The sequence below is a fragment of the Myotis yumanensis genome, unplaced genomic scaffold (assembly GCF_028538775.1).
Source record: "Myotis yumanensis isolate MYYU_CA2020_CCGP unplaced genomic scaffold, mMyoYum1.0.hap1 SCAF_11, whole genome shotgun sequence".
Classification (NCBI taxonomy): Eukaryota; Metazoa; Chordata; class Mammalia; order Chiroptera; family Vespertilionidae; genus Myotis; species Myotis yumanensis.
Window position 1 is genome coordinate 829,210 of NW_027223762.1, and position 66,645 is coordinate 895,854.

The 66,645-nt window shown below is 58.9% G+C and overlaps 6 protein-coding genes across 6 annotated transcripts in view; 4 read left to right on the forward strand and 2 right to left on the reverse strand.

The window, feature by feature from the left end:
- TRAPPC12 (trafficking protein particle complex subunit 12) overlaps positions 1 to 1,588 on the forward strand; it is a 15,006-nt gene extending 13,418 nt beyond the window's left edge. Inside the window, exons 11-12 of the mRNA XM_070428631.1 lie at positions 586 to 673; positions 989 to 1,588. Coding sequence (XP_070284732.1) covers positions 586 to 673; positions 989 to 1,231 — 331 coding nt within the window. The 3' untranslated portion in view covers positions 1,232 to 1,588. The remainder of the gene's footprint in view (positions 1 to 585; positions 674 to 988) is intronic.
- On the reverse strand, positions 1,554 to 5,212 carry ADI1 (acireductone dioxygenase 1). Its single transcript, XM_070428632.1, has 4 exons — positions 5,001 to 5,212; positions 3,206 to 3,325; positions 2,353 to 2,532; positions 1,554 to 2,241 (listed from the first exon to the last, which is right to left on the reverse strand). The coding sequence occupies exons 1-4, from the start codon at positions 5,118 to 5,120 to the stop codon at positions 2,122 to 2,124; spliced, it is 540 nt and encodes a 179-aa protein (XP_070284733.1). The 5' UTR covers positions 5,121 to 5,212; the 3' UTR covers positions 1,554 to 2,121.
- A 6,139-nt stretch (positions 5,213 to 11,351) lies between these two features.
- Positions 11,352 to 16,591, reverse strand: RNASEH1 (ribonuclease H1). Its single transcript, XM_070428633.1, has 8 exons — positions 16,382 to 16,591; positions 16,055 to 16,167; positions 14,694 to 14,855; positions 14,149 to 14,248; positions 13,949 to 14,003; positions 13,523 to 13,607; positions 12,882 to 13,006; positions 11,352 to 12,083 (listed from the first exon to the last, which is right to left on the reverse strand). The coding sequence occupies exons 1-8, from the start codon at positions 16,501 to 16,503 to the stop codon at positions 11,997 to 11,999; spliced, it is 849 nt and encodes a 282-aa protein (XP_070284734.1). The 5' UTR covers positions 16,504 to 16,591; the 3' UTR covers positions 11,352 to 11,996.
- Positions 16,592 to 17,975: 1,384 nt separating this feature from the next.
- On the forward strand, positions 17,976 to 23,526 carry RPS7 (ribosomal protein S7). Its single transcript, XM_070428634.1, has 7 exons — positions 17,976 to 18,003; positions 18,201 to 18,283; positions 18,376 to 18,447; positions 19,508 to 19,651; positions 20,151 to 20,215; positions 22,999 to 23,149; positions 23,416 to 23,526. The coding sequence occupies exons 2-7, from the start codon at positions 18,209 to 18,211 to the stop codon at positions 23,491 to 23,493; spliced, it is 585 nt and encodes a 194-aa protein (XP_070284735.1). The 5' UTR covers positions 17,976 to 18,003; positions 18,201 to 18,208; the 3' UTR covers positions 23,494 to 23,526.
- Positions 23,527 to 26,186: 2,660 nt separating this feature from the next.
- COLEC11 (collectin subfamily member 11) lies at positions 26,187 to 33,925 on the forward strand. Its single transcript, XM_070428368.1, has 7 exons — positions 26,187 to 26,233; positions 28,331 to 28,472; positions 30,662 to 30,733; positions 31,324 to 31,395; positions 31,667 to 31,720; positions 32,561 to 32,656; positions 33,184 to 33,925. The coding sequence occupies exons 2-7, from the start codon at positions 28,355 to 28,357 to the stop codon at positions 33,573 to 33,575; spliced, it is 804 nt and encodes a 267-aa protein (XP_070284469.1). The 5' UTR covers positions 26,187 to 26,233; positions 28,331 to 28,354; the 3' UTR covers positions 33,576 to 33,925.
- A 6,319-nt stretch (positions 33,926 to 40,244) lies between these two features.
- ALLC (allantoicase) lies at positions 40,245 to 52,595 on the forward strand. Its single transcript, XM_070428369.1, has 11 exons — positions 40,245 to 40,334; positions 41,464 to 41,514; positions 41,867 to 41,954; positions 42,565 to 42,690; positions 43,881 to 43,960; positions 45,606 to 45,738; positions 48,363 to 48,518; positions 48,853 to 48,926; positions 49,419 to 49,527; positions 50,961 to 51,085; positions 52,389 to 52,595. The coding sequence occupies exons 1-11, from the start codon at positions 40,245 to 40,247 to the stop codon at positions 52,593 to 52,595; spliced, it is 1,239 nt and encodes a 412-aa protein (XP_070284470.1).
- Positions 52,596 to 66,645: the final 14,050 nt, after the last annotated feature.

Sequence of the window (66,645 nt, forward strand, 5' to 3'; positions counted from 1 at the left end):
TCACAGCCCCAGGAGTGGACGGGTTTTCTTGGATCACAGTCGTTCTTTTAGCCGCAAGAATTGACTTTAAGCACTTTTCTTTGTTTTTCAGAGTGCTCACATTGCCCCCATTTTTCACGTAAATTATCGTCTGTATGTACTCTCCCCAGCACCCGCCGCTGTGTCCGGGGGAGGCTCTTACGGGCCAACACACATAGCACCGTGAGGCCGGTGATACCCCCTCGGGAGCAGAGAGAAGCTGAGGCAGGAAGTGTAGGCACAGAGCCATGTCGGGATTAAGAACGGTTAGGCCACTTTTTTTTTTTTAAAGTGAAAGTTTATTTAGAAAGTTACAGAGGCAAAGGAGGGCCCTTGGAGGTTAGAAAGAAGGTAGAGGTAACGACTACGCCAGGGAGGAGGGGAGGGCGAGGCGGGGTGCTCCCAGCACCTTACTTTCTACCCAGAATGCGAGCTATGGGCCAGCGGCGGCACTCACTGTCCAGCTGGAGGTCACCGTCCCAGGTGGCTCAAGGTCACACTTGAGGGCGAACATCGCCCGTGCCGCTGCTCTGGGAGGCTGAGGCTTTACTGTCGCTTCTGTCGCAGAGCTTTCCTTCACCTTGGCCAGAATAACTTCGCAGAAGCCCACCGGTTCTTCACAGAGATCTTAAAGATTGACCCCACAAATGCAGTGGTAAGGCGCTTCGGCAGATGTGGGCTCACACCTGCAGGCCCCTATCCAGCCCTCTGGCCCGGGCGGTGGCCACGGGGGGTGGGGGCCCCGGCACAGCCCCAGTCCTGACGCCCGTCCTCTGAGGGGGTGGGGGTCCCGGCCCGCACGCCCCTGTATGCCACAGGCACAGCCCCAGTCCTGACGCCCGTCCTCTGAGGGGGTGGGGGTCCCAGCCCGCACGCCCGGGCACAGCCCCAGTCCTGACGCCCGTCCTCTGAGGGGGTGGGGTCCCGGCCCGCACGCCCGGGCACAGCAGTCCTGACGCCTGTCCTCCAGGCCAACAACAACGCGGCCGTGTGCCTGCTGTACCTGGGCCGCCTCAAGGACTCGCTGCGGCAGCTGGAGGCGCTGGTGCAGCAGGAGCCCGGGCACTACCTGCACGAGAGCGTGCTCTTCAACCTGACCACCATGTACGAGCTCGAGTCCTCCCGCAGTGCGCAGAAGAAGCAGGCGCTGCTCGAGGCGGTCGCCGGCCGCGAGGGCGACAGCTTCAACACGCAGTGCCTCAAGCTGGCCTAGCCCCGCCCGCCGGCCTGGGCTCCGGCTCCTGGGAACTGCGCACAGGAGCCACCGGGGCTGGCGGTCCAGGTCCTGTGAGGCCTCGCTAACCCTCCCGACTGGGGTGTCGGGGCCTCATGCTGCTTATTCCTGGAGGCGGGGCTGCTTGGTTTGTCAGTTCTGAATGTCCTCAGAGGAGAGTGGGAAGATGGACTGTAAACTGTTCCCGTGCGCCTGGGCGTTGGGGCATCTGTAACTGCAGGGAGACACCCCTCCCAGCCCAGAGGGACCCATCTTCTCGCCATCGGCGCTTTCCAGCCCAAGCATGAAAGGAGACAGCTGCTTACTTATTTCTAAAGTTTATTGATGAGAGAGACACCCATTGGCTGGTCCACTTATTTATGAGCTCGTTGGTGTAGTCTTGTCTGAACCCACAGCCTTGGTGCATTGGGACGGTGCTCTAACCAGCTGAGCTACTGGCCAGGGCAAGGCAGCTGCTTTGTTTTAAACAAGAAAGTGGCATGAGTCCCCCTACATGAGGGCCGCCCCCCCCTCCCCCCCCCCGCCCCCAGCGGTGGGAGAAGAGTCCTGTCGCCTGCTTACACCTGCGCACAGGCGGCGTGGCCTTGACGGCAATCTGCATCGAGTCTCGCATCAGGTCCCAGCGGGACAGCACGGCAGGGACACGGCACACGTGGCACGGGTGCCGGCTCAGGGCCATGGGAGTGGAGACGAGGCTGCCCACAGTGGCTTCTACGTAAAAATCAGATCAGGCTACGGCTCCTTCCACTAAAACAGACTCTGATCAGACAACCTCCCAGAGGGACAGAAAAGTGAGGACTATACGGTAGGTTTCCTGCCGCTGTCACGCCAGGACCGTCCGGGCCAGGGGTGTGCTGGCCCAGGGCACCCTATGCCCTCTGCGCCAAGAACGCCACGTACTGCCCCCGCGCCTCCAAGTGGTCTGCTGGCCGGTTGTGCGCCGTCCACACCGGTTCTCCCACAAACAGCCGCATGGCCTTCACGTAGTTCTAGGGAACAGCACACAGCCCTGGTGAGACCGGCCGTCGAGGCCTTTAACTCCCGCGTCTCAGTCTGTCAGTCACATCCTACCCTCCCACCTCCGAGCCACACGGTCCCACCTGCTCGTCCAGCGTGAAGCGGTGATAGATCCCCGCCGGGAGGGTGATCATGTCTCCCTTCTCCATGGCAATGCGGATCCACCTGTCCTCCGCGTCCCTCACGTCGAAGTACCCGCTGCCGTCCAAGACATAGCGGATCTCCTCGTCCAGGTGCAGATGCTCCGTGTAGAACATTTTGATCTAGGCCATGAGGGACACGGTGAGTCGCCTGCAGACCAGCCTCAGTGACAGAGCTAAGTGGGCAGAACTCTCCCAGGAAAGTCGGGGCATTACAGCAAGTGTAGGGGGAGCTGGGATATGAGTCCTCCAGGCCAGCCAACACCTAAAGGGTTCACACCGACAGCAACACCCGTGCCAGGCAGAGCTCCAACAGTTCCGTGTGCAGCGCCTGGTGCTCTCTGGTCCCCACTGACAGACAGGACATGTGACAGAGGCGAGGTCGCTGCCCCACAACAGCCTCCGTGTGCAGAGCCGACACTCCCAGATACCCTGGCTCCTGCTCATAACCCACCACACACGGCAGTCACACGACCACATGCAGTCATGCCACAGGATCACACGTGCAATTACATGATTACAGGCACAGTCATGCTCACACTGGAAGGTCAGAAGCCACATGAAAATGTGTTGAAGGTAGTCACCTTCTTAAAGAATTTCTATTTCAAATCTGCTTTTCTCTCCCCTCTAATATCTTACTAATAAAAAATTCAAATATGCATGACTCTGATATAAAATCCAAATGGAAACAGTAAAAGAAAAAGTCTAAAAATTTTAAAAACTAAAATAAAAATTTAAAAACTGAACTGGGAGCAAGTCTAACAACTCCCTCTTCAAACCGCCCGGCGCTCCTGACCTTCTCCTCGTAGTCGGGCAGCTTCTCTCTGCTGATGGTGACAATGTCCATCCAGGAGTAGTTTCGCTCCTTCCGGATCTTCTCCAGCTCTGGGTCGTTCTCGTACTTGTCAGCATCCAGCTAAAAGATTGAACCACGGAAAGGCGGCCCCGTGTGCAGGAGGCACAGCCTGTCTTGGCCTCCCATGTGCTTGTCTCCAGACAGATCACCAGGCCCCTCCGTTCCCGCCTCTGCGAGTGATTCTCCCTAACAGCTGTATCAATTCCTGCTCCCCACGTCCTTCCTGGGGCTCCTCTTCACCCCTCGGGTCCCGGTGCCAGGGGCTTCGGTGGAACGCACCCCTCCGTCCCCACGCGGGTCCTCTGCCAGCCTCCGCTCCAAAGCCCAACCGAGCTCCCATGGCCAGTCCGTCTCCCTGGTCAGAATGCCTGCCGCCCAGCCCCCCGCTGAAGCCGTCGACCCAGTGCCTCTTCTCTGTTCCTAGTCCCTGCCAGCCCGTGTGCTCAGTGGTCGAGCATCAACCTCTGAACCAGGAGGGCACAGTCGAATGTGGGTCAGGGCACAGGCCCGGGTTTGGGGTTCAATTCCAGGGGTGGGGGTGTAGGAGGCAGCCAATCAATGATTCTCATCAATGATGTCTCTCCCTCTCTGAAATCGATTTTTAAAAAATAAGAAAACTACATTGTAAACCAAAGAGGAGTATTTGCTACTCTTCAATTCTTGATGCTTCACCTGGCAGCCCTGGAACCTGACCGCCTCCCCCGCCCACCTGGCACGCTTCCGTTCGCACCCTCTGTTCTTTAGGGTCCGATTTTAATGTCGCTCCCCAGGGAGGGAGCCCGGTTTAGTCTGAACTCCTAACTGAAGCCATGGGCAGTGCGTTCAGCACGCTGGCCTTGCCCTGTAATGAAACACACCTGGTACAGGAGACCTGGCACTGGCCATCACACGTTCATTGCTACAAAGATGGCCCCAGGTTAGCAGACCCGCCTGGCGATGTGCACAAGTCTAACCTCACACTGAGAGCTCTAGGCTCCGCCGGGGGACCACGAGCAGACTGCACGCCTGCTCCCTGTTCCCCGACCAAGAACGGGTGCTGGGAGGAACACACGACACACCCGGGGCGCTCGGTTCGGGGCCTTGGAGAAGCAGGGGGAACCCTTTAGCTCATCCCCTGCGCACAGCGGCAGGTTGACAGTATCTCCTTCCTCTTAAACGCCAAGCACGGACCACGCCACGGGGCCTCAGGATGCTTCAGGCTGTGGATGCATTAACCCGTCCATTGCTCTGCAGTGTCACATCTCAGCCCAGGAAAGGTAAACCCGGGGAAAAATTCACACACAAAAGACAGTTTGAATTCCAGAACGCGGACCTCACAGCCAGGGGGCAGCCTGGGCCCATCCCCCTCCCCGCTGACCCCTCGCCCTGCCTGCGCGGAGCCACCAGCCCGTCCCGGCCGGCACGCCCCGACCCAGCGGGGGTCCCGTCTGCAGCTGGGACACCGAGGGGCGTGGGACCGCTCCCTGGACCCGCCTGCGGCTGCTGCTTCTGCTGCTTCTGCGCATGCGCGGCGCCCCTGGCCGCCCACCACCCGGCCTCGCTGCGGAGCATGCGCAGTACCCCTGGCCGCCCACCACCCGGCCCGCGGCTGAGTGTGCGCAGTGCGCTCGGTGGCCGACCACCAGGGCTCGCTACTGAGCGTGCGCAGAGCCGGGTCCTGTCGCGGCCGCGGGGTCCGGGGCTAAGAGGCACCCCGCCCCCCCCCCCCGCCCCCCCCGGCCGCGCGCCCGCGTACCTTCCAGTACAGGACCCCGAGCCGGCGCAGCTGCTCCAGGCCGACCGGGCGGGCGGGCTCGGCGCGGTGGGGCCGGCGGGGGTCGTCGGGGGAGGCGTCCATGTACCAGGCCTGCACCATGGCGGCTGCGAGGAGCGAGCGGCCTGCGGCCTGGGACCTGAGCCGGGGCGGCGGGCGGGGCGGGGCCTGCGCTCCGGGAGGCCCGCGGCGGGCGGGGCGGGCGGTTCCGGCCTCCTGGCGGCCGCGGCCCGTGCCCGTCTGAGCCCTGGAGGCGAGCTGTCCCGACCGTCGCCACCGGGCCCGAGGCCAAGCCGATGGTTTGTTAGGTCCGCTCAGCCGGAACCGGCCCGCGGGGAGGAGGGTGCGCCCGGCTCACCCCTTTCCAGTGGCTCCTGCAGCGGGACGGGCTGCCTTCGACCCCGTGGTTTTAAATAGAACGTGTCCCCCAAAATAACAAAACATCCCTGCCGGCGACCTAGGGACAGGACGTCACGTTTCATAACCGGCGCGTGCAGGAGGCAGCCGGTCAATGGTTCTCATCATTGATGTTTCGCTTTTTTTTTTTAAATATATTTTATCGATTTTTAACAGATAGGAAGGGAGAGAGTTAGAAACATCGATGAGAGAGAAACATGGATCAGCTGCCTCCTGCACACCCCCCACTGGGGATGTGCCCGCAACCCAGGTACATGCCCCTGACCGGAATCGAACCTGGGACCCTTCAGTCCGCAGGCCGACGCTCTATCCACTGAGCAACAGCGGCCAGGGCTCTTTTCTTTTTTAAAAATATTTTTAGCCCTGTATATATATACAGTATATATATTTTATTGATTTCAGAGAGAGAGAGAGAAACATTGATGAGAGAGAGTCATCGTGGGCTGCCTCCTGCACGCCCCACACTAGGGATCAAGCCCACAACCCAGGCCTGTGCCCTGACCAGGAATCAAACCCCGACCTCCTGGTTCATAGGTCAACACTCAGCCCCTGAGCCATGCTGGCCGGGCCATCATTGATGTTTCTATCTCTTTCCCTTACTCTCTGAAATCAATAAAAAATATATATATTTTAAATAGAACAAAACAAAAAAACACAAAAAGATGAGCGTTCTGAAGGTCAAAGAGACGGGACCACCTGAGAGAGTGGATTGGATGTGGAGGGTGGAGGCTGGAGGGGAGAGAAAACAGGACGCCCGGCCTCCGTTCAGCCACCAGGTGGTGAGCGCTGCTGCTGAGGCGCGTGGTAGGTGTGAGGCCAATGGGAGCTCAGGTCAGGTTCGGGAGGACGTCCGGCTGGAGGCACAGGTGTGGGCCATCAGCCTACCTGGGCCGTAAGGTCACCGAGGGTATGTGGACAAAGCACAGAACAAGGAGGGGCCTGGGACACCCCAATATGTGTCACCCCGGAGATGAGCCGGAAGAGGCGCTGGGCGGGGGTCCCCAACGAGCCGAAGGAAAAAATGTAAAAATAAAATGCTCCCGAAACATCACTTTTTATCCAGGTGCCTCCGTGTGGCATCCAGGGACCAGTCAGTGCGGCCGGAGGTGGGGACCTGCAGACTGAGCTGGGAGCAGAGTGGTGGGTCTTCTGTTCTGTTCGTTAGGGACACTCAGAGCATAGGGATCCCCGGCTGTGCAGTGTTTGTGGGGAGCATCTGCTGTGTCCCCCTCGCACTGTGCCTTCTCCCCCAGCCGGTCAGGCTCAGTGCCTCCCCAGTGGCCACCGAGGACCTCGCTCCCAGAGACCCAGCGGGTGGACGGAGCTCTGGCTGGGCCGCCTGGACTCTCCCGTGGGGCTGGCTTTCCAGAATTTGTATTCACTGATTGTAGAGAGAGGAAGGGAGAGAGACCGGACAGTGTGTTGTTCCACTTCTTTCTGCATTCATTGCCTCCTCTGCGTGTGCCCTGACCGAGATCCAACCTGAAACCTTGCCCAATGGGGATGACTAACCCACAGAGCTCCCGGCCAGGGCCTTGGGAGCATTTCAAAAGAGCTAACAGGTCTTTGTTTGCTTAAGCAGCTCGGATTCCTGTTACCTCCCACAAAAGTGCCAGATTAATAATAACGGCCCTGACCGGTTTGGCTCAGTGGATAGCACATCGGCCTGCGGACTCAAGGGTCCCAGGTTCGATTCCGGTCAGGGGCATGTGCCTTGGTTGCGGGCACATCCCCAGTGGGGAGTGTGCAGGAAGCAGCTGATAGATGTTTCTCTCTAATTGATGTTTCTAGCTCTCTATCCCTCTCCCTTCCTCTCTGTAAAAAATAAAATATATTAAAAAAAATAATAATAACGGTGAGGGCAGGGTGAACTCTGTCACCCTCTGGTTCAGCACCTGGCGCCTGCGCGAGGCCTGTGGTGTGGAGCCCTCGGCGGGTGCACACCCTGCAGTGTCCCCTGGGAGGAAGGGAGAGGGAGAGAGAGAGACATTGAGGAGAAAGAGCCATCGCTGGTGGCCTCCTGCACAGCCCCTGCTGGGGATGGAGCCCGAAACCTGGGCCTGTGCTCTGACGGGAGGGTTCGCTGTGAAGCACAGGGCCCAGCTGTTGGGACGCAGGGTCAGCAGTGAGGGCCTCGGGTAACCACCCGGGGCAGTCCCGACCCTCCCGCCCTGCACAGAGGGCCAGCTCCCTGTGGGCACACAAACCGCAGGAGACTGGCACGGTGACGCTGTGCGGAGGTGGCTGAGTGTCCCTGAAGCCGTCCCTTTTGTGTCTGTTTGGAAAATTCCAATAGTCATTCTTATGAAAAGCTGTGGCATTTTGAAGGGAGAAATAACGCCCTGGCCGGTGAGGCTCAGTGGGTGAGCACCGTCCTATGCAGCCAAAGGTGCCTGGTTTGCTCCCCAGTCAGGGCACATGCCCAGGGTTGTGGGCCCAGCCAAGGGAGAGGGAGAGAGATCGGGGTGGGGGTGGGGGAGCATAGCAGTCTTCGCAAACAGCTGAAGTTTTGTTCAAGATTCCCAGAGGCATGAACAAGAAGCCGGTCTTCAGCTTTGTTTGAGACCAAACTGGTTCTGGCTGCTGAGCAGTCCCTGGGTTTTCTCTGCGTTTAACACCTGTGCTGGGCAGGAAGCAGAAACACGAACCCCAGCAACCGAAACAGGATTTCGTGTGAGGACGAAATCTTCTTAGTAACAAAACCCCACAAGGATGTGTAAGTAAGACACTGAAATCTGAGCTGTAAGATCTTTTCAGAAAGCAAATCTCACTCTGATGAAAAGCTAACTTGTACCAACATGACAAGCCCCACCAGTCGGGCACCCGCCAGAGGTCAGATGGGGGCACATGTGGGTCCTTTTCATCCTGGCCAGCGCCTGCGGAGGGCTGGGTCAGACCTGGCTGGCACCTGGGCACCGGGCAGACCACATATGTAGCCCTGGCAACTCACTGTTACGTAGGAATAGTTACAACTTTGCCGGAAGCCGGTCCATCCTTGCTGCTTGACACAGTCGCTGCAGGAAAGAAACATCTGCACAGCATGTTTCAAGGGACCTGGCATATATAGCATATTGTTCTTAATATGTTTGCTCTCCTTAGCGCCATGTGTTTTAACCAAGGTCACCTCTCAGAGAAAGGTTGTTTCCCCAGGTGGGGATTTTTCCCTGAAGTTAGGGAGGGGATACAACCCCTTAACTAAGTGCCAGGCGGGTAGTTAATCACTTTAACTAAGAACAATCACGCTTGCCAAAACCGGTTTGGCTCAGTGGATAGAGCGTCGGCCTGCGGACTGAAAGGTCCCAGGTTCGATTCTGGTCAAGGGCATGTACCTGGGTTGCGGGCACATCCCCAGGGGGAGATGTGCAGGAGGTAGCTGATCGATGTTTCTCTCTCATCCGATGTTTCTAACTCTCTATCTCTCTCCCTTCCTCTCTGTAAAAAATCAATAAAATATATTAAAAAAATAAATAAATAAAGAACAATCACGCTTAAGCTACATAATCTTTACTCCCTGGAATGGAGATAAGAAACGCCCTAACCTGTACAATAGAAATTGACAGGATTAAAATCAACTGGTATAGCCGAAACCGGTTTGGCTCAGAGGATAGAGCGTTGGCCTGCGGACTGAAGGGTCCCAGGTTCGATTCCGGTCAAGGGCATGTACCTGGGTTGCGGGCACATCCCCAGTAGGAGATGTGCAGGAGGCAGCTGATCGATGTTTCTCTCTCATTCGATGTTTCTAACTCTCTATCTCTCTCCCTTCCTCTCTGTAAAAAATTAATAAAATATATTTTTTTTAAAAAATCAACTGGTATAAATACAGATGTAACAAGACAATAAACATCAGATCCTAACCAGAACTTGGCTGGAGATCCGGACCAGAACTTTGGCTGGAGATCCTGGCTAGAGGTCCTGACTAGGCTGCTGACCAACTGAAGGCTGTCTCCGTGTCATTCCTTTTTCGCCGACTCCGTCCACACCTTTGGGGACCCCTGGACCTGCTGGGGTTGGACCCCAGCAAAACTTAAATGTTTTTAATGTGTTTTTATTGATTTTAGAGAGAGGAAGGGTGAGGGAGAGAGAGAAACATCACTTGGTTGCCTCCCATATGCACCCCAACCGTCACCTGGGTATGTGCCCTGACTGGGAATTGAACCTGCGACCTTTCAGTGTATGGGACGACGCTCCGACCCCCTGAGCCACATGGGCCAGGGTGGAACAGTTACAGCTTTTAGAGACCAAGATGTGCAAATCTTTACAATTTTCTTTGGCACTTCTTGGTAAAAGCACTATGCAAGTTTCAAAAAATCTTTGACATAATCATTTATTTCTGTCTTTTCTAATTATCCTTTTACCACAGAAACATACAGAAAATGACACAAAACAAACATATAACTCACTGAATTCTATGGTGGGTACCCCTGTACCCCCAACTGGGTCAAGGATCGGCACTTTGCAGATGCCCCCCCCCCCCCCCCGGACTCCCAGGCGTCCCTGCCTCCCTCCCTGTGGAACGAACCCTGGCTGCACAGAAATGACTGCTCGTGAGTCTGTGCGCACTCGACTCGGCTCCTTTTCCTAAACGTGGTCTCTCTTGTCTGACTTACAGCCCCTCCTGCTCCCTGGCCGAGGTCCTAGTGCAGCGGTTCTCAACCCTTTCACAGGGGTCGCCTAAGACCATCGGAAAACACGTATATAGTTACAGATTGTTTTTGTGATTTATCCCTATGCTTTAATTACGTTCAATTTGTAACAATGAAAATACATCCTGCATGTCAGTTATTTTTTTAAGTATATTTTATTGATTTTTTACAGAGAGGAAGGGAGAGAGATAGAGAGTTAGAAACATCGATAAGAGAGGAACATCAATCAACTGCCTCCTGCACACCTCCTACTGGGGATGTGCCCGCAACCCAGGTACATGCCCTTGACCGGAATCGAACCTGGGACCTTTCAGTCCGCAGGCCGACGCTCTATCCACTGAGCCAAACCGGTTTCGGCTGCATATCAGATATTTACATTAGGATTCATAACAGTAGCAACATTACAGTGATGAAGTAGCAACGAAAATTTTATGGTTGGGGGTCACCACCACATGAGGAACTGTATTAAAGGGTCTCCGCACTAGGAAGGTTGAGAACTACTCTCCTAGTGTGTCCTGAGTCGGAGCTGGCAGTCCGGGTGCTCACGGTGCCGCCTAGCGCTCTCCTCCGCCCTCGTGTGCCCTGCAGGTAGCAGCCGGATCCAGAGGCCAGATGATCTAACCACGACCCTTTAGTTCGAGGGCTGACGCTCTAACCACTGAGCGACCGGCCAGGGCGGCTGGAGCGGTTTTAGAAGTTGCCTCCACACTCCTGCTTGGTTTCCCCGTGATGGAGTTCATGCGGGAAAGGCAGGCTCAGTGCCAGGATCATTAACTCCCTCCCTGCCTCCTGCCTTCCTCTGAAGGGGACCGGTTAGGGTGTTGTACTTACTTTTATAGCGTGTGTGTGTGTGTGTGTGTGTGTGTGTGTGTGTGTCCTTGGCTTTCATGCAGACTGACCACGCCCACCAGCCCACGCTGGGTCCTGGCCCAGAGGCCATCTGTCTGTTCCCTGGACATGGCAGGTGTCTCCAGCGGGTTGCCGTACCTCCATCCTGCCCCCTGCAGGCCGTTCTCGGTGCAGAAGCCCAGCTCCCATCACAGCCTGTGGCTCCTGGTGCCTACCCGCCCCAGCTCCTGCACTCCCCCCCCCGCCCAGGACCCTGCCTCAGGCAGCTCCCTGTGCCTCTGCTCCGCACACTTTTCCTGCAGGTGTGCTGTGGGTCCCTCCCCGTCAGCCCAAATGCCATTCTTCATCCAGCTTTCCTGGCCACACCTGCAGGTGCAATTCTGCTTCCTGTCCCCTCCCAGCTCTCCGCGCACCCCCCCCCCCACACGCACACACACACGCACACACACAGCTGGCCCTTCTTATTCCTCTTTATCCGTTATATTCCCACCTAGCACTTGCCTCCACGTGACTTGTCTGTCCCCGGAGGAACTCGAGCTCTGAAGGTGGGGTTTTTTCTCCCCGTTTGCTCAGTCCTGCACCCAGAGCAGGCAGCCGGGACGCACTCGCTGTGTGAGTAGATAACAAGCATCCATCGGAGCAGCTGAGACGGCGGAACCAGGCGTGGGCTCCGCGGGGAGAGGCTGGGCTTGCCGAGGAGCCCGGCCCACCCCCATCCCTGCAGGAGTGACAGGCAGCCCAGCCGTGTGGACACCACTGCCTTTCTCCGGTCTGCACGCGGCCCCCTGCCAAGACGCGCGAGAAGACTCTGCACTGCTTGGCCAAGGTTTATTAGCGCCTCCTCGGGAGTCAAGTCCCAGCACTGTGTCCAGGCTGCAGTGAGAGCAATGGGAGCGCAGCCGCCCAGTCAAGCTGGCTCTGCAGGAAGTCTTACACCTCGGACCCATGGCTGTGCAGGTCATCACAGGAGTCGGGACACCAGCGGCTCCTGAGTGGGCGGGAGGGTCTCTGCCCTCGCGCGGTCTCACTGCTCACGGGAAGTGACCGGCGTCCCCGGGCGCACGGCCGCTCAGCCCTCCGCCTGCTTAGCTCCTTCTCTCGCCAGCCTGTCGGCCTCCTCGTTGCCTGCAAACCCCGAGTGACCAGGAACGTGCATCTGTGAAGCAGAATTTCCCTTTGACTCCTGCACCCTCGTGGCAGCTCAACCTCCAGGGGGCTGAGGAGGCGCCTGCCCGCCCTCCCCTGTGGGCCACACCGCAGGGCCGATTCCTGCTGTGCGTCCTGGACACAGGGACACAGCTCCATCCTGAGCTCCCAGCCTGGACCTGCCTGTGCGTATTGCTCTTTCCCACGTACGACGGGTGTGTAAGCTTTCCAGGCAGAGCATGTGTGTGCACCAGGCGTGTGCACCAGGGCGGGTGCCCCGACACTCACAGCCCCGAACCTGTGGGAAGGCTGCCCTGTGTTTGTGAACACGTTCGCGCCTACAGCGAGCTTCCCGCAGCGCCCCCGCCCCCTCAGGTCCTGGCTGGCCCACAGCGCGGGGAGGGAGACGGGTGCTGTCCAACTTGCTCCCGGTTGTTTGAAAAAGTAATTTTAACAAAACTCATCTCTTATAAAAGAAATACTTCCATTTTGGAAAGGCAGTCTTCTTACTAAGGTCTCATCACACAGTTTAACACAATTATTTTTTAAAATTATTTTTTATTTTTTTAATATATTTTTATTGATTTCAGAGAGGAAGGAAGAGGAATAAAGAGACAGAAACATCAATGACGAGAGAGAATCATTGATTGGCTGCCTCCTGCACGCCCCCCACTGGGGATGGAGCCCACAACCCGGGCCTGTGCCCTGACCGGGAATCGAACCTGCGACCCTTCAGTCCGCAGGCTGACGCTCTATCCACCAAGCCAAACCGGCCAGGGCTTAACAAAATTAGTATAAAGACACTCACCCACTGGATGTCCACGCCCTGGACGAGCCTGTCCAGCTCCATGAAGTCCTCCTTGTTGGTCACCGCCTTCCCGGCGCTCGTCCTCCACCCGTTCTCCTTCCAGCCCTGGACCCAGCTGGTGATGCCTGGAAGACACGCCTCCAGACTAGGAGCCGCGGACGGTGCCTCCTCCTCGCCCACCTGTATTCTGAGCAGCACCCTGGCCTTCCTGTTCTCCGGGCCCGCGGGCCTGACGCTCTCCCTCTCCTCCGATTCTAACCGCCCTCGGCCTACAGCTCTCAGCCCGGGACGTCACCTCCTCCAGGAAGTGCCCCAACCTCAGCATTGCTCCCCGTGCTCCCACAGTTTCCCAAGAAGCCGCCAGCACGCCCTCCTGTCACGCACAGTGAGCCTCCAGGGCCCCGAGCAGGGCCTCACCTGCGTCCTGCCCTGGCTCTAGTCCCGGCAAAGAAACCCTGTGGCAAACCCTGGAGCAGCAGAGCTGGGTCCCAGGCCCGCACCCTTCCCTTCAGACCCGACAAACCTAATGCAGCCCCACTGACATGAGGGCCCCCCCATACAGTGCCCCCCACAAGGGAAGGAAATACCTATTTCCCGGCAAATTTACTAGAAAACCCCAGAAGGAAGACGTGAAAGCTCACCGTTGATGGTAAACATGCTGTCTGTGTACAGAACCAGCTTCGAGATGTTCTGAGCCCTGGCTTGCTCTATGGCTTTGCAGGCTGCCTTGAAGAGAGAGGTCGGTTGTCACCACGGAGCCTGCTCAGCTCCCGACAGACAGACAGACGCTCAGGGACTTCAGACGCAGCGTCCCTTCCCTGTGTGGACTGTGATGCTGACATTCCCACATGAGATAATGCCACGTACACAATTCCGCTTACACGCCTATTGGACATGTTCCATCATTCTTCTAGAAAAGCCCTGTCCTTCATAACTGTCACTGGCCCACACAGCTCCTTCTGGACTCTGACTGTCTCACACACAGAGAGCAGGAAGTGCATTACGTTCACAGTCGATGCTACAGAACACGCCCGTACATTGTTATGGAAGATTATCTGGTAACTTACATGAATTTCTGCCCTTTGGTTTGTCTGTCGCCCAGGAAGTCTAATGCCCACATTCCTGGTTTCAAAATAGTAGAGAAAAAATAAAGTTATAAGCATAGATGTTCTTATTTGACCTGCAAAAGCCTCGCACAAAAGCAGCCCTTAGGAATCAGGCCGAGCCGCGAAGCCTGCAGCCCAGCCCCGCGGCGCGGTTTACTCACAAAGGGTGGCCGGGCCCCCAGTACACGCCGATGCCCGCGCGCGCCCGCCGGCGCCCGTTGCTGCTGCAGCAGCCGTCCGTGTAGACGACGACGTACTCGCCTGGAGATGGAAGCTCAGTGAGTGGCCGCCTCCCGGGAAACCGAAATTCACCCACAGGTTTACTACAGCGGAGCTCGAGGTTTCCGAGTAAAATGCCCTTTCGGCTGAGAATGAGGACGTTACACCTCAGCTCCAACTTCCCCCATTAAAAGGGGGGAAGAGTTTTTATACATACATTTTAATTATACATTAAAAATAGAAAATCTGCCCTGACTGGTTTGGCTCAGTGGAGAGCGGGTCGGCCTGGGGACTCAAGGGTCCCAGGTTCGATTCTGGTCAAGGGCAGGTGCCCAGGTTGCAGGCTTGATCCCCCGTGTGGGGCCTGCAGGAGGCAGCTGACCAAGGATTCTCTCATCGATGTTTCCATCTCTCTCTCCCTCTCCCTTCCTCTCCGAAACCAATACAAACATATTAAACAAAAACAAAACAAACAAGAAAGACACACCCATGTAAGAGAACGTGTCCTTGCCCACCGGAGGGGCTGCCTCCCCGGCCTGCTTCACATGCTTCGCCTGCGGCTCCCCGTTCTCCGCCCCTGCGGCCAGGGGCTCCCGGCATCGCTTGCCGGCTCTCACTTGTGATTCTTGCACGAGCTTATCTTCCTGCCCTGAAAGACAGAGTCGGCTCAGAAGCCAGAAACAACGAACCCGACACAGTGACTAAGAATCCACAAGTTCAGCGAGGCCTTCAGTGTCGCTAACACTGAGTCGGACCCAGGTGCCCTCCGTAAAGAGGAAAGGACTCTGATGTCCTGTGGGATCATTCTAAACCCACGACAAGCTGACGAGGACCACGTGAAGGTGAGAGCAAAGCTTCTGTTAAACATAAACCTGGTTTGGGTGGATCGGCAGAGACACAAAGGGTTATGAACCCGCGGGGATCACAGACTGAAAATCTCAGGGGCTCTTTCCCCACAAAAAACAAAGTCCAAAATTCTGTATGGAAACTAGAACTAGGCTTGTGACACCTGGGAGGGGAGAGGCCGTGCACAGTTACAGGAGCATCTGGGAGGGGAGAGGCCGTGCAGTTACAGGGGCACCTGGGAGGGGAGAGGCCGTGCAGTTACAGGGGCACCTGGGAGGGGAGAGGCCCTGCAGTTACAGGGGCACCTGGGAGGGGAGAGGCCGTGCAGTTACAGGGGCACCTGGGAGGGGAGAGGCCAAGCACAGTTACAGGGGCACCTGGGAGGGGAGAGGCCGTGCACAGTTACAGGGGCACCTGGGAGGGGAGAGGCCGTGCAGTTACAGGGGCACCTGGGAGGGGAGAGGCCGTGCAGTTACAGGGGCACCTGGGAGGGGAGAGGCCGTGCAGTTACAGGGGCACCTGGGAGGGGAGAGGCCGTGCAGTTACAGGGGCACCTGGGAGGGGAGAGGCCGTGCACAGTTACAGGGGCACCTGGGAGGGGAGAGGCCGTGCACAGTTACAGGGGCACCTGGGAGGGGAGAGGCCGTGCAGTTACAGGGGCACCTGGGAGGGGAGAGGCCGTGCAGTTACAGGGGCACCTGGGACGGGAGAGGCCGGGCAGTTACAGGGGCACCTGGGACGGGAGAGGCCGTGCACAGTTACAGGGGCACCTGGGACGGGAGAGGCCGGGCAGTTACAGGGGCACCTGGGACGGGAGAGGCCGGGCAGTTACAGGGGCACCTGGGACGGGAGAGGCCGGGCAGTTACAGGGGCACCTGGGACGGGAGAGGCCGGGCAGTTACAGGGGCACCTGGGACGGGAGAGGCCGGGCAGTTACAGGGGCACCCGGGAGGGGAGAAGCCGGGCACAGGCGAAGGTGACAGTGATGTGCGTGGGGACTACCTGTCGATCCAGGGCTCCCCGAGTTCCTGACGAAGGCCCAGGCTTCCTCTTCGGTGGCAAACTTCTTGAACCGGGCGGCGGGGAAGCGGTCCACCTGCGCTCTGCACTCGTTCCTGGAACAGAGGCGACGTCACTCCCCCCCGCCCGGCATCGCTGTGCCCCTAGGACCCAGGTGGTGCTTCCCGGGGCGGGCAGCGGGCAGCCACGGCCGCCCGCCTCGGACCCGCACCGAGCGCACAGCACGTGCCTCCCCGACGCCAGCACCGCTCAGCCCTGGGGTCTCCGACAACGAGCCCGGTAACCACTTCCGGGCGGCGGCGCTCTCACCAGGTCCGGAAGACCCCGGCCTTGCGGCCCCTCCTCACGGCGTAGAACATGCCGAGCCCGCGGCTGCCGCAGCGCACGGCGGCCAGAGCGACTCTGTGCACCGCGCCCAGGAGCCGGGTCATCGCTCGCTCCCGGGCCCGGGCCGGCCCCCCGGCCCTCGGCTCCGCGCCGCCATCGCGCGGAACGAACTCCCGGCGGGGGCGCGGGGAGATGACGTCAACCCGAGTGGCAAGCTCGGTGGGCGGGGCCTGGAGCCGAGCGCTCCTCTGGTTCGTCGATTTCCGGGATGTCACTGAGAAAGTGAGGTCGGAGGGCAGGTCCCGGGGCGGGGCGGGGCGGAGCCTGGATCTAGGGCGGTGTGGGCGGGGCCACACGGAGGGCGGAGCCTACGGAGGGGCGAGGTCTAGGGCGATTGGTTTGCGCGGGGTGTGGGCGGGACCTGAGAGTGGTGGGCGGGGCCTGGCGCCCTTCTGGCTGGGAAACCGGTGGGTTGTAATTGAAGAGAGGGGGTACCCGAGGGGCCCAGCGAAGGTGCTGCGTGACAGCTGCCCCCCGCCCCCCAGCGTGATCGCGGGGTCACACCTACTTAGGAGCCACTTCTCCAAGTGAACTGCTGGCTGCGCGCCTTTATCACAGAGACCACTTGTGTTTAAAACTTAAAACAGGGGAACGGGGCGGTGAGAACTTCCCGTGAAATATGTTCATTAAAGTGCAGATTTTAGTCTGCACATTACATGTGTTATTAAATTTGAATAATGTCTTTGAAATGGACATTTATGCTTTTTAACTGCTAATTATTTGTTCTAAAATAATGAATTACAACAGATCATGGTAGGGGTATAGCTAAGAAAACTCGTTGGCGGGAGAAGGGTGCTAACCACTCTGGGTGTCAAATGCGCTGGGAGGGCCCCGCCCCCGCCCCATCCTTCCATACGCACTCCCAGGCTTCTGCTAGTCATCTGGGCGGTCTGACCAGTCGGCCCCTCAGCCTGAGTAGCAGTAGAAAATGCCCCCCTGGTAGCCCATGGGACGGGGGAAATTACTGAGCTAAGGGCATTTTAACTGCAATCTTCCAGGGGCAATGTTCTTTTGTTACTTATTTAACCGATTTAAGTGATGACCCTACAGGTGGTCAGCAATGGTGCCCCTACAGGGACCTGTTAACAAGAACGATGCCAGCACAAGTGTGACGCCTGAGGATGCCCTCACCCAGGCTTGTCAAGTAACTCTCATGGCGAGCGGGGCTGAGCTCCTGGGTGCAAGGACACCTGCACTGTCCTGGAGGCCTAAGGAGAACTCGCTGTGGACACACTGGAGGGCCAAGCAGTAGCCGTGCAGAAGCGTGTGTGGGAGTCGCCTCCCCACTGCTCTCCTGTCCTCCGGTCCCTGAGCTGGGAATCCACACGTACCGACTGCAGGTCCCAGCGGAACTTACCAGCCATGCGAATTTGGTGAGTGTTACTGGCGCACCGGCCCCTGGAGCCTTTTTTCCGGACTTTCTAGGCTCCCGCCCTGTCTCAGTGATACTTCCGGTCCTTTAGCTCCGCCTCTTCCTTTCCGCCGCCGAGATCTGACGAGCTCTCGCGAGACTAAGGTCTCTTCTCAGGCCGGCGCTCACCCAAGTAAGTGTGGGGCCTCCCGTGCGCGCGAGCTTTTCTGCCGATTTCGAGGGGGACACGCTTTGGAGGCAGCTCTGGAGCGGCGGGCCCTGCTCGCCCGGTGGGGATACGGCGGATAACGCGGCGTGGGCTCCCCGATGGCGCGTGGGGTGGTCGGGGGCGCGGGGACCCGCTCCGCCTTAAGCGCTCTCTGTTTCCAGGGGGAGCCATGTTCAGTTCCAGTGCCAAGATCGTGAAGCCCAATGGCGAGAAGCCAGACGAGTTCGAGTCCGGCATCTCCCAGGTGAGACGCAGGGCGGGCCGGCGCGGGCCGGGCGGGCGGTGGGGGCGGAGACCCGGCGGCGGGTCGCTGAGGTCGCCCCTCTCCCTCTCTAGGCCTTGCTGGAGCTGGAGATGAACTCGGACCTCAAGGCCCAGCTGCGGGAGCTGAACATCACCGCGGCCAAGGTAAGGCCACGCGGCGTGCGTTCCGCCGGTGTCGGCCCCGGCGCCGGGGGGGAGCCCGGGGTCCCCGGCGGGCTGCACCCCAGGGCGGTGTGCGGCCGGCGGCCTGTCCTACCCTGTCTGTCCCCGCACGAGGGGACGTGGCGGGGCCGGCCCTGGGCGGGGCTGATCCTTGCGCGGGTGGGTGTGCGGTTCACCCCCTGGGCTCAGGTGTACCCCTGGGCTCCCTACCCGCCGGCCGCGTTTCCGCTTTTACTCGCAAAGCCGTTGTCCTCGGCGCGCGTGCTCCGCGTGCAGGCGATGGGGGCTTTCGGACGCGTGTCTCGCATAGTTTCGAGTCTGCAGAGCAGAGCCAGCCCGTGGTTGTTGGAAGCCACGTAACGTAGTTGCCCGCCGTGGACTGTTGGCTGCGCTGCGCTCCTAGGCCGGCGGTCCCTGCACGTGAGGCAGGAGGAGTGACAGCGGAGGGCTGGCGGCCGTGGGACGGCTGCAGAGTGGCCCGAGAAGGGCCTCGGGAGTCAGGACTCCGGTCTGACAGTGCGCCGTGGAGGCTCCCAGCTTATACTGTGGATTTGTCTGTCTGTTTTTTTAACTTAAATTCTTTGTCGTTTAAAGTATTGCACATGTCTCCTTTCCCCCCCATTGATCTCTCCCCGGCCGCTCCCGCCCCCCAGCACATGCCCTCACCCCCCTAGTGTCTGTGTCCATGGGACGCTCATATGCACGCACAAGTCCTTTGGTGGATCTCTTACCCCCCTGTCCCCTTCCCCGCCTTCCCCCTGAGGTTGGATGGTCTGTTGGATGCTTCTAAGTCTCTGGGTCTATTGTGTTCATGTTGGTCATTATATTCCACAAATGGGTGGGATCATGGGATGTTTATCTTTCTCCGACTGGGTTATTTCGCTTAGCATAATGCTCTCAGTGTCCACCCATGCTGTTGCGAATGGTGAGAGTTCCTTTTTTCAGCAGCATAGTAATCCATTGTGTAGATGGAGACCATGGTTTTTTAATCCACTCATCTGCTGGTGGGCACGTAGGCTGATTCCAGATTTGTCTTTTTTAGGAAATTGAAGTTGGTGGCGGTCGGAAAGCTATTATCATCTTCGTCCCAGTTCCTCAACTCAAGTCTTTCCAGAAAATCCAGGTCCGGCTGGTACGCGAGCTGGAGAAGAAGTTCAGCGGGAAGCACGTGGTCTTCATCGCCCAGGTACCTGTGTGCCCTGGGAGGTTCTATGACGTGAACTCCGCTGAGATCATGCGTGTTTGGGCTGTGTGAGCACGTGGAGTGATTCAAGTAACCCTGTTGTGCATGTAGAGAAGCTAGTGTAGATGGTAGAGAGCCGGGGAGGTGTGCTTGTGGCGGTCTAAAGGGGTAAGTAAAGTACACTGTTGCTATTAATGTTCAAATGGCGAAAACATAGTTGCTTAAAGAGAAGGCACCGGAGCCAGGATTTTTCTGCCTGAGAATCACTTGCCTGAAGCTCGCGCTGCGCAGGTGAGGCAGGTGGAGGCAGGGATGCAGGGACGCTGAGGACCGGCTGGAGGAAAGGGGATGGGAGGGTTTCTCAGGAACTTGCCAGTCTGGGTGGCTTGGCTTTCTCAGAGTTGAGGTTCTGTCCTGTGTCTGTTTTTAAAGCAGTTTGACAGTTTCCCTGACAACTTAAGGTCCTGTTGCTGCCGCTGCATGATAACTCTTTCCCTTGCAGAGGAGGATTCTGCCCAAGCCAACTCGAAAAAGCCGGACAAAGAATAAGCAGAAGCGTCCCAGGAGGTGAGTCTGGTGTCGGCCTCCACGCATCGCCCGCTGCCTCGCTGCCTCGCGGGGCTGTTGCAGGAAGAGCTGGGGAGGCTTCTGAAGTCACGTCACCTGGGCTTGTTAGTGAGTGACTGGTTTCCTCGGTAACGGGAGGTGAGGAGTTTGTGGTTTGGAGGAATGACAGTGTTGCGTGGTTGGGACCATGGTCACGGCTGTCACACAAGATGGAGGTGTGTCCTTGGCTCTTGGGCAAAGGAGGGACAGGGAAGGGACCCTTCGTTCAGGGCGCACCCCACAGCGGGGGTGGCCCGGCCCTGTCGTCTTTGCTTTTTATCTTTGCTGTGAATTAAGGTAAATTCGCCTTTTCTGGTGACTTGATGCTCACGAGCTTGATTGCCTGGGTTCTCTGTGTGACTCGGGACAGTGGACTGCGCCTTCGGTCGAAGTCTCTGGTTTCACAGGCTGGGAGGCTTGGCCCGCAGCCTGCCCTGCCCTCCCTATAGGTTTAAGAAAAACATTCCAGTGTCCTGCTCTGCCAGATGGGCCTTCAGTGTGTAGTTTGTATTATTCCATCCCTGCTCACAGGTTGGGGAGGAAAGGTTTGTTTAATTGTTTAAGTAAGTAGTTAAAAAAAAAACCTGGGAAAATAATAAAAAGTAAATACAAAAGTCAAGGTGGGGAGACTGGCACGGCCTGGAGAGCTGGCCCATGGCGGCTGTCACAGTGCGGGAGGCCTGGGAGTGGTGAAGCCATTTCCCTGTGTCTGGAGGTAGGACCAGGTGGGACTCCAGGGTGTGGGCTGATGTACTTACTGCCCCACAGCAGGTGGGTGCTGCTGGGAAGGCAGGTGTGGGTTTTCTGGGGCTTGAATTATAGAGTTCGGTCCTTTGAGCTTGTCCTTGGGCAGCTTTAGTGTCGTAAGAATTCAGGAATTCGCATGCTCTCCCTCCTGGGAGCCTGCCACCTCCCCTCTCAGGTGTGCGCTTCCTAGGGTCCTGAGACCTGCAACCGGGGGGGGGGGGGGGGGGGGGTGACAGGCAGCTCCCCCCCTGGGACTCTCTCCAGGGCCCTTTTTCTCTGACTTTTCTGAGCCAAAGCAGCCCCGCCTGGGCTCCCCTGTTGCTCCTCCTCAGCCTCCCTCGTTCCCTGCCCCAGCTTTCATCAGTGCTCTCGGAGTAAAAAGAAAAGTCCAGGAATGGTTCCTGTGTCCTAGCTAGTTTGCAAGAGGTCAGATCGAGGAGATTATCAAGAGCATTTAGTTTGTTAATCTTGACACCTTAGTGGTTTGTGATCTCAGCTCTGAGCACAAAAACAGACCCTCGGCTTTTCGCCCAGCTGAGGACCTGGCTCCTGGACCTGCGGTCCCACGGCCTCAGGTGGCGACTGTCCTCCTGACAGACCCAGTTCTCAGGGTACCTCCGGGACCCCCCCCCCCCGCCCAGCCGGGCCTCCTGCCTTCAGACGTGCTTCCTGCTTCAGGGGTCGTCTTTCTCTCACAGATTCAATGCTGAGGTTTACATGTTGTTTGGCTTTTAATCTGTAGCAAAGTCTCAAACGTTTCTCGCTGACGCAGCTCAGTCTCTGGTTGTTGGTTATCGAAGTTGTGTTGCTGTGGCTGCCCTTTGAAGAGAAATTAGACAGCGTTGGAGAAGAGGTGCCTTTTGAAAAATGTTTGTTGATTTGAGACAAGACACTGATTTGTTCCGGTTAATCGTGCATTCGGTGGTGGATTCACATGTGCCCTGACCGCGATGGAGCCCCATGGTGTATGGCGGCGATGCTCTAACCGCCCGAGCTACTGGCACCGGCCAGGGTTTGATCCCATCTGATTTGTCTGAAAGGGAATAATGACAGATTCCCATGTCTGAGCGCCTGCCCCGCCCTGTGAGAACCACGTGCTGTAAGGGGCAGCGGTGGTCAGTGGAGCCGACTGTCTTGTCTGTCCCTGGAGGTGATGGAGGCCTTGGAGGGTGGTCTGTGGCCGCGTCACAGTGAGACCCTGGCAGTCACTGGACTGGGAGCCACTAGAAAGCCTTCCCTGCGTGTGGGGCCTCCAGACGGGCACTGGGTTGGTGCCGTACGCACCGTGCTGATCCGGGTACAGGGCCCTAGACACCCCCCAGGGCACAGGAGCTCTGTCAGCTGGAGAACTGTCTTGTCGGCTCAGTCCCGCCACCTGCACTGCCTGGCGGTGCCTCCAAGGGTGGGAGTCATTGACCTTCTGTTGTCAGCAGCCCATGGGCTGCGAAGGTGACGCGATGTCGGGGGCAGCAGGGTCCATGGCGGTTTGGGGGGAGGGGTGACAGGCTGGAAGTTGGGGGGCCTCAGGGGCCACTGTCCTAGAGCTGGTAGAAGTCTCTGGGAGTGGGGTGTTGCCTCGAGTGATTGTTGAGAATGAGGGTTAGGGTCGTGAGAGGCCGAGGGAGCTCCTGCAGGACCTTTGGTGGATAAATGAGATCATGTGCGCATGACAGCTGAGGAGGCTACGAGTGGACGTGCGCCTACGATGGGTGTGAGTCCTCGCCCCTTCCCTGGAGCTTCACTTGCCGAGGCTTGGTGACTCCTTTACCAGGTGGCATCTCACACTGACCTTGCAAATGAATCAGTAGGTGGTTGTCACCTACTGGTTTGGCTGTGGCCCTGGTCGCTGTATTCGGGGTCGGGAGCGTGTTTGGAAACGGGTGCAGGTGTGGATTGGGGGGACCTGGCACCTGCCCTTCAGGCTGTGACGTGCAGAGGTGCCCTCGGCCTAGCGGAGCTCCTCTGTCCCCTGGACCCTCACTGTCCCTGTCCTTTAGCCGCACGCTGACCGCTGTGCACGACGCCATCCTGGAGGACCTGGTCTTCCCGAGCGAGATCGTGGGCAAGAGGATCCGCGTGAAGCTGGACGGCAGCCGGCTCATCAAGGTGCATCTGGACAAAGCGCAGCAGAACAACGTCGAGCACAAGGTGGCGGCCGCTGGGGGCTGGGGTGGGTGCGGGCACCGCGCGTGGGCGGCAGCGTGAGGCACCATGAGGCACCAGGAAGGGCTAGAAACTCGGCAGGCACCGCCCTTGGCGGCACCATGTGCCGGGTCTACCTCGGGGCTGTTTTGGGTTGTTAGGAAACGGGAAGTTACTGCTTCCAGGGTTTGGCTTTAGAGGGGTTGTGCATGGGGACAAGGGGCAAAGTAGGAAAATTCTGTTATTTTTTATGTGTTTTTTTTTTCTTGAAGGTTGAAACTTTTTCTGGTGTGTATAAGAAGCTCACGGGCAAGGACGTTAATTTTGAATTCCCAGAGTTCCAGCTGTAAAGAAAAATGACTAAATAAAATACATTCTTAGTATTGTGTTGAGGGGGGGTCTTTCGGAATCTCAGAGAAGGTGTAGCTCCCTCCTCGGCGAGGTTTCAGGCCCGGCGGGAGGCGGGATGCAGGGATATGACGGTGTCGGGGGAAGTAGCCCCAGAGCAGCGCTTCCGTGTGGCCCAGCCGGAGGGCCCGGCCCAAGGTGCAGACACGCCCCCAGCAGTGCTGAACCGCGCAGTCAGGGGCGGCCGGGCTTGAATGGCTCCTGTGAGAGGCGGGCAGTGCCAGGAGCTGAGCTGCATGACGGGGACGGGCTTTTCCACGTGCAGAGTCTGATGAGAAAGTGTTGTGTTTGCTAATTTTCTTTTGTGGTTAAAAAGCATACAAGCTTTACATCTTCGGCATCGTCACATGTACAGCTCAGTAGCATTGAGCACATTTCGGTGTCCTGGCCAGACCTCCAGCCCGGTTGGTCAGTAGAACTGAACCAGACTCACTGAGCCCCGCCCCCCCTGGGCCCCGTGTGTCCATGTGGGGCTTCACGTTGGCTCTTACACGGTCTTGGAAAGGTCAAGTGTAAGGGTGAGGTTGGGTTTTCATCTAAGGTGTGAACGGGCCAGTGAGTTACTGGATTCCTTCGTTTTCTCCAGGCCTTCGGGGCAGTTGGAGGTGAAGCAGGGTCTGGTCCTGTTTGCCAGGAGGCTTCTAGGATCTAAGCCGAGAGCCAAGGGCCAGTGAGGCCAGGCTTCTCGGGATGAGCATCTGCTGCACGTTAGGGCTTCGGGTCAGCTGCCAGCCGCCATCATCAATGCCTGACATGACGCCCAGGCCACCTAGTCCTGTGTCCAGAGTGACCAGCTGAGCGGGTACACAGGCTGGGACTCTAGTCCGCATTGGGGAGGGAGCGGGCCTCGTGTTGCTCTGCACTTGCAGGAGCTGGAGGAAGGAAGCCCCTCCTGTTGGAGGGATCCGTGGGGAATGTCCTAAGTGGCAGTGTCCCAGGGATAGGACTACAGGCTGAATCTCCAGTGAAATTCCATCCAGAGCCCGGCCTGCTCTGTCCAGACGTCTCCCTTATCCCTGAGGAATGTAAACAGTGACCAAGGGCTCAGATTCTCCTCCCACTGGAAGTGGCCTCAGAGGGTCAGAGGTCACGAGGGGAAAAGCCTTCACCAATGGCCAGGACTGGAGAGCTAGGAATGAGCCCAGGGGAAGGAGAAGCACCATGATTCCTGATGGCTGGTGTTCATTTGTGAGGCACAGTAAACGCATCACAACCTAAGATCCGTCCTAATTGCAATCGACTTGAAACAGGCAGCCTAAGAATCAGGTGGTCACGGTTTCATTCCCAGGCAGGGCACATCCCCAGTAGGAGGCAGCTGATCAATTACTCTCTCATTGATGTTTCTATCTCCCTCTGAAATCAATAAAAATATTTTTAAAGAACTTTGCATCTGTAGATGGAATCTCAGTGGGAGGGTGGGTGGTGGGAGGTGAGCAGCCCATGGACACAGACAATAGGGTGGTGAAGGGGGCAGGCGGGCTGGACGGGTCAGTGGGGAAAGGGACATGTAATACCTTCAACAATAAAGACCTTTAAGGTGTTTGCATCTCTACCCTGTGGGTTATGGTCCACAGTTGGGTTGGCACTGCCTTCGTGCGGCTTTGGTTTCGGGGTGACACCAGCCTCCTGGGTGAATGGCTAAGTACTCTCTCCCATGTGCTGGGGGAGGAGCAGAGTTGGTGTTAATTTTCCCTAAGTGTTTGGTGGGATTCTGTGACACCACCTGCCTGTCGATTCGGGGAGTCCTGAATCGTTCCCTGGGTGCGGGGCCGTGACGCCTCCCCCCCACGTCGGGCCTGTGTCCCTGTGCCGGTGCTGTCGGCGGTTTAATAAAGCCCCTTCTCCCGGATCCTGTGAGGTGCGTGGAACTTGTCAGGCTTCACGCCTGTGATTTGTTATGACTTCCCTTTCCAGTCGAATAAACAACTTTGAAGCCAGCTTTCCGTGACCATCTACGCATCTTTCTTAAAGAAGCCTCGCCCCCTTGTATAAGGGGAGCCACCCAGCCCCCCACAACACGCATCTGGGGCATGGGTTGCCTTCTCGTGGGAGCACAAGGAGGAGTGAGCTGGGCTCACCTTGGGGTGGGCCTGGACAAGCCCTCAGGCTTCGCTGTGAAGCCCCACGTGGAACAAAGTCTGAGGGACACCAGGCGGCCGTGGCCACTCCACCGATGCTGTCCTGACTTCCAAAAGGCGCGTTTTATTTTATTATTATTGTTAGGTACGTTTGCATTGATTTCAGAGAGAGAGACGGAGTGAGGGACAGAAACCAATGACCATGGATCCGCTGCCTCCTGCACGTCCCCCCTGGGGATCGAGCCCACAGCCCTGGGCACGTGCCCTGACCTGGTTGGTGACTTGATGCTGGGCACTCACTTTTCCAAAAGAAAAGAACGAGAAGAGCAGCAGATGCTGGGTGTCGGGGAGAGTTAGCTAGGCCTCTGCCAGCCGCCCTGGGAGTCTGACTCCCGGTCTGCGTTCCCACGCTGCTCCGCCCCCAGCAGGTCAGGGATGTTTCAAACAGGAAGCTGTTTGCAGATAACACTGGGGGCCCAGCCTGGTTTGCTGGGCGGTGGGACAGCCCCAGCCGCTCCCCTCCTGTGGGGCTGCACCACCCGCCCGCAGTGTCCTGCTGGGTCCCCGGCGGTCAGGACGCCCCTTCGCCTTGCCTGTGCCTCAGGTAGGGAGGCCCTGGCCCGGGACTTGCCACCTTGGGGAGCAGGTGGAGGGTGAGCCGCAGGGGGAGGCTGAGCTGGAAGGCGGGTTCCAGACAGTCGGCGCAGGAGCTGGTGGAGGGACACGGGCTCTGCTGAGACCCAGGCAAAGGCGCGGCAGAGTCCACAGGACCTGGGCCCCGGCCCTGGTGCTCACCAGGTCGCGTGGGAGTCATAACGGCCTGGGTGCAGGCGAGGGGACCGCGTGAAGGGATTGTCCCTGCAGCCGGCACAGGCTCAGGGCGGCTCGACCCCCTGCGGTGGGGCCTCGTGGACGCCCAGTCACCTGCACTCAATGGCCAGTGGCTCAGGAACAGGGACCCGGATGTGGGGCAAGCAGGGCACCTTCCACAGCGGGCCACCTGGTCTCCCAAACGGGGTGAGACGAGAGTCGGGGGCCCTTCTGGCTGGATGCCTGGCGTGGCGCTGGCCGTGGCGCTGGCTGAGGTGCCAGCGGGTCGGGGGCTCTGGATGAACACATGCTGAGGCCGCCTCACGTACGTGACGACTCCCCGTGCAGTGGGGAGCGCTCTGCGGACCACAGGCAGGGCAGGGCCCGACTTGCCCAGCTGTTCATTCATTTACAATTTTGAGAAGTTTCCCTAAGAAGAGAACAGGCAGGATATGTGTCAATCTAAGAAAATAATAGGGAACGGCCTCTGCTTGGCCTGTGGTTTTGGTAAAAAGATAAGAAAAATGTGCCATTGGGTGGCGGCCTGTCGTGGCTGCAGCCCCTGGGGGCCCGGTCCCTGGGCGGCGGGTGGCAGGGGCGGGGGGTGGCAGGCCTGTGCTCCCTGGGCTGGTCCCGGGCATGTTCTCCATGCTGTGGAAGGTGTTTGCTAAGTGCACATTGTACGTTTGGCACATTCAGCCTTTTACTGTCACTGTGGATGTCACCTTGTCCTGCGCTCCCTGGGAATTCCAGTGGAATCTCTCCCTCTGGAGAGCCGCCTCCTTTGCTGACGGAGGGTCCGAGCCTCCTGGGCCCCGGAAGATGAGGTTCTCACAGGGGCCCTCGGGGCTGCGGCTTCTCTGTTGATCGAAGGAAATTCCTCTTCCCAGAGGGCAGGAGGGTGAGGGTGAGGGTGCGGGTGAGGGTGCAGGTGGGGATCTCGGGGCCGGGGGGACAGGGCCTCCCCCGTGTCCCCACCTCTGCCGGCAGGACCTAGGGGCTGACCAGGATCAGGGAGGCCTGGGGTGGCCACGGATGCATAAGTTCAGCCGGGTCAGCCCCACGCGGTGGGGAGGGTCGGCAGGTGCTCCCCGAGTGACACAGGGACAGCTGTGTCCTGTCCCTTCAACTCCCCGTCCCTCCCCGTAGTCAGGAGCTTGGGCTGCCAGAGCCACACGGGTGGGTAGCCCGGGTGCGTGGGGGGCAGAGGGGCCGGTCCCCGGGACTCCTCACGGTGACCTGCTATCTTATGACACTCAAACCGAGCACAGCCACGCAGCCCCCTGTACGGACACGTAGCCGAGAAGTGCAGCTGTTTAAGAACCAGCCCGACAGCGGCGAGCTCACTCACTGTCGGGAGAGCCGTGCCTGTGCGAGGGGACCCGGTGGGACGGGCCAGGGACGGCAGCGCGAGGCAGAGCTGGCGTGTGAGGCCGGGCGCGGGCCTCAAGGCTTCATGGACTATGAACACGCCTTCGCATGTGTGAAGTGTCCGCCGTAAAGAACTAGAAGAGAGCCTGGCTGGTGTGGCTCAGTGGTTGAGTGTCGTCCCATGAACCAAGAGGTCACGGTTCGATTCCCCGTCAGGGCACAGGCCCAGGTTGCAGGCTCGATCCCCAGTGGGCCGTGCAGGAGGCAGCCCAGCAATGTTTCTCTCTCTCTCTCCCCTTCCTTCCTCTCTCTAAAAAAATGAATAAAAACGTGTGTTTCTTTAAAAAGAACTAGAAGGGAACGTTGGGTAACACCTCAGGACGGTCACAAGCGAGAGAGAGACCACAGCCACGCAGGCCTCCCCCAGCAGCGCCGCGCCCTTGGCCGCGGGGTGGCCTGCACACTGTCTTCTCTGTCCTGCTTTCGGAATTCCCGGCACCGCTTCCCCTGCTTCCTCCAGGAGCCAGGGCCGCCCGCACTCAGGATGGGGGGGGAGCTGGCCCTCATCAGCCTGGCCTTGCTGTCGCTGGTCCTGCCTGCTGACTCTCAGCAGACGGCGGACGACGCCTGCTCTGTGCAGATCCTGGTCCCTGGCCTCAAAGGTAAGGCTCCCTTCCCAGGGGGCTCCCCCTCCCCACGGGGCTCCTGTGAGCTGACAGTCCCGAGTCCCGAGTCCCCAGTCCCCAGTCCCGTGCTGGCTCAGGTCTGACCTCGGTGGGCCTCAGTTCCCCTCTGAAAAAGCAAGGGTGTAAAACACAATGCCCACCATCTGTTGGGCCAGGAACTCGGTGATGGGGAAGTCATTTCTGTGCAGGGCGGGCGTCTGCAGGATGTGAAGGCAGCTGACCTGTGTCCCAGGCTCTGCACTCACTGTGCGAGGCCCCGAGGGAGAAGAGCTCCCGTCCAAGTTGCTGATAGGACACTCGGGAGCAGAACCTTAGCAGCTGGCCCAGCCAGTCGCACAGCTCCGCAGCCTGAATCCTCACGCTTCCTAGGAGCTCTTCTTCCTTCTTTTAGAAACGCAAACGTTCTTGCTCCTGTCGCTTTGTCTGCGGTCTCCTTCCTGGCAGAGCAAGCCCTGCAGACCCGCGGGGTGGGCGCCAGCCGGGGGAAAGCCACCGTTTCTACAAAACACGCGATTCCAAACCTGTGAGCCCAGCAGGACCAGCTCCACGTTCCAGGGCCCAGCGGGTCCGGCAGTGAGTCCCACGTGACCCTTCTCCCCAGGGCTGCCGCCAGAGCCCTCGCCCAATCGCTGGGCTTACATGGCAACATTGTCTCATTAGGTCTATATATGGGACATTGTCTCATTGGGTCCATATGGGACATTGTCTCATTAGGTCTATATGGGACATTGTCTCATTGGGTCCATATGGGACATTGTCTCATTGGGTCTATATGGGGAAATTGTCTCATTGGGTCCATATGGGACATTGTCTCATTGGGTCTATATGGGGACATTGTCTCATTGGGTCCATATGGGGACATTGTCTCAGTGGGTCCATATGGGGACATTGTCTCAGTGGGTCTATATGGGACATTGTCTCATTGGGTCCATATGGGACATTGTCTCATTGGGTCCATATGGGACATTGTCTCATTGGGTCCATATGGGACATTGTCTCATTGGGTCCATATGGGGACATTGTCTCATTGGGTCCATATGGGACATTGTCTCATTGGGTCTATATGGGACATTGTCTCAGTGGGTCCATATGGGGACATTGTCTCATTGGGTCCATATGGGACATTGTCTCATTGGGTCCATATGGGACATTGTCTCATTGGGTCCATATGGGGACATTGTCTCATTGGGTCCATATGGGACATTGTCTCATTGGGTCTATATGGGGACATTGTCTCATTGGGTCTATATGGGGACATTGTCTCATTGGGTCCATATGGGACATTGTCTCATTGGGTCCATATGGGGACATTGTCTCATTGGGTCCATATGGGACATTGTCTCAGTGGGTCTATATGGGGACATTGTCTCATTGGGTCTATATGGGACATTGTCTCATTGGGTCCATATGGGGACATTGTCTCATTGGGTCCATATGGGGACATTGTCTCATTGGGTCTATATGGGACATTGTCTCATTGGGTCCATATGGGACGCTTTTTGCTCATGGACGTTTGTGTGGTTTGCAGGAGGCAAGCGCCTAGTAAATGCCGAAGGCACTTCCTTTCTTTCTTTGGGAGGAGAGAGCAGTTTGTGGGTGACGCAGGGAGCGAGCCGGGCGGCTGAAATGTGCGCCTCTGCTGCCAGAGAAGCAGCTTCTCGCGGAGAACTCCAGTGCAGCAGCCCCGATCGATGCCCGGCAGAGAGGGACGCGGAAGGGCTGCCTGCTCTGGGGGCAGTGCGGAGTGCATGGGAGCTTTGAGCGGAGAGGTTTATGGAAATGCTGGCTGGGGTATCACCCCTGGGGCTTAGCTCTCTGCTGCCCCTGAGAGAAGCAGATGGTGAACATTTCAAATCCTGAGGCTCAGCACGGGAGCAGAGCTGGGCACCAGCCTTTGTTCTCAAGAAGCACGTCCAGCCCTGGCTGGTGTGGTTCAGTGGATAGAGCGTCAGCCTGAGGACCAAAGGGTCCCAGGTTCGATTCTGGTCAAGGGCACATGCCCAGGGTTGTGGGCTCGATCCCCATTAGGGGGCATGCAGGAGGCAGCCGATCCATGATTCTCTGTCAACATTGATGTTTCTATCTCTCTCTCCCGCTCCCTTCCTCTCTGAAATCAATAACAATATGCTTAAAAATAATTAAATAACTGCATGTGGCTTCTGCAGGGGACGCTGGAGAGAAGGGCGACAAAGGCGCGCCCGGACGGCCTGGGAGAGTGGGCCCCACAGGAGAGAAAGGTACCTTCTTGGCCCCTCAGACTGCACAGGGTGGCGGGGGAGAGCTGGTGCACATGGGCATGTGTATGGTGTGTGTGCGTGCATTTGTGAATATATATGCTTGAATATGTTTGGATTGGTGTATGTATGTATGAGTGTATACTAGATGTGTGTGTGTGTGTGTGTGTGTAGGCATGTGTGTATGTGTGTGTGCATGCATTTATGTGTAAAGAATGTATGTATAGCATGTGAATGTGTGTAAATGAATGTGTGTGAGTTTGTGAATGAATGTGAGTATGAGCACATGAGAGTGTGTGAGTGCATGAGAGTGTATGAATGTGTGTGTAATTGCAACTGTGTGTGTGAGTGTGTATGAATGAGTGAGTGCATGAGAGTTTGTGTGTGTGTGAGTGCATGAGAGTGAGTGTGTGAGTGTGAATATGTATATGAATGTGTGTGAGTGTGTGAGTGCATGAGAGTGAGTGTGTGTGTGTATGAATGAGTGAGTGAGTGCATGGGAGTGTGTGTGTGTGAGTGGGTGAGTGTGATGTCAATGGGAGGGGCATGGCGCCACCTGTGCATCACCGACCGGATCTCGTTGCTTCCTGCAGGGGGCGTGGGTGACAAGGGGCAGAAGGGCAGTGTGGGCCGCCACGGGAAGATCGGTCCCATCGGCTCTAAAGGTACCTCCCCGCGCTGCCTCACGTCCCGCCAGGCCCGCCCCACCCGCTGCTCTGAGGATGATCGCAGACCGTCCGGGCCGCCGGAGGTCATGCCTGTCCCTGTGCGCTGGGCACGTGACACCTTCTATCCCCCGTGTGCGCCTGGGGGGTCGGAGTCACTGCGGGCCGGCCCCGTGGCAGGACAGTCTCTGGTCCACGAGTCACATGTGGAGGACACAACGTTGTTAACTCGTGGCTCACGTCTCACCTCTGCCTTGCTTTTCCTTTTCAGGTGAAAAGGGGGATTCGGGCGACATGGGGCCCCCGGGCCCCAGTGGAGAACCAGGTACGGCAGGGCCCCGGGCTGATCAACTTGCCTAAAAACGCGATTCTGACAGTAGCTCCTGACCCGGAGCTGCAGGCGGCGGGGCACCGTCTCCCGCACCCGGACTCGCGCACGTCCTCCTGGGACTGCGGTCTGCTCTCCCCGGATCTCCCCTAGTCTGCTCAGACACCCCGACCAAAACCACGTGTCCTCTCCCCACAGCCCGCTCGGGGTGCCCCGGGCCCCCCTTCCTCTGGCCACCAAGCTTCTGAGAAAAGCTCTTCTGCGCTTTCGGGGTCCTTTCTCCACTCCCATGTCCTTGCCCCCCTCCGTGGCCCCTCCCTCATGCCATGGTTCTCGACAGTTCCCGAGTCCCCCCCTGGCCAGGCGTCCCCTTCACCCCAGTCCCTCTTCACCCCAGTACTCCCCCCTGCAACCTGGTTCCGCCACCACCATTGTTCTCAGAAGCTCCAGTGCCTCCAGGGCCACTGCCCTGAGCCAGGCCCCGCAGTCCTCTCGCCTAGGCCTCAAGGGCTGCGGAGTCTGTCCAGTAACATTTGTATTTTGGGACTGACTGTGGCTACTTCCTTCTTTTCTTTTTTAAAATGCATATTTTTATTGATTTCAGAGAGAGAGGGAGAGGTAGAGAGACAGTAACATCAATGAGAGAGAAACATGGATCGGCTGCCTCCTGCACGCCCCCCACTGGGGATTGAGCCCACAACCTGGGCCTGTGCCCTGACGGGGAATCGAACCCTGACCTCCTGGTTCATAGGTCAATGCTCAGCCCCTGAGCCAGGCCTGCCTTCTTTTCCAAGCCCCACCCTTGGCTCAGCTCCCTAACACAGCCCGATCCTGCAGGCGTCCCCTGTGAGTGCAGCCAGCTGAGGAAGGCCATCGGGGAGATGGACAACCAGGTCACCCAGCTGACCTCGGAGCTGAAGTTCATAAAAAATGGTAGGTGCTTCTCGGAGTCCTCTCTGTCCCCCCGCCGTCCCCCTGCCCCCCTTGGCCCCCAACCCCCGGGACTCAAGGCTCACGTGGCTCCGTGGCGCGTGTGAGGGCTGCCCGCCGTCTGTGTGCGTGCCTGCACCTAGTGTGCCCGCACCGAGCGTGCCCGCACCGAGTGTGCCTGCACCGAGTGTGTGAGCTTGCCCGCACCAAGCGTGCCTGCACCGAGCGTGCCTGCACCTAGTGTGCCCGCACCGAGTGTGCCCGCACCGAGTGTGCCAGGACCTAGTGTGCCCGCACCGAGTGTGCCCGCACCGAGCGTGCCCGAACCTAGTGTGCCCGCACCGAGCGTGCCCGAACCTAGTGTGCCCGCACCGAGCGTGCCCGCACCGAGCTTGCCCGCACCGAGCGTGCCCGCACCGAGCGTGCCCGCACCGAGCTTGCCGCACTGAGTGTGCCCGCACCGAGCGTGCCCACACCGAGTGTGTTACAGAGAGCCAGTGCTCACTTTCCAGCCCTGCCCTCCCCCGCAGCTGTCGCCGGCGTGCGTGAGACGGAGGGCAAGCTCTACCTGCTGGTGAAGGAGGAGCGGGCCTACCTGGACGCCCAGCGGGCCTGCCAGGGGCGCGGGGGCGCGCTGGCCATGCCCAGGGACGAGGCCACCAACGGGCTGCTGGCCGCCTACGTGGCGCAGGCCGGCCTGGCCCGCGTCTTCATCGGCATCAGCGACCTGGACCGCGAGGGCACCTTCGTGTACGCCGACCGCTCGCCCATGCAGACCTTCCACAAGTGGCGCGGCGGCGAGCCCAACAACGCCTACGACGAGGAGGACTGCGTGGAGATGGAGGCCTCGGGCGGCTGGAACGACGTGGCCTGCCACCTCCCCATGCACTTCCTGTGCGAGTTCGACAAGGAGCACGTGTGAGGTGGCCCGGGCGGGTCCGGGGCACAGCTCGGGGGTGACGGCTGTCTGTGCTGAGCCCAGACCGAGCCGTGTGCGGGGGGAGCAGCGTCTCCCTGTCATGTCAGCCTCACGGCTCGCACTGTAGCCGTGTCCCCGTGCGACTGCTGCTCAGCAGGGCTCGCTCGCTCTAAACTGTACAGTGCCTCTCCCGGCCCCCGTGGCGGGTCTCCCGTGACGGCTGCTTCCGGTCCCGGGGGGAGCCCCTCACTGGCCCGTGCCTCTGTAAATGACATAAACACGCTGCTGCCGTTTAGCCCAGTAGGGACACCTGTGCTTTGCTGCGAACCCGGGTTTCAGGAACGAGGAATAAACTCTCTGCACCAACAGTTGAGTGTGTGTTGTCCTGACCTCACCCCAGGAGCGAGGGTATTTCCCACTGATTTGGGGGTGGGGGTGGGGAGGAGAGAGAAAGTACACCTATTGGTGGCCTCCCACACACGCCCGGACGGGGCCAGGGATTGAACCTGCAACCCGGGTGTGTGCCCTTGGCCAGGACTCGAACCCGAGACCCTCCCATCTGCAGGCTGACGCCCTGTCCCCTGATGGTCTCGGGCCAGGCCAGGGCCATTCTCTGAATTTCTCCAACGGCCGGATTCGTGACCTGTGGCCGGGTCACAGGTTACCCAAGACTTAGTGGCTTTGGGACAAAAATATCCGTGTCCCCTTTCTGCGTTCCGGGCCTGACTGGACTCAGGTCCTCTGGCTGCTGGACAGACGGACGGACGCCTCACCCCTGGCCCGTGGCCTCCCCTCCGGGGAGCGCAGTGAGCCTGGGCCCAGACCCCGCCGTGGCCACCTCAGGGCCGCCTGGCCACACTGTCGCCCAGTGGCGGGAGGGCGACACTGCCGTGACCAAACCGCCAAGCAGCAGGCTGCATGGATGCTGGGGGGTGGGGTGGCGTATTCAGAGAGAGAGAGAGAGGAGAGAGAGGAAGAGAGAGAGGAGGGAGGTGCAGGGAGAACCGGGGCAGGCAGGGGAGGGGTCCCCCGTTCAGAGCATCCTCGGGCTCGCTCCCCGTGATCTCAGCCTCAGAACAGCGTGTGTCCCCAGGGGGCAGCATCCACAGGGGACACACAGGACTCAGCAGGAAAAGGACTGTTGTGGGAAGATGAGCTCTAGGCGTGGTCCTGCGTCTGGGTCCCGAAGCCCTGCCGCCCTGGGCACAGCTCTGTCACAGTGGAGGTGAGGGCAGGTGATGGGAGGTGAGGGCAGGTGATGGGGTTGAGGGCAGGTGAGCACAGGTGATGGGAGGTGATGGGAGGTGAGGGCAGGTGAGGGCAGGTGAGGGCAGGTGATGGGAGGTGATGGGAGGTGATGGGAGGTGAGGGCAGGTGATGGGAGGTGAGGGCAGGTGAGCACAGGTGATGGGAGGTGATGGGAGGTGAGGGCAGGTGAGGGCAGGTGAGGGCAGGTGATGGGAGGTGATGGGAGGTGATGGGAGGTGAGGGCAGGTGATGGGAGGTGAGGGCAGGTGAGCACAGGTGATGGGAGGTGATGGGAGGTGAGGGCAGGTGAGGGCAGGTGAGGGCAGGTGATGGGAGGTGATGGGAGGTGAGGGCAGGTGATGGGAGGTGAGGGCAGGTGATGGGAGGTGAGGGCAGGTGAGGGCAGGTGATGGGAGGTGATAGGAGGTGATGGGAGGTGAGGGCAGGTGATGGGAGGTGAGGGCAGGTGATGGGAGGTGATGGGAGGTGAGGGCAGGTGATGGGAGGTGATGGGAGGTGAGGGCAGGTGATGGGAGGTTATGGGAGGTGAGGGCAGGTGATGGGAGGTGATGGGAGGTGATGGGAGGTGATGGGAGGTGAGGGCAGGTGATGGGAGGTGAGGGCAGGTGAGCACAGGTGATGGGAGGTGATGGGAGGTGAGGGCAGGTGATGGGAGGTGATGGGAGGTGAGGGCAGGTGATGGGAGGTGAGGGCAGGTGATGGGAGGTGATGGGAGGTGAGGGCAGGTGAGGGCAGGTGATGGGAGGTGATGGGAGGTGAGGGCAGGTGATGGGAGGTGATGGGAGGTGATGGGAGGTGATGGGAGGTGAGGGCAGGTGATGGGAGGTGAGGGCAGGTGATGGGAGGTGATGGGAGGTGATGGGAGGTGAGGGCAGGTGATGGGAGGTGATGGGAGGTGATGGGAGGTGAGGGCAGGTGATGGGAGGTGAGGGCAGGTGAGGGCAGGTGATGGGAGGTGATGGGAGGTGATGGGAGGTGATGGGAGGTGATGGGAGGTGAGGGCAGGTGATGGGAGGTGATGGGAGGTGAGGGCAGGTGATGGGAGGTGATGGGAGGTGAGGGCAGGTGAGGGCAGGTGATGGGAGGTGATGGGAGGTGATGGGAGGTGATGGGAGGTGATGGGAGGTGAGGGCAGGTGATGGGAGGTGATGGGAGGTGATGGGAGGTGAGGGCAGGTGATGGGAGGTGAGGGCAGGTGAGGGCAGGTGATGGGAGGTGATGGGAGGTGATGGGAGGTGAGGGCAGGTGATGGGAGGTGAGGGCAGGTGATGGGAGGTGATGGGAGGTGAGGGCAGGTGATGGGAGGTGATGGGAGGTGAGGGCAGGTGATGGGAGGTGATGGGAGGTGAGGGCAGGTGATGGGAGGTGAGGGCAGGTGATGGGAGGTGATGGGAGGTGATGGGAGGTGAGGGCAGGTGATGGGAGGTGAGGGCAGGTGAGGGCAGGTGATGGGAGGTTATGGGAGGTGATGGGAGGTGAGGGCAGGTGATGGGAGGTGATGGGAGGTGAGGGCAGGTGATGGGAGGTGAGGGCAGGTGATGGGAGGTGATGGGAGGTGAGGGCAGGTGATGGGAGGTGATGGGAGGTGAGGGCAGGTGATGGGAGGTGATGGGAGGTGAGGGCAGGTGATGGGAGGTGAGGGCAGGTGATGGGAGGTGATGGGAGGTGATGGGAGGTGAGGGCAGGTGATGGGAGGTGAGGGCAGGTGATGGGAGGTTATGGGAGGTGATGGGAGGTGAGGGCAGGTGATGGGAGGTGATGGGAGGTGAGGGCAGGTGATGGGAGGTGAGGGCAGGTGAGGGCAGGTGATGGGAGGTGATGGGAGGTGATGGGAGGTGAGCACAGGTGATGGGAGGTGATGGGAGGTGATGGGAGGTGAGGGCAGGTGAGGGCAGGTGATGGGAGGTGAGCACAGGTGATGGGAGGTGATGGGAGGTGATGGGAGGTGAGGGCAGGTGAGGGCAGGTGATGGGAGGTGAGCACAGGTGATGGGAGGTGATGGGAGGTGATGGGAGGTGATGGGAGGTGATGGGAGGTGAGGGCAGGTGAGGGCAGGTGATGGGAGGTTATGGGAGGTGATGGGAGGTGAGGGCAGGTGATGGGAGGTGATGGGAGGTGAGGGCAGGTGATGGGAGGTGAGGGCAGGTGAGGGCAGGTGATGGGAGGTGATGGGAGGTGATGGGAGGTGAGCACAGGTGATGGGAGGTGATGGGAGGTGATGGGAGGTGAGGGCAGGTGAGGGCAGGTGATGGGAGGTGAGCACAGGTGATGGGAGGTGATGGGAGGTGATGGGAGGTGAGGGCAGGTGAGGGCAGGTGATGGGAGGTGAGCACAGGTGATGGGAGGTGATGGGAGGTGATGGGAGGTGATGGGAGGTGATGGGAGGTGAGGGCAGGTGATGGGAGGTGATGGGAGGTGAGGGCAGGTGATGGGAGGTGATGGGAGGTGAGCACAGGTGATGGGAGGTGATGGGAGGTGATGGGAGGTGATGGGAGGTGAGGGCAGGTGATGGGAGGTGATGGGAGGTGATGGGAGGTGAGCACAGGTGATGGGAGGTGATGGGAGGTGAGGGCAGGTGATGGGAGGTGAGCACAGGTGATGGGAGGTGATGGGAGGTGATGGGAGGTGAGGGCAGGTGAGGGCAGGTGATGGGAGGTGATGGGAGGTGATGGGAGGTGAGGGCAGGTGATGGGAGGTGATGGGAGGTGATGGGAGGTGAGGGCAGGTGATGGGAGGTGATGGGAGGTGATGGGAGGTGAGGGCAGGTGATGGGCGGTGATGGGAGGTGATGGGAGGTGAGGGCAGGTGATGGGAGGTGATGGGAGGTGATGGGAGGTGATGGGAGGTGAGGGCAGGTGAGGTCAGGTGATGGGAGGTGATGGGAGGTGATGGGAGGTGAGGGCAGGTGATGGGAGGTGATGGGAGGTGATGGGAGGTGAGGGCAGGTGATGGGAGGTGATGGGAGGTGAGGGCAGGTGATGGGAGGTGAGGGCAGGTGATGGGAGGTGATGGGAGGTGATGGGAGGTGATGGGAGGTGAGGGCAGGTGATGGGAGGTGAGGGCAGGTGATGGGAGGTGATGGGAGGTGAGCACAGGTGATGGGAGGTGAGGGCAAGTGAGGGCGGCTCGGGCCGGTGGGTGCCCAGTGGCTCTCTAGCGTCTGGTCCCTGCTGCACTGGGACTTGTACATGGCTCTCCCAGCCGCCCCCTCCGTGTGGGTGCCCCCTCCGGGTCTGTCTAGGACAGCGCACCCACCATGCTTCCTGGGGGGGAGGGTGGCAGATGAGGGCCACCAGGTGTGACCCAATTCAGGTCAGCAGATGGGAGCCAAGGGCTGGGGCGTTTCTTAGCTGCAGACAGGAGAATCCAAATCCAGCAGAAAGGGGCCGGCTCGCATGGCTCAGTGGTTGAGCCTCGACCTAGGAACCAGGAGGTCAGGGTTCAATTCCAGGTCAGGGCACAGGCCCTGGCTGCGGGCTCCATCCCCAGTGGGGGGCGTGCAGGAGGCAGCTGAGCCATGACCCTCTCTCATCATTGATGTTTCTCCCTCTCTCCCCCTCTGAAATAAAAAATAAAAATGCCAACAGCCAACAGACATGAATGCTCTGACTGGAACCATCCATCCATACGTAGGTTCTATGATAGAATCGCATCCATTGATCACATTGCATAATAAGGTTGCATCTGATTGGTTAGTTCTTGGGACCAGAAATCCTTATGTCCAAGTACAGGCATCTGATTGTTTAAAAGTCACTTCGGAGCAAAGAGGGTAGGTAATTATCATTATACTAGAGGCCCAGCGCGAAGAGATTCGTGCAATAGGCCTTCCCCTGGCTGCTGGCACCCGGGACCCACCGGCCGCAGCGAAGCCAAGCCTCTTCAGTCTTCGCTCAGGTGGTGCCTTCAGTCTTTGCTCCGTGCCTGCATATGCAAATTAACTGCCATCTTTGTTGGGTTAATTTGCATAGCCATCCTGATTGGCTGGTGGGTGAGGCAGAGTGACACCAATTTGCATGTTTCTCTTTTATTAGTGTAGATTTTTTTGTAAATCAATCAAAATTATAGCGATTTTCTGGTCAGATTGGCAAAAATATATTTGTTGGTGAGCCGCAGGCTTTTCGACCTTAATGTGGGCCGTGAGCCGAAGGAGGTGGCGCTCGCTGCCCACCTGTGGCAGGTGAGCTGTCTCCTGTGGCAGGTGAGCCTTCTGGACGCCAGGCTTCCTCCGAGGGATGCCCTGGGCAGGGGCTCCGCACAGCCAGGGAGGGGCTGCCATCAGGGCCTGGTGCCTGTGGCCCCAGGTCATGTTTGTGACAGGGACCGGCCATCCACTCCCTCCACAGGAGCCTCTGGCAGAGACTGCGGGGGGGGGGGGGGGGGGGGGGGAGGGGGCTCTCCAGGGAGGGGCTGCCCCTCCCAGAGCCCTTGTGACATCAGCGGCCCAGCCAGGCCCCAGGCCCCCAGGCCCTGAGTTCTCTCCTGCTGCCCCCGAGCGAGCGCCATGAGACCTTGGCAGGTGATGGGAGGTGATGGGAGGTGATGGGAGGTGATGGGAGGTGATGGGAGGTGAGGGCAGGTGATGGGAGGTGAGGGCAGGTGATGGGAGGTGAGGGCAGGTGATGGGAGGTGAGGGCAGGTGATAGGAGGTGATGGGAGGTGAGGGCAGGTGAGGGCAGGTGATGGGAGGTGATGCTCAGACTCACATAGCTGGGTTAGTGTGTCCCCTGAGTGCTTTCTTTCTTCTCATAGCTTTTGGGTACTTTCCCTCAAAGTGAGACCCAGACTCTGGTTGGAACAAAATTCCTGTCCTGTGCTCCTCTGAGATACAGCACCCGAGACAATTACAATGTTCAGCTGTTAAAAAGAAACCTCCCCGAGCCCTTGTGACATCAGCGGCCCAGCCAGGCCCCAGGCCCCCAGGCCCTGAGTTCTCTCCTGCTGCCCCCCGAGCGAGCGCCATGAGACCTTGGCTGGCGTCTGCAGAGCACGGAATCTGACCCTAGAGCCTGGGCTCCCGGCTGCTGGTGAGGATGCGTTGCTGGTTTATTCACTTATTATTATTTTTAACCTTTATTTTTACTGATGTCAGAGGGGAGGGGAGGGGAGAAGGAGAAACATCCATGATGGCCGAGTCATGGACAGCTGCCTCCTGCACGCCCCACACTGGGGTGGAGCCCGTACCCTGGGCCTGTGCCCTGACCGGGAATCGAGCCGTGACCCCCTGGTTCACTGAGCGGTGCCTTCTGGGCTGAAGTCGCCTTTAATTCACCTGGAGGGTCACTGGGCGGAGGCAGTGCCCGTCCACCCGACAGCATGCGTGTTGTTTGAACCCTTCTGACCCGGCGGGAGCCCACACAGCCGCGCTGACCGAGCCCCCCCGCCCCCCACCGCCCTCCAGGAAGCATGGTGGACTCTCCCAGGGAGGGGAAGCTGGCCCGGTCTCCGGACTTCGTCCAGCTGATCGACATGGCGTCCGAGTCCGTGGGAGGCAAGGTGAGCAGGTGTCTCTCGGGAGGAAGGGTTGGTCGGGACGCCGCGAGGCTGTGCGGGGACCACCCGCTGCGAGAAACTAGTTCGAGCTGCAGGGGCCCGGCGCAGGGCCCCTCCCGGCCCCCCCCCCCCCCCCCAAGGCCCTGTGGAAGGGAACGCCAGGGGCGGCCTTGCCTGACGTTCGACAAAGACCATCTTGCACCTTGAAGAGAAGGCACTGTCCCATGCGGTGTGTGCAGCCGAGGGCGGGGCCTCCATGTGGGAGCCCTGGAGGCCTGGGGTCCCCGTGGCCAAGGCAGGAAGGCCCAGCGATGGGCGGACTCGCTGAGGTCTCAGGAGCGCGCAGGGCGCTTTCTTAGTGCCAGTTGAAGCACCCCCGGCCCCCACCCCCACCCCCTCAAAATGCCCTACTTTGCCTGCCAGCCTGGCTCAGTGGGTGAGCGTCAACCTATGAACCAGGAGGTCACGGTTCGATTCCCGGTCAGGGCACAGGCCCGGCTTTCTTTCTTTCTTCTTTCTTTCTTTCTTTCTTTCTTTCTTTCTTTCTTTCTTTCTTTCTTTCTTTCTTTCTTTCTTTCTTTCTTTCTTTCTTTCTTTCTTTCTCTTTCTTTCTTTCTTTCTTTCTTTCTTTCTTTCTTTCTTTCTTTCTTCTTTCTTTCTTTCTTTTTTAAAAACATTTTTATTGATTTCAGAGAGGAAGGGAGAGGGGGAGAGAGAGAAACATCCATGATGAGAGGGAATCATTGACGGCTGCTCCTGCATGACCCTCGGGGGTCGAGCCTGCAGCCCGGGCCTGTGCCCCGACCGGGATCCAACCGTGACCTCTGGGTTCAGGGGTCGACGCTCAGCCCCTGAGCCGCGCCGGCCGGGCAGCTGCCTATTTTGTGGGAAGTTAGTGCCCTGGTGTCCAGATGGTGAAGGGGACGCAGCAAAGGGGGGGAGGGGAGGCGGAGGGGGCGGCAGGGGTGAAATCGAGACACTTCCCAAGCGCCGGGGCTCAATGCCGCGTCATTTCTCTTCCCCGGGGCCCTTTCACGCGTTTCTTTTGCTGCGGCTCACAGAGCTTCACAGGACATGGAATGAAGTGGTTTTTAATTTACAGCTCTTTTATCTTCTTTCTTTATTTGCCTAGATTTTGTTTGCAACAGATGACTTTTTTGCTCCTGCAGAAAACCTGATAAAGGTACGGTGCACGGGAGCGGCGGTGCTGACGGGCAGTGGCTGCGGGCCCACGAGAACGCACACCCTCCCGGCCGGGGGGCGGGTCACGGGGGTAGAGGACAGCACACGCGTGTAGAGGTCAGCGCAGACTCGGATGCGACCGGAGCTTGGGGGCCGCGTGGCGTGAGGGGGAGTTACTGAGTCGCTCACCCACTGCCCCTCGCGTGGAGGCCGGCATCCGAGTTGGGGAGAAAAGTGGATCACATCTTGCATTTTGGGGAAGTGTTTACCTGCTTAGTAAGCAGAGGGCAGGACGTGTTTCTTTAAAACAAAGCACGACGTTAGGTACTGACCCGTCCGGCCTCTTGGCCTAGAGTGACAGCCCGCGTTCTGAAGAGCGTAAATACACCGAGTTTGGGAGATGGACGGACGGGTGGGAGACCAGACGCAGGAGGACTCCAGGTGAGTGAGGGCCCTCCCGGGGGGGGGGGGGGGGGGGCGCGTGGGGACCACGTGTTGTCACACACGGCTGTGGGAGAGCCGGGCACACGTTGGGTCTGATCTTTGTTGTGTGTTTGTTTGCGTTTGTTAATCCGCACCTGAGGGCGATTCTCCATTGATTCTCAGAGAGTGGAAGGGAGGGGGAGAGACAGAGAGAGACAGCGATGTGAGAGAGACAGGCATGGGCTGCCTCCGACACAAGCCCTGACCAGGGCCGGGACTGAGCCTGCAACCGAGGTACATGTCCTTGATTGGCATCGAACCCGGGACTCTTCAGAGAGCCAACGCTCTATCCACTGAGCCGAACCAGCTAGGGCTGGTGTTGTTTTATTGATTTTAGAGAGAGGAATGGAGAGAGGGAGAGAGAGAGAATCATGGATCGGCTGCCTCCTGCACACCCCCTACTGGGGATCGAGCCCACAACCCGGGCCTGTGCCCTGACCGGGCATCGAACCCTGTTCAACCATGAGCCACACCGGCTGGGCTAGTCATTGGCGTTTTAGTGTCCTCTGTCCCCTGCCTCCCCGGCCGACTTGGACGTGACGGCTGCTCTGTCCTGTGCGTCCCGCAGGTCACGACTGGTGCATCGTCAGGCTGGGGGTCCAGGGCCTGATCCGGGGCTTGGACGTGGACATTTCCTACTTCACGGGAGGCTACGCCCCTCGGATTTCAATCCAAGCAGCAAACCTGGAAGAAGGTGCCGTGGGAACCTCTGACCTGGGCGGCTCCGTGGGGTCGGGAGGCTCAGCCGTCCCCCTGACCATGCGTTTCCAACCGGACGGGCTCAGCAGCCAGTCAAGGCCACTGGGCGGCCACGGCCTTCGAGCTCGGATTCCCACGCCTGCTCTGTGATTTCCGATTGTGAGCTGAACAGTGTCCTTTGAACCGGCCTTATCCCCACACTCTCCAGCGGGCTCTCCGGGTGCCCTCCTCGGGGGGAGGGGGGTGGGCAGGAGGCCGGGCCCGGAGGCACAGGGCTCCTCAGATAGACCCGCCTTTCCGGCCCTTCACCGCCAACATCTGATGTTGGTCCCGGAAGGAACTTTGGAGAATAAGTGCCATCATGCGTGTGGACAGACACGTATGTAGGAATGTAAGTCATGTCCGCTGGCGAGTTGATGCTTAAAGATGCTGGCATCCGAGGCGCCGCTCCGGAAAGACAGGGGGAGGGTGCTGGACATTTAGTGATGATGGGGGCGTCACTCTGGGAGCAGGAAGTGCCTCAGGCCAGACGCACGCTCTCTCGGCCCCTGTGCCTCTGCTTCCATTTCTCACCCCCCCCCCCCCCCCCCCCCCCCCGGTCGGTTGGTTGGACGCAGGGACGCCCTGGAGGCAGCTCCAGGAACGGCCCTGGGGGGGGCGGGGGGCCCTGTGAAAGCTCTGGTCCTGGACAGATTCGCTGAGTGTGGCTTCACCTGGAAACGGTCCCGGTGCTGGCGAGCGAGCGGACCAGCAGGCGCGGCGGCCGCACTGCTTTTGAAATGGCTGCTGGTGTCTCACACAGCCAGCGGCTTCCACCGGGTGACACTCCGACTCAGGAAACGCCATTTGTGTTATTTGGCAAAATGACAGTTTCCATACCCCCTCTACGAGTGCAGGGTTATTTATTCACTTAAATATATGTTTTTATTGATTTTAGAGAGAGGAAGGGGGAGGGACAGAGAGAAGCGTCATTGATGAGAGAGAACCATGGATCGGCTGCCTCCTGCACGCCCCGCACTGGGGATTGAGCCTGCAACCCAGGCCCGTGTCCCGACCGGGGATCGAACCGTGACCTCCTGGCTCCTAGGCTGACGGTCACCCCTGAGCCCCGCCGGCTGGGCGAGCGCAGATTCTGTTTGATTTTGAACGTGAACCCTGAACCCTAAACGGTCGCTCTAACTTCAGGTAAAGAACCAGCAATGCCCCCGAGAGGAGTCAGGATGGGAGTGGCTGCCACCGCCGAGGAGCTGGACGCCGTCGCTAAGGTGCGTGGCCACACAGGGGGGTCTCGTCCGAGGCTGAGGACCGTGAGGAGGGGCCGCAGGCCTGGCTGCCCCGGGGGGGGACGCGCACCTGGGAGGCCGCACCTCAGGCACCTGCCCGGCCGCCTCGCAGCCGGTCGGACGGTTCCTGCGTGGCCTGTGCAGCGGCGCCCGAGGGAAGGCGTGGCCGTGGGCTTGAGGGCCGCGCCCCTCACCGGTGCACGGACCCACCCCCTGCCCGTGCCGCGCTCTGAGCCAAACGCAGAAACTGACGCGTAAAGCACTTTTACGGGAATTTGACACGGGAACTTGCTGCCTGATGACTTTAATAAAACGAATAGTTTGGGACTTTGTTTTGGCACATTCTTGGTTTTTTAATTTTTTAAAATTGATTTCAGAGAGGAAGGGAGAGGGAGAGAGATAGAAACATCAATGATAAGAGGGAACCATGGATTCGCTGCCTCCTGACGCCCCCCACTGGGGATGAGCCCGCACCGGGCCTGTGCCCGACCGGAACCGTGACCTCTTTTTGTCCATCCTCACCTGAGGGTATTTTCCCATTGGTTTTTAGAGAGAGTGGAGGGAGGGGAGAGACAGAGAGAGAGAAACATCGATGTGAGAGAGACTCATCCATTGGTTGCCTCCCACACTTGCCCTGACCAGGACAGGGGATCAAGCCTGCAACCGAGGTACCCATCCTTGACCGGAATCGAACCCGGGACCCTTCAGTCTGCTGGCCGGCTGACGCTCTATTCACTGAGCCACACCAGCCGGGGCGAACCCGTGACCTCTTGGTTCATAGGTCAATGCTCAACCACTGAGCCACGCTGGGCGGGCAGGGCCCAGGATTGTACTCGAACGTCCACATCCCCATTCCGGCGGCTCCTTCCTGAGAATCATCCAGGGCAGCGGTTCTCAACCTTGGCTGCACCTTAGAAGCACCTGGGAATCTTTTTAAAATCCTGATTTCTGGGCCTCATCCTCCGGAAATTCTGTTTTTTTGTTACTAATGTTGTGGCCCCACCCCATCACAAAGAAACAGAATTTCCAGAGGATGAGGCCCAGAAATCAGGATTTTGAAAAGATTCCGAGGTGATTCTAATGTGCAGCCAAGGTTGAGAACCGCTGATCTAGGGAAGGCATGGGGGCCTCGGGCCTGGGCCTTCATCCCCAACCCTCCCTGCCCAGCCTGCTGCCCCCCCCCGCCCCCCCGTGGCTGTGTTCGGCCCCCCCCGCCCCCCGTGGCTGTGTTCGGCCCCCCCGCCCCCCGTGGCTGTGTTCGGCCCCCCCCCCCGTGGCTGTGTTCGGCCCCCCCCGCCCCCCCCGTGGCTGTGTTCGGCCCCCCCCCCCGTGGCTGTGTTCGGCCCCCCCCGCCCCCCGTGGCTGTGTTCGGCCCCCCCCCGCCCCCCCCGTGGCTGTGTCCGGCCCCCCATGCCCGTGGCTGTGTTCGGCCCCCCCCGCCCCCCGTGGCTGTGTTCGGCCCCCCCCTGCCCGTGGCTGTGTTCGGGTGTTCATTACCCCCTGACCTTCGTCACTATTTTTATTAAAGAGCTCACGAGCCTCCATCATAGAGACCCCCCTCTCCCGCCCCAGCCCCGGGAGGGACCCGCCCCCGGCGCCGCGGCTAACGCTGCCCGTCTCCCCACAGCTGCAGTCCAGCGACTGGGAGTTCTTGGTTCCCAGGACAGAGCTGAGACTGGGGAAGCCTGCGTCCGGCCACAACTACTTCCTGGTTAATTCCCAGCAGAAATGGACCCACGTCAGACTCAACATTTTCCCAGGTGAACGGGGCGCGGCCATCTCCACGGCCCGTGCTTCTGCGTCTCAACGTCGCAGGTTCAAAACCGTCAATGCAGTCCCCCTTTCTTTAAAGAAAATATTCTCACTGATTTCAGGGCAGCGCCTCCCTCCCTCCTCCCCGGCGGAGCCCCCCCCTTCTCTCTCTCTCTCTCTCTCTCTCTCTCTCTCTCTCTCTCTCTCGTCCTTGGCTGCATTCGAACCGCAGCCTCTTCAATCCCCAGGCCGAAGCTCTATCCACTGAGCCAAACCAATCTGCACTCTTCTCCTCTCTTTTTTTTAGGGCTTAAGGTAGAGGGTTTCAATCACCTACTTTTCGCTGTAGATTCAACTGAGACCACTTGTTGAGGTTGAAGCACTCACATTTGCCTCTTGTTGATCATTGAGAGAGAAAGAATTCGACAGGCTCCCTGTAATTACATTGTGAAATCCCTACACGAGGAGAGAGAAAAGGAGAATATGTCATTTCTTTCCATGTCTCTAATATTCAGAAATATTCCCCCAAGAAAATTGGGGAGAAGAGACAGGGAATAAGGTGATGTGTGCCTGGCTCCTGAGAAGCCTTCTCAGACTCTGAAAGAATCACAGGAGAACTCCCCGTGGACTAGACGGCATCTGCTCAGCCTCGGTCTTGAGGAACGTCTTGGCTTAGTAGTCCTTTTCCAGAGAGCGGGCTGCCTCACTGAGTGAAGAAGCTGCACCGTGTGTCTGTTTTCCACCCCCTTCCTCTGACTCATCCTCTTAGGTTTCTTCTCCGCAAAGCCCATTGAACAGTTGCATCTCAGACTCAGGCTCAAAAACCAGGTTCCTCTATTTGCTTCAACATAACCCTCCATTGAAAATGGAAAACAAGTCAGGAAGGAAGACTTGCGCCGTAAATGGCACCTGTGAAGCTCTGGACATTAATCCGTTACACACACCATTCTCTTTGAGGTTGTTTTCCTTCCTCCTAAAGAACTCAGAAGCTCAATGGCAACTTGAAACAGAACCCGATTTAGTCCTGTCATTAGACCAAGAGGGTCTTCTTCTCCCTGGTCCTCTGTCAGATTTTACATGGATGTGGTTTCATTCCCCTTCTCATCTAATACTGGGACATGCCCATCTACAGCAAGATCTCACTTTTACATGATGTTCTTGTATTTAAGAGACCTTTTATAGGGGAAAAATCCTAGCTCCCCTCTAGACAAAGCTCATGGCGGGAAACTGAGTCTATTATCTCCGAAGATTCAACAAAGTCCTACAAAGTGTTGGGCCCAAATTCTTGGTGGCTAGAGGAGGAGGTGGGGTTCTGAAGGGGGACAGGACTTGCTCAGAGCCACAGAGCTGGGTTAGTGTGTCCCCTGAGTGCTTTCTTTCTTCTCATAGCTTTTGGGTACTTTCCCTCAAAGTGAGACCCAGACTCTGGTTGGAACAAGAATTCCTGGCCTGTGCTCCTCCGAGATACAGCATCCAAGACAATTACAATGTTCAGCTGTTAAAAAGAAACCTCAGCCCTGGCTGGTTTGGCTCAGTAATAGAGCGTCAGCCTGCAGACTGAAGGGTCCCGGGTTCGATTCCGGTCAAGGGCATGTGCCTGGGTTTCGGGCTTGATCCCCAGTGGGGGGCGTGCAGGAGGCAGCTGATCAATGATTCTCTCTCATCACTGATGTTTCTATTTCTCTCTCCCTCTCCCTTCCTCTCTGAAATCAATAAAAAAAAAAAAGAAAGAAACATCAGTGATGAGAGAGAATGACTGATCGGCTGCCTCCCGCACGCCCCACACCGGGGACGCAGCCTGTGCCCTGACCGGGAATCGGGCCGTGACCTGCTGGTTCCTGGGTGGACGCTCAGCCCCTGAGCCAGGCCGGCCGGGCGTCACCTTTTCTTTCTTGGTCGCTGGGACCTCAGCACGTTAGGGTTCGTGTTTGCCCTTTTGTTCTCCGGGAAGTTCTCCTGTTAGGCCTCATCCACAGGGACTGGTCAGACGCGATCAGGTCACCTCGGATGTGAGGGAACCCAGCTGTGTGAGGCCGGGCCTCTAAGCATCGATTGCACAGGAGTGTGAGCGCTGGGAGGGTGTACAAAACCCTCATTCATTTTACTCCGTAGCAGCTGTACTGTCAGTCACACACCGAGCAACTCGCCCATAAACCGGGCGTGCAGTGCTCGTCGCGCGGTGTGAGCGTGTAGTGCCCGCCCCAGAGGCTGCAGTAGCACATCTTCATCGTCTCAGAGAGAAACCCCACGCCCGTCCCTACCCACCCGCCCGCCACAGCCCAGCAGCCAGGCACCGCGTTCTGTCTGGAGGGATCTGATGATTCTGGACGCTTCGTAGGAGGCTCTGGAGTCACTGTGTGGGGTGGGGGTGGGGGGGCGCGGTGACACCTCCCCTGGGAGGCAGGCAGGGGCCAGGCGAGGGCAGGAGACGGCGCTGGAGCCTGAGGGGGCCCCTCTGAGGCCGCGCCAGGCCAGGGGAGACGGCAGGGCACCGAGGCCTTGGAGAGGGGGCGGGGGCTCCGGCCCGGGCAGCGCAGGAGCGAGGCTGGGGGGTGTGAGGGCTTCTGTGGTTTCTGAGCCTCAAACGGCTGCTGTTCCGACGACGAGCTGACGGGCGCCCCTTCCCTTCCAGACGGTGGGGTCGCGCGCCTCCGGGTGTACGGCGTCGGACACAAGGACTGGGCGTCCGCCGACCCCAAAGAGCCGGTGGACCTGGCGGCCATGGCCAGCGGGGGCGCCTGCGTGGGGTTCAGTAACGCCCATTTCGGGCACCCCAACAAGATGATAGGTGAGGAGACACCCCAGGGCTAGCGTTTATCCGGGTGTCCCGGCACCAGGGGAGCCCCCCAGTGTGGTGTGAGGGGCCCCCTGCCGTGGATGCGGCCAAGCGTCTGTCTGGGGGGCCTGGTGCCCTTACGATGGGAGGCCAGTAGCGTGGTTCCGGCTTAAGCAGCTGGTCTGAAAGGAAACGTGCAACCCCTCACCCGGGTCGCTCGCGACTTGGCTGGAACACGAGCTGCAGGGGAGAGGCGGGCAGCAGGGCCGGGGCCGGCTCCCTCCCCGGGGGCGGTCCTCATGGTTAAGATCTGGCCCGGCCGCCCTCACTGCGCTCTTTCCCGCAGGCATCGGACAGCCCGAGTCCGCGGCCGACGGCTGGCTGACGGCGAGGAGGCCCGACAGGCCGCCCGTGCTGCAGGTGAGGCCCGGCCGCTCGCAGCTTCACAGCAGGGAAACCGCCTCGGCCCGTGGGCCCAAGGGTCTCGGGTTCGATTCCGCTCCGGGGCACTCGGTGGGGCGCATGCAGGAGGCAGCCAGTCGACGTGTGTCTCACACGGATGTCTCTCTCTCTCTCGCCCCCCCCTCCACACTCTCTCTAAAAATCAATGGAAAAATATCCTTAGGGGAGGATTAGCCAAAATGAAAAAGGGAAGAAAGGAAGAGCATGCTGGGAATGCATAGACGTTACGGCTCCCAGTGTAAGGGCCGCGTGAGGCATTTGAGGAATAGCCAGAAGGCAGCAGACGCAGAGGCAGCTGCCAAACCGGGTCCTAGAGCCCATTTTGCAGTGAGAAGTGAGGCAGTAACACGGGTTCCCGCCCACACGGTTCCTGCTGACACGGTTCCCGCCGGCCTCGGGGCGGGTTCTGCGTGGCACCCGCGGGCTCACGCGTGTCCCCTTGGATTCCAGAGCGACGAGACCGGCGCCCTCCTCGTCCTCGGGGGCGAGTGGGCTGTTTTCCGCCTCTCACACCCTGGAGTGGTGACCCAAGTGGAAATCGACACGACGCATTTTGAAGGTAAATGTAAAGTCACGAGGAAACGCGTTTAATCGGCCTGACCCAGGGCCCTAGCCAGTGTGGCTCAGTGGATAGAGCGTCAGCCTGAGACTGGAGGCCCCGGGATGGAGGCCCCTGGATGGAGGCCCCGGATGGAGGCTCAGGATGGAGGCCCGGGATGGAGGCCCGGGATGGAGGCTCAGGATGGAGGCCCAGGATGGAGGCCTGGGATGGAGGCCCCGGGATGGAGGCCCCGGGATGGAGCCTCAGGATGGAGGTGCCCTCTGATAGGGGGGCGTCCTGGCAGATAAGGGGGGAGGGGTGACCATTTCTTCTCAAGGCTGACAATTAGGACAAAGGAGCTACAGATTTTAAAATTTGTTCACTTCCATAGTAAAAAAAAATATTTGGACCAGCACCCCTGATGTTCTATATATTCACGTGTCATTATTTAAGAAAGTTCAGAAGAGGTTACTCTGCCTCTGTTATTTGTTGGTAAATATATGTTTTTAATCCTCACCCGAGGACACGTTTTTATTGATTTGAGAGAGAGAGAGAGAGAGAGAGACGTAGGTCAGTTGCCTCCCGTGTGCACCCCGACTGGGAATCAAACCCACAAGCGGGGTGTGTGCCCGGACGGGAATCGACCCCGAGACCCTGCGGTGCACAGGGTGGCGCCCGGCCAATGGCGCCCCCCCCGCCAGGGCTGTCAGGTGGCAGTTGGATCAGCGCCGTGTCTCGCGATCGTCTCGCCGTCTGAGTACATGGTGGCGGTTCATGTCCACACTGTGGCTGCCTGGCCTTAAAGGGCCGCTCACGCATTAACAGCGCGTCACGGCGGCGCAGCCGAAGGAGCATCGCTGTCCGCGGCAGAGAGGAGGCTGGTCAGCCGGGAAGTCCGACGGGACCGCGTTCTGGGGGACGGAGGGGTGTTCTGGGGCCTCCGGACAGAAGCTCTTTAAGAAAATGTGTTTATTTAAGTGCAGCTGGCGCCGTCTTCTCCTGGTTACTTAGCTCAGGGCGGACAGTGCAGATTTGACACTTCATGGCTTTGCCGCGTGACGGCCCCACCAGTGTCTCGTGAAAACTTACCACAATGTTATTGGCGATGTTCCCCTCCCCCCTCCCCCTCCCCCTCCCCCGCTCCCTCCTGGTCCCGTCCCTCTGGGCTTTGTCTCTCTGAGTCTGTTTCTGTTTGTTTTGTGTTTAAATATGTTTTTCAAATCGATTTTGGAGACAGAGGAAGGGAGAGGGAGAGAGAGAGAGAAACATCCATCAGCTGCCTCCTGCCCGCCCCCACTGGGGACCGAGCCCGCAGCCCCGGCAGGTGCCCCGACCGGAACCGCACCGGCCTCCGGGTGCAGGGCCAACCCTCAGCCCCTGGGCCGCGCAGCCGGCTGCTCCGTGCCGGTGGAGCGGTGCCGAGTGGGAAAGCCCCTCTCCTGTCCCCACAGGCAGCGCTCCCGCCAGCTGCCGCCTGGACGGCTGCATCCTCACGGCCCAGGAGGAGGAGGACATGGCCCGGCAGCAGTGGGACCTGCCAGGCCACCGGTGGAAGGCGCTGCTCCCGGCCACGAAGGTGAGGACAGGGCTGTGGCGCCTCGGGCCCGGCTCCCGCACCCGTTCCCCAGCCCGTCCAGCCCAGGCCTCCCGCCCACTTTAGCCGTCACGCACGCAGCTGTGCGTTTATGTGATAAGAAGCAGGGCTCCAGCCCTGGCCAGGGTGGCTCAGTGGAGAGGGTCCTGGGGTCAACTCCATCAAGGGCACAGGCTCCTGCAGGCCCGTCCCTGGCCCGGGCCCTGGTCAGGCCCCTGCAGGAGGCACCCAATCGATGTTCTCTCTCACATCGATGTTTCTCTCTGTCTATCCCTCTCCCTTCCACTCTCCCTGAAGAGAATAGCCATTCTTCATAGCTTTGCACATCTAACAATCATGTTTTGTAAATCGCGTACAAAGAACCTGCCCCGTCCCTCCTCCCTCCCTCGCTCCGTCCCTCCCTCCCACCACCCCCCCCCCCCGTCTGCAGAGCCGTGTTTCTCGCTACATGACCCTCAGGGGGTAACTAGCTTCCGGGAAGCCGTAACGGGGTGCACCCAGGGCTGGGCCTGAGATGCCGGCGCCTCCTTTGACGGAGGAAGAGGGGCCCTGTGGGCAGGGCTGAGGGTGAGGGCGGCTCCAGGCAAGGCTTGGGGGCAGCGCTGGGCACCATGGCCACTTCTTATCAGTTTGTCCACTTAATGACATATTTTTTAAAATATACTTTATTGATTTTTTACAGAGAGGAAGGGAGAGGGATAGAGGGTTAGAAACATCGATGAGAGAGAAACACCAATCAGCTGCCTCCTGCACACTCCCCACTGGGGATGTGCCCGCAACCAAGGTACATGCCCTTGACCGGAATTGAACCTGGGACCCTTGAGTCTGCAGGCCGACGCTCTATCCACTGAGCCAAACGAGTTAGGGCTTAACGAATGAAATATTTAAAAAAAATTTTTATTCACTTCAGAGAGGAAGGGAGAGGGAGAGGGAGAGGGAAACACCAGTGATGAGAGAGAGTCATGGATCAGCTGCCTCCTGCACGCCCCCGACTGGGGATCGCAACCCGGGCCTGTGCCCTGATGGGGAATGGAACCTGTGACCTCCTGGTTCATAGGTCGACGCTCAACCCCTGAGCCACGCCGGCCGGGCCAGTGGGTTAACCGTGACCACCACGTCCTGGGGCGGGTGTCATGGTGTCGCCTGGCTCCCTCCCCTCCCCGCCGAGCTCTGGGAGCCGCGTGGTTATCCGTGGAGGCCTTTCATTTCCTGAGGCCCCCACGCCCCAGCCGGGGCTGCGCTGGGCCGTCTGCCCCTGGGGTCTCAGGGCCGCGCCGTCCCCCAGCTCTCTCCCAACACAGCCCAGGTGTTCGACAGCCTGACCCCGGAGCTGCAGGACGTGGTCACCCACGCGCGGCTCACCATCTGCCCGGACGGGGGCGTCGGCCGCCTGCGGCTCAGGGGCTTCCCCAGCTCCATCTGCCTCCTGCGGCCGCGGGACAAGCCCATGATGAGGTTCTCGGTGAAGGCGGGGTTCCGGTCCAGCCTGTAGCCCCGCAGCTGCCGGCCGCACGCAGTGACCGAGTCGCCGTCTTGGAAGTGTTTTCAGCACCTGCACCTTCAGCAGCTCCGGGCAATGAATCTCAGATCGGTTGCGTTCCCGGCGGTTGAATAAAGTGGTCACTCACACAGGCTGTCGGGGTGATGCTGTGGGAACCGTGGGCGGGGAGGCCTGGCCGGAGGGCGACGGGCCAGTCTGCAAGGACGACGTCCCCATTGGACGCCGCGGGACGCTGACGGTGTCCGCACCTGTCGGTTCTGTGCGGGCCCAGCGGCGGGCCGTCGGCATCTGTCACGAAACTGTTTCTTTTTTTTTTTTATTTTAAATATATTTTATTGATTTTTTACAGAGAGAAAGGGAGAGAGATAGAGAGCTAGAAACATCGATGAGAGAGAAACATCGATCGGCTGCCTCCTGCACACCCCCTACTGGGGATGTGCCCGCAACCAAGGTACATGCCCTTGACCGGAATCGAACCTGGGACCTTTCAGTCCGCAGGCCGACGCTCTATCCACTGAGCCAAACCGGTTTTGGCCGAAACTGTTTCTATAAACGGAACCGGACACCAGGTCTCCTGGATACTTTGTTACTGATGCTCAGTTTCGTTGTTGCTAATTGATGACTCGTGGCGTCTGTGGACACCAGTGGCCGGGTGCCCCCGAGACCTGGATGGAGCATGGAGCCAGCCCTACGGAGTGATGGGCAGATGACAGACAGTTCCCAGGAACTGCCCCACTAGGGGGGCCTTAGGAGGAGGGGAGGAGGGGGAGGGGGAGGGAAGGGGAGGAAGAAGGCGAGAGGAAGGGAGCGGGGAGGATGAAGATTCTGCAGAGAAGTCTGGGGCACGGACATGACTCACTCAGAGCCATGTGTGTAGGAGGCGGGTCAGGCCCAGGTTCACAGGCCACGCAGGGCGGTGCCTTGACCCTTGACCCGGGAGCGGTACCCAGATGCGCCAGCACCAGGTGCAGCCCAACCGGAGGCCCTCCGTCCGCTCGGAGCAGCCGGGAGCTGGTGGCCCTGCCCGTCCGAGGCTCGGCTCCGGGCGTTAGGCTGCGGGCGCCATGAACGATGAAAGCGGGTGACACCTAGACAGGCGCCGGGTCTCAGCCGGTCTGGGGATAAATGAGGAACCGAGGACACGGCCCTCCCTGCGCCCGGGGCGTCTCCCGTGCGGCAGCTGCGTTGGCTCCTGTTCTCGTCCCTCCCCGCGTGCTGCTCGCAGCTGCCTCCACATGCTGAGCTGCGCTCCTGTCAGCTTCATCCCCCCCTCCTGCGGGGGACCACTCCTCAGCGACGTCCAGGTTGTAAAAATACTTTTATCGACAGCAGAGAGGAAGGGAGAGGGAGAGAGACACGGCAGCATCCGTGATGAGAGAACCACCGGCCGGCTGCCTCCTGCAGGCCCCACTGGGGATGGAGCCCGAACCCACAGGAGCCCGACTGGACCGGAACCCTGACCTCCTGGTTCACAGGCCGACGCTCAGTCCCTGAGCCGCACCCTCTGATCCCACAAGGGGCTGCTGATTCTATTTCGGACACCTGTCAGATTTCTTTTGTTTCTAGACTAAAAAGGAGGACAATTGTGCAATAAAGAAGGAGACGGAGAGAAACCCAGGGAAACCCCTTCTGGGCGAACAGAGACCTGGGTGCACTGTTCCCCTTCGGGGGGTGTGAGCTGCAGCGTGGAGGCAGGTTTGGGGGATGCGTTTCATTCTCCCACGCACCTGCCGCCCTGTTTGCTTGAGCGAAGGTTACAGTGACACACAAGGCACAGCAGGGTGTTGCCTGTGGCTCTCGCTATTCCTAGAGCGCGTGGAGGATTAATGTTTAAAGCCCGAGTGTAGGTAACCCCGGGGAGAGCGCGTTTCTCCGTTAGACGGCCCTGAGGAGCCCTGGTCCCGGGAAGGAGGCTGCCGCCTGGGAAAGGTTCTGTCACTCCGTGATTTGGGAAAACGTATCAGCAGTGACGACGGAGACGCAGAAGGCGTGCGTGAGGTGACAATACATTTTTAGAATCTTGGGTTTTATCTGGGTTTGAAGCCGGGGGCATGGAGCACACACAGGGCTTCGGAAAATTTATCTTCTGAGGCACAAAGAGAGGTCACACACGTGGACACCGTCCTCTGCGTTAACGGTGATTTCCGCAGACCTCGGGTGTAAGTCACAGCTGCTGGAGGGACGTCCCTGTGCCGATTCCTCACGCGGACGAGGGTGGTGATTCCTGTTTGTGAACTGGAGGACCCCCCACCCCCTTCCTTAGCTTTCCAGCCGGCCCAGCGGGTGAGCGAGCGTCTGACCTCCGCCCAGACCGGCTACAAGGACCCAAACGGGACGACACTGGACACAGACCGAGTGCCCGGCGTGCTGGGCCACCCGGGGCTCAGCCGGTCCCTTCCCAACAGGGCGAGTAGAGTGGGAGGCGCCCACCGGACCTCAGACAGGAGGGACCTGCTGTGTTTTTTTTTTAAAAATATATTTTTTTTATTGATTTCAGAGAGGAAGAGAGAGAGAGACATCAATGATGAGAGAGAACCATTGATTGGCTGCCTCCTGCACGCCCCACCTGGGATGGAGCCCTAAACCTGGGCCTGTGCCCTGACCAGGAATCCAACCATGACCTACTGGTTCATAGGTCGACGCTCAACCACCGAGCCACGCCGGCCGGGCTGTCACTTTTTAAGAGGTTGGTTTTGGTGGGTTAATTTCTTTAATGTCCAGCACAACATCTATCATGTTCTAGTTTCTCAGGAAACCTGTTGAACAACAAGGTACCTATTATTACACTAGAGGCCAGGGCATGAACTCGTGCACCTGTGGGGTCCCTCGGTCTGGCCTGCGGGATTGGGCTGAAACCAGCTCTCCGACATCCCCCGAGGGGTCCCCGATTGCAAGAGGGCACAGGCCAGGCCGAGGGACCCCACTGGTGCATGATGGGGGCTGGGGAGGGACACAGGAGGTTGGCCAGCCAGGGAGGGACCATGGGAGGGCTCCAGGGCGTGTCCAGCCTGTCTCGCTCAGTCCTGATGGGCTGGACCCCAGCAGCAAGCTGACCTACTGATCAGAGCGTCTGCCCCCTGGTGGTCATTGTACGTCACAGCAAACGGTTGAGCAGCCTTAGCATATCATTAGCATATTACGCTTTGATTGGTTGGACAGAGGACTGGATGGCCTGACACTTAGCATATTAGGCTTTTATTATATAAGACTAGAGGCCTGGTGCACGAAATTCGTGCAAGGGGCTCAGCCCTGGTAACTGCGGCGGCTTCCTCAGCCCTCGCCGCCCCGGCTTCGTCTGGAAGGACGTTCGGCTATCTGGTCTAATTAGCATATTACGCTTTTATTATAGATTTTCTATGTTGATAGTTGAATTGAGAGGGTGCAATGGGTGACTTGGCCACTAGGTGGCACTATCGCTCCACCGATTGAGTAAGCGGGTTTTTTTTTTTTCGTTTTTTGTTTTGTTTTCTCTCCACCTGGTCCGGACAAAGGCCTCCCCGGCTGCCCCAGGTGCAGGCATTTCAGGCCTGGGCTCCCGAGTCACTGCTTCTCTGGGAAAAGGTTCCCTGCTCCGGGCAGGCTCGGAGCTGACCTGGTTCTTCCCGTCGCCCTTCCCCTGAAGAAGGAACAAGGCTGCCACCATTTATGCCGGGGCCCAGGGACCCGAGCGTCCTCAGCATCATTCCCGAGTCCTCGAAGCTCCTTGGAGACCCAACGGGCAGGACAGCCACCCGGGAGGGAGGCCGCTCACAGGCCCAGCACGGGCCGGCGGGGATGGTGGCCGCAGGCCCCACCGTCTCCTCTGTCACCGGCTCGATCACTCGCACGTGCAGACAATCATCCCCCGGGCGGCTGACGGCGCGGCCACATCTGGAACCCACACAGCGAAGGGGCGATGGCGCTTGGCAGGCGGCCCCTGAGTCCCGTGCTCCCTGCCCAGCAGAGGGGCTGCCCCCTTGGTTGGAGAAGACGGGGTGTCTGGCCCCCGAGGGAGTGCCGCCAGGGCTCAGGGAAAGGCCGTAGGGAACCCCGTCAGAGGCCTGCGCTGGGCACAGAGTCGGGGCGCGGGGGGTCGGTCCTCGGCACCTGGGGCCTCCTCCGACTCCCCACCTGGGCCTCAGGCCCCCACATGCGTTTTCCTCGCACTTTCCGCCCGTCGCGTGGCCTCGAGGGTACGGAGGGCGGCAAGCGTCCAGCGTCGTATTCCGGAGGACGCACCGGCTCCCTCGGCTGCCCAGCCCCCTAACGCTGCCTCGGTTCCCTGGGAAACATGCCTGGGAAGCGTTTCCTCCTAATGAATCAAATATGTCACTCACGTCGGTGCTAGCAGCAGTTACTCTTTTTTTTTTAAGATTAAATCTTTTTAAAAATATTTTTTATTGGTTTCAGAGAGGAAGGGAGAGGGAGAGAGAGACAGAAACATCAGTGATGAGAGAGAATCATGGACCGGCTGCCTCCCGCACGCCCCCCACTGGGGATGGAGCCCACAACCCGGGCCTGTGCCCTGACGGGAGTCCAACCGTGACCTCCTGGTTCACAGGTCGACGCTCAACCTCTAAGCCACGCCAGCCGGGCGGTTTTCAAGTTTAACTTTTTAAAATTAACTTTTTTTTTTTTTTTTTTTTTTTTTTTACTGTGGCCTATGCTACATTTTAAAAAAATTATTTTTCAAAAATAATTTTTGAATAAAAAATAATTGCACCGGCCGGGCAGTCCCTTTTCCTTTCTTACCTCCACTCCCCTCTCCTCTGCAAAGAAAGTCTGTTCTCTGTGTTTATGTGTCTGTTTCTATTTTGTCTGTTCACTTACATTATTATTTTTTAAATTTCACGTGGAGCTTGTCTTTCTCTGACTTATTTGACTCGCACCACATCCTCTAGGTCCGCCCGTGCTGCTGCGAATGATGGGAGCGCGCTCTCTTCCGCTGCCGAGCAATATTCCCCGGGGCCTGCAGCATCTGCTCCTCCTACCGTGTCCTCGCGTGCGTCCCATCGGCGCCTCCTCTTGGCCGCTGCCCCTGGACCCCGTACGTGGGGCTCCAGCGCGCTCGTGTGTGTGGGCCGTACGCACGTATCTCATTAAATGTGGCCATTTTCTCTTGTTACTCTGTCTCCTGTGGATTTAATTACTAGACCAGCAAAAAGAACCTTGAAAAGTAGAGGGAAGGTTTCTTCCCCCTCGTACAAGTGTTTACTTCCTAGGAATTGGTTCATTTTGCCAGAATATCTAATCATTTTATTTTCTCAGCTCAAATATAGGAAATCAGTTAAATTAGCAATTTTGATACATAGCAGAGTTTCTTACCTTATTCTTTGGTTAGAAAAGATATTAAAAGAAAAGAAAAATAGCCCGGCCGGCGTGGCTCAGGGGTTGAGCGTCGACCTAGGAACCAGGAGGTCAGGGTTCGATTCCTGGTCGGGGCTCAGGCCCGGGCTGTGGGCTCGATGCCCAGGGGGGGTGTGTGGGAGGCAGCCGATCCGTGATTCTCTCATCATCGATGTTTCTCTCTCCCTCCCTCTCCCTTCCTCTCTGACATCAATAAAAATAGGTAAAATATATAGAAGTGAAGCAGCCGGTCGCCGACAGGAACGGAAACGCCCCCTGAGCCCTCGGACAGGTCCCCTGGCTGGTGTGTGAGCGGCAGAGCCTGGAGGAAGGAGGTGGAGAAGCCACGGGAGCGAACAGGCCCTTAAAGGGGCAGGAACATTCCGCCCTCACGCCCGCCCCGCCCGCCGCTCTGACATCCGTCAAGATCCTAATCGGCTCCGAATTCCTGGGCTCTCGGCAGGTAGCTGCCCCCGCCCCCCCGCCAGGCCCGGACGGAGCCCCTGTAATTACTGTCTCCCCGCCCTGGCCTGCGGGCCGGGCCTGCTCAGAGGCAGGAATGCTGACTTCCAATGCGGCACCGGCCTGGGTCCTGGGAGCTGGGGCGGCGCACAGTGAGTCCTTTTCTGTGGTGACGGGACCACTTCTGCTTATTTTTAAGCCAAGGCTCTTAACGGAGGAAAACGCCAGAGCAGTGACGGCGAACCTTCTGAGCTCGGTGTGTCAGCATTTTGAAAAACCCTAACTTAACTCTGGTGCCGTGTCACATGTAGAAATTTCTTGATATTTGCAACCATAGTAAAACAAAGACTTATATTTTTGACATTTATTTTATATATTTAAATGCCATTTAACAAAGAAAAATCAACCAAAAAAATGAGTTCGCGTGTCACCTCTCACACGCGTGTCATAGGTTCGCCATCACTGTGCTAGAGGCTCCCCGCCCCCCGCCAAGGCTGTGGTTCTGCCGACAGCAGCTGACTTTGGGGGGCACGCCTGCCTTTGGGGGTTCCAGCAGCTGGCGGCAGAGACAGAGATGGGACACTGTTGAAAAGCTGTAATTTTGTCCGGCTGGCGGGGCTCCGTGGTTGAGCGCCAACCTGTAAACCAGGAGGTCACGGCTGGCTCCCCGGTCGGGGCACAGGCCCGGGTTGCGGCTCGAGCCCCAGTGGGGGGCCTGCAGGAGGCAGCCGGTCCATGGTTCTCTCTCCCTCTCCCTTCCTCTCTGAGATCCATAAAAATATATTTAAAAAAAAAGAAAAACCGTAATTGCATGTTCTCCTGAAGGTTTACCCAACGGCTGGTTAATTTCCCCTGGGAACCTACTTCCGCCTTCATGGCTGCGGCCGGGACTCGGAGCCCGCATTGCCTCGGGTCCTGGGAGGCGGCCAGCCGGGCGAGCTGAGCTCCTGGAACCGAACTCGCCGGCTTCCCTCGGCCTCTCCCGCCCTCGTCCGGCTCCCCGAGTTCCCCACCCTCCGCCTCAGCCCCTCCTGGGTCCCGAGGGGACGACACGCCTGGAGCGGGCAGCGTGGCCGGGCCATTGGTGCAGCCTGCTGTCCGCCTGCTCCGAGGGCCCGCGAGCGCGGGGTCCCTGCCGGCAGCCAGGGCGCGTGGACCTGCTCACGCCGCCCGGCCGCCCGCCCAGCGCTGTGCCCCCTGAACCATCGCGGGTCCCTGGGTGCGGTCGCCCCGAGTGGGCCAGGCAGCGAGGCACAAACGCAGCCTTTGTGTTGAACTTTGACAGCGAACTCTCTTTTTTCTAATAAAAAATAATGCTGATTGTTATCCCCAAATAAAAGCTATTTTTTAAAAAAAATATATTTTTATTGATTTCAGAGAGGAAAGGAGAGGGAGAGAGAGAGAAACATTGATGAGAAAAACATGGACCGGCTGCCTCCTGCACGCCCCCTACTGGGGATGGAGCCCACCAACGGGGCAGGTGCCCTGACCGGGATCGCACGTGACCTCCTGGCTCACCAACGCTCACCCTGAGCCACGGGCCGGGCTGACAGCTGTGTTTGACGGGGAACCCTCCAGAGTCTAAGCTGCTGGTCAGGTCTGCGCAGAGTCCTAGCACCTGGGGGCCGATGCCCGAGTTCTTTGTGGCCCCGGGCTGGGCCGGGCCTCGGCCGCCTCTGCAGAGCCTGGGGCGCCCCCCCCCCCCCCCCCCGCCCCCGTGTGCACAGTAAATGCCTTGGAAACTGGCCTGGAAACAATCAGGCAGTTAGGGTGTGGGGGCCCCGCCCTGTATCTGCAGGTGCAAATGCAACGCGGAGGTAAGTGCTCCCAGGCCCGCGCCCTCACAGACGCCCAGCTGAGCGCCATCACGGGGCTCCTGTTGGGAGGGACAGGCCTTGGGGCCCTCGCGGCCTGAGGACTGCGGCTGCGGCTGAGGCTGAGCGGGGTGGGGAACTGCGCTTCCATCCACGTGAAACGAAAGTGAAGTCAGCCACAGACGCCGAATATTTATATTATGTTATGTTTATTTATTTTAAAAGAGTGGCTTCTTCCCTCCCTCCTCCCTCCTCCCTCCCTCCCTGAACGCCGCCCGAGGGGGCCCTTCTCTGGAACCTGTGGGCTTTCCGGGTGAGGATGATCCGGGTGAGATGAGTGACTGCGTGAAGCACAGGCTCTGGCAGGGCCTCCTGCGTGTGAGGGGGTCTCCGTCGCTGGAAGGAGGGTGGGGGGTGGGTGGGGGGGCGATGAACGGTCTCGGGGGCGCTTCCTCTTCTGGGAGCAGCTGTGACCCCAGCGGGAGCCGGGCTTCGGGGACGGACGGGTCCCCAGGCCGAGGGGGGCCCCGGGGGAACGGCTGCCTTCCCCGGGGAGACATTCTGGCCGTGGACACGGTGACAAGAAGCGGCGTGGACGGGGCGTGGGACGGTCTCAGGCGAGCGGCTCCCGGAGCAGGACTGGGAGGGGCTCGAGGCCATCCTGGCGGCAGCCCCGCCGGCTGGGTGACGTGTCCGTCCTCGAGCCCCCGACCTCGCAGGGGGGTGAGGCCGCTCGGGCTGCGCGTCCCTCCGTTTCTCAGGAAGCGCTCGTGGGGGTCGCTGTGGTTCTGGGAAGATCCTCAGCCTCCGAGCCGCTGGCGTTCATGTCACCAACACCCCCTCCCCTCACGGCGACGCCCACAATCCTACAAAACAGATCTCGGTCCACCCACCGTGAAACTCTCATTTTCCACCGAAGCCGCGCGCTGCTAGGCGTTTAATTATTCATTAGGGCGCTTGTCGGGTGACACTCGGCCTCGCGGCGTTCCCTGCGCTCCCAGTTTCATCAGATTTCAGCACCGTGGTTCCTCCTGTCACCACAGCCTCCTGGCCCCGAACCCGACCCAGGCCCCGACCCCCAGCAGGTCTTCCCTGGCCCCGGCCCCACTGGGCGGCGTGTCTGTGAGGCACCAACCACTGAGCCATTCCTTTCCTTTTCTTGTTCATCCAGGAGCCGCCTTCAGGATGACCCTGGCCCGGGGCCCCATTTGCCGGCTCACCCTCCCTCACTGCACCCCCTCCCCCTGTTGCCCTCACGGCCGCAGGCTCCTTCCCGGATGAGAAGCCCGTGCGCTCGGACGCAGGTGCTCAGCGCCTGGGAAGCTGCCTCCCCGGGTCGAAAGCTTTCCATCTCGGCGAACACCATGACCCATTTCCCAGGGGGAGGGCCACCCCTGACGGCCGAGCCCCTGGGTCCCCCGTCAGCTGAGAGGCCGGCCGAGGCCCACCCGTTCGCCCCGGAGGAAACCGTGTGACAGGACAGGCGGCTCCGGCGCCCGGGAGGGTAAGTGCGCGTCGCGCGCTCCTGGGAGGCGGCCCCCCCGTGCAAGCGCCTCACAGAGGTTCCCTCCCACTTGGTCCACCCTCTCCCAGCCGCTCCTCCCCGAGCAGCGAGCACTGTGCTCCCCACGCCGGGACAGCACCACCCACTCGCCAGGTGCCCTCACTGACAGTCTGTGAGCCTGTAGGGGGTTTCCCGCTGAGCAGGGAAAGCCCAGCAGGTGCAATTAAAGGGCAATTATGTCCCGGCCGGTGGGGCTCAGTGAGCGTCAACCTAGGAACCAGGAGGTCAGGGTTCGATTCCCGGTCAGGGCACAGGCCCGGGTTGCAGGCTCGACCCCCAGTGAGGGGCGTGCAGGAGGCAGCCGGTCCATGATTCTCTCTCACTGATGTTTCTCTCTCCCTCCCTCTTTGAAATCAATCAAATAAAATAGAAGCCTGGCCGATGCATTTGCACCCGGTGTCGGGAGCCACGTGACTCTGGCGTTGACCGTGGCCGGCTCCTCCCTGATTATGGGGCAGCGAGGCCGTGGGGCGCCAGGCGCGGGGTCACGTCAGGGCCCGGCTGCTGAGCTCCGGCCGCACCGTCTCTGCCCTCAGGGCCGTCGCTGGGGACCGACTTGCTGAGTTACAGAACGTGAGCGCCTGTCGACATTGCGAAGGCGCCTGTGAGCACGAAGAGCAATGGCTGCGCTTCCTTCTTTCTTTTTAAAACAGCATCTGTGGACGTGGACATCGCTGGCTTTTACTGAATATTTTCCAGTGGTTTTGGGGGAGTGGAAGGGAGGGGAGAGCGGGAATGCGTCCACTCTCACCCGCCCCTCGCCACCGCTGCTGTCAGCCTCGCTTCTCGCCTCCCCCCCCCCCCCCCCCCGCCCCCACGTGGCACCGTCTTGGTGGCCGTGAGGAGACGGTCATGCTCGGGGGTAATTTGGTGTATTTTCACCTTATTCCCCGTCCGGAGCTGGGAGCACCCGCACGCACCGAAAAGGGAAATAAACACCGGGAATTGGAAGCGAACACGGGTCTGGCCGGGACCGCGGAAGCTGGAGCGAGAAGTTGTGCCTGGACCACACGTGTTTTGTGGTTTCTGTTCTGTGAACAGCTCAGCCTGAAGTTTTGCTAAAGTCACAGGTGCCATGTATTGATTTTTCCGTGTTAATCCAACTGTTCGTACGTAGAAGGAGGTTAATTAGTAGGAAAAGTCTTGTTCTACAACTTGATTTGGTTAAGTTGGGAGAGAGTTTCTGATATTTTTTCAGAAGCAGAATTAAAGTTTATAAATTATACATATTGTTCCTCCTCACCCGAGGACTTTTCCCATTGATTTTTAGAGAGAGTGGTATTTATTTATTTATTTATTTATAATATATTTTTATTGATTTCAGAAAGAGGAAGGGAGAGGCAGGGAGAGGGAGAGAGAAACATCCGTGATGAGAGAGAATCATGGATCGGCTGCCTCCTGCACGCCCCCCACTGGGGATGGAGCCCGCAACCTGGGCAGGTGCCCTGACAGGAATTGAACCCTGACCTCCTGGTTCATAGGTTGATGGTTAACCACTGAGCAACACTGGCCAGGCTGTTCAGTGTTCCTTACGACGAGGAAAAGGGGCCCAGCAAACCGTCCATCTATTGGGGATGCATCTACTCCTGAGCGGTCACGGCCAAAGTTACACTGAAGACAAATCGCCGGTGGATAAAATCTTACGACGAACAGGCGTGAGGCGGCGGGTGGCGGTGAGCCGGAAGGAGATGGTGGAGATGTCGACGGGTGGCGGCGGGTCGCTGTAACTCAGGCGGCTTATTTTTCCTAATTCTCCGTAGTTCCCAATTAAACGGTAATGAACGTGTTTGCGTTGTTTAGGGAGGGAAAGGATAAATTGCTGTTTTAAAAGTAAGTAGCAATTAATGCCTTTTTCCTATTTGCTCTTTAAACACTGTATATGACAAACCGGTTAGAGGATCGGCCTCTATAATTAAAACGCAGCGCTGTTCGTACACGCGAATGTCGGAGACGTGGGTAATTCGCTTCATTAACTGGGGAATTTAACACATGGTGCAGCTCTGTTAGGGTGACCATAGAGAAAGCAAAATATGAAATACTTTCCACTCTAGAGAGATACATGTCAGAAAAGCGGTGGGCACACTAATATTGCGATTTAGCATGAGTGTTGGGCTCTTGGTGAAGATATTTTTTAATATATATATATATATTTTATTGATTTCAGAGAGGAAGGGAGAAGGACGGAGAGATAGAAACATCAATGATGAGGGAGAATCATTGATTGGCTGCTCCCCCAATGCCACACTGGGGATCGAGCCCACAACCCGGGCCTGTGCTCTTGGCTGGAATCGAACCTGGGACCCTTCAGTCCGCAGCTGACGCTCTATCCACTGAGCCAAACCGGCCGGGGCTCATCCCATTTTGCAGTGGACCTTCCTGTCGTCCGCTATTTAACCGAAGTGGAATAATTCCAAGGAAGAGGTGCTGCCTCCCTCTCTCCCGCCTCCTCCCTGCCATTCTCGTGCGAGGGCGGGCGGGGCCGCTGCTCAGACGCCTGTCTGTGCTGTGCCCGCCCACCTCTGCTCCGCTGGGATCGGCCCGTTTTTCTTCTTCCTTCTAGACATTTTACACGGTGGCATTTTTCTCCTATTAACTAATTTTTTTAAAAAAACTTCTTGTTTTTAGAGAGAGAGAAAGAAAGAGGGGGAGAGAGAAACATCCATCAGCTGCCTCCTGCACACCCCACACCGGGGATGGAGCCTGCAACCCGGGCCTGTGCCCTGATGGGAATGAACCCTGACCTCCTGGTTCCTAGGTCGACGCTCAACCCCTGAGCCACGCCGGCCGGGCCTATTAACTAATATTTTATCAGTGAGTATTCATTCTTTAAAAAAAAATCTCTTGAAATATTTGCTGCGTTCTTTCCAACCCCCAATTTCTGAAATGCGTGTCCCTGATGCTATCAGAGATGCTTAACAGAATAGCATGTACCGGGCAGTCATTCACTTTACACGCGACTAATCAGAACGGTGTTAAACTGGTTCGTAAAAGACACGTCTGCTTTGCAAAAAGCGAGAACTGAGTTGATTAGACATAATGAAGCCGTGAGGAAGGCGTGGCCTGGGCAGTTAACCCCGACGGCGATTAGCGGTGAGGAGGTGCCCTGACCCGGGGCCTTAATCGCTGCGTGACGACGTGAAGGCGTTGGGATGGTGTCTGAGAAACTAAAACATTTCCCAGGGACCTGGGGCTCTTCACCTGTGGGTTTCCTACCCGTTACCTTCCAGTGCGAGGTTCCTGCTACACCTTTTCCTTAGCAGCCACGGCCCTGCTGTGGGAGGCCTGGTGTTTATGTGAAACTAGAGGCCTGGTGCACGAAATTCATGCACAGGGAGGGGGGGGGGGGTCCCTCAGCCCGGCCTGCACGCTCTCCAATCCAGGACCCCTCGGGGAATGTCTGACTGCCTCTCGCAATCCGGGACCGCTGGCTCCTAACCACTCGCCTGCCTGCCTGCCCCTAACTGCTCCCCTGCTGGCCTGATTGTCCTAACTGCCTCTGCCTCGCCCCGCACCTGGGACCCAGGATTCTCTCCTCCGGCCGGTCACAGGCACCCGGGACCTGAGCTTCCCTCCCTCTGGCTGGCTGCAGGCACCCAGGACCCTCTCCCGGGCCACAGGCGCAGGCACAGGCGTAGCCACTGGCGCCCGGGACCGCGGGGCAGGTGGCTTGTCCCTCTCCTGGGCCACAGCCTGGCTGGTCCCCATTCCTCTCTCCCAGTGTTGAGTGTCTGAGCCGTTACGGTGTGACGGTGTGAGGGCGTGATGACCATTTGATGTCTTTCTCTCTCTCTCTCCCTGCCTCTCTAAAAAAAAAATCAATAAAACGTAATAATAATAAAAACAAGACCTCACTGGTCCATGACCCCTAGCCGCTCCTGGTACCTCGCTTGGCCGCCCCCCTTCCCCCCGCACCTCCGACAGCGGCCACCACTGCCGTTCTCACCACACAGTTTGTTTTCCAGAACGTCACGTCCCGGCACCTGCCCGGTGCGGCCTCTTGAGTTGGGCTCGTTCCCCTGGCAAGGCTCATGCGAGTCCTCAGCCACCGCGGCCTCAGCTGTGGCCCCTCCGCGAGGCTGACCTGAAGTCCAGGTAGGAAGGCGCTGGGTGTGCACCTGCTGGCGGGCGGGGGGCGGGGGGCGGGGGGGTGGCGCTCGGTGGTTCTGAGCCCCCGGAGACTGGGGACAGAACGGCCGCACGCGCTCACCCCGGAGCTGTGGGCGCTCCGCCTCCACGTCTCGCAGTCAGCGCCCTGTTCTCAACAGGGTCCCCCGAGCGAGGTCACCCCTGCTCCTCTCCGTTTCCAGGAGGCGATTACTCGGAACCCGCGTTATTCCTTAGTGAAGGGTTTGCTAGGAACCTCGCCGTCGATGGTTTTATCGGCAGAAGGTTGTCAAGGACACAATTTAACAGGCACAGGCCACTCAGGCGTGTCTCTTCTTGGGGCCCTTTGGCAGTTCGTGTCCTTTGAGGGCTGGTCCGTGGGGCCACGTTGCTTCATTGGTGGGAGAACCGTCCGCCTCGGTCTCTAAGTATCTTCTTACTGTCGCTGGTGCTTGTGGTCATATCCCCGCTCATTTTTGATGTTGGTAACTGGTCAGGCTTGAAGTTCATCAATTTATTTATCTTTAAAAAACACTATTTTTTTTATTTGAATTTTGTCGCTATGCCTACCGTTTAAAATTTCATTGGCTTTTAATTCAGTCTCTCCTGGTGACTGTTTCATGTGTCCCCGAAATGAACGGATAGCCAGCTGGGTGGTTCAGGGGTTGTGGGCTGACCCATGACCCGGGAGGTCACGTCTGAGCCCCTGTCAGGGCCCAGGCCCAGGTCGCAGGCGTGATCCCCAGTGTGGGGCGAGAGCACCGGACCAGCC

Coding starts and splice junctions, on each gene's coding strand:
- ADI1 (XM_070428632.1), bottom strand. CDS start 5,120: ATGGTGCAGGCCTGGTACATGGACGCCTCCCCCGACGACCCCCGCCGG. Junction 2,533..3,205: donor TGCCCGACTACGAGGAGAAG/GTCAGGAGCGCC, acceptor CTCATGGCCTAG/ATCAAAATGTTCTACACGGA. Junction 2,242..2,352: donor GCTTCACGCTGGACGAGCAG/GTGGGACCGTGT, acceptor GCTGTTCCCTAG/AACTACGTGAAGGCCATGCG.
- RNASEH1 (XM_070428633.1), bottom strand. CDS start 16,503: ATGACCCGGCTCCTGGGCGCGGTGCACAGAGTCGCTCTGGCCGCCGTG. Junction 14,004..14,148: donor TGGGGGCCCGGCCACCCTTT/GTGAGTAAACCG, acceptor TTTTGAAACCAG/GAATGTGGGCATTAGACTTC. Junction 13,608..13,948: donor ACCAAAGGGCAGAAATTCAT/GTAAGTTACCAG, acceptor TCTCTCTTCAAG/GCAGCCTGCAAAGCCATAGA.
- RPS7 (XM_070428634.1), top strand. CDS start 18,209: ATGTTCAGTTCCAGTGCCAAGATCGTGAAGCCCAATGGCGAGAAGCCA. Junction 19,652..20,150: donor ACGTGGTCTTCATCGCCCAG/GTACCTGTGTGC, acceptor TTTCCCTTGCAG/AGGAGGATTCTGCCCAAGCC. Junction 20,216..22,998: donor AAGCAGAAGCGTCCCAGGAG/GTGAGTCTGGTG, acceptor CCTGTCCTTTAG/CCGCACGCTGACCGCTGTGC.
- COLEC11 (XM_070428368.1), top strand. CDS start 28,355: ATGGGGGGGGAGCTGGCCCTCATCAGCCTGGCCTTGCTGTCGCTGGTC. Junction 31,396..31,666: donor CGGTCCCATCGGCTCTAAAG/GTACCTCCCCGC, acceptor TTTCCTTTTCAG/GTGAAAAGGGGGATTCGGGC. Junction 32,657..33,183: donor GCTGAAGTTCATAAAAAATG/GTAGGTGCTTCT, acceptor CCTCCCCCGCAG/CTGTCGCCGGCGTGCGTGAG.
- ALLC (XM_070428369.1), top strand. CDS start 40,245: ATGGTGGACTCTCCCAGGGAGGGGAAGCTGGCCCGGTCTCCGGACTTC. Junction 43,961..45,605: donor AGCTGGACGCCGTCGCTAAG/GTGCGTGGCCAC, acceptor GTCTCCCCACAG/CTGCAGTCCAGCGACTGGGA. Junction 51,086..52,388: donor CGCTGCTCCCGGCCACGAAG/GTGAGGACAGGG, acceptor GCCGTCCCCCAG/CTCTCTCCCAACACAGCCCA.